At 39.0% G+C, this 54,494-nt stretch overlaps 2 protein-coding genes across 2 annotated transcripts; one reads left to right on the plus strand and one right to left on the minus strand.

Moving 5' to 3' along the window:
- Positions 1 to 25,800: 25,800 nt before the first annotated feature.
- LOC143603141 (uncharacterized) lies at positions 25,801 to 26,992 on the plus strand. Its single transcript, XM_077080036.1, has 2 exons — positions 25,801 to 26,515; positions 26,640 to 26,992. The coding sequence occupies exons 1-2, from the start codon at positions 25,987 to 25,989 to the stop codon at positions 26,735 to 26,737; spliced, it is 627 nt and encodes a 208-aa protein (XP_076936151.1). The 5' UTR covers positions 25,801 to 25,986; the 3' UTR covers positions 26,738 to 26,992.
- Positions 26,993 to 27,327: 335 nt separating this feature from the next.
- Positions 27,328 to 32,076, minus strand: LOC143603137 (peptidyl-prolyl cis-trans isomerase FKBP42-like). Its single transcript, XM_077080034.1, has 8 exons — positions 31,653 to 32,076; positions 30,812 to 30,880; positions 30,410 to 30,589; positions 29,882 to 29,971; positions 29,609 to 29,793; positions 28,926 to 29,048; positions 28,686 to 28,838; positions 27,328 to 27,775 (listed from the first exon to the last, which is right to left on the minus strand). Exons 1-8 carry the CDS (start codon positions 31,690 to 31,692, stop codon positions 27,443 to 27,445), a joined length of 1,173 nt encoding a protein of 390 aa, XP_076936149.1. The 5' UTR covers positions 31,693 to 32,076; the 3' UTR covers positions 27,328 to 27,442.
- Between the last annotated feature and the right edge of the window lie 22,418 nt (positions 32,077 to 54,494).

A 54,494-nucleotide genomic window follows, 5' to 3' on the forward strand; every position in this document is an offset into this window, starting at 1 on the left:
GAACTCCGTCAACAAGCATAGATAGTGTTATGCGGCAATGTGTGTGTTGTTTACTTTCCATCTAACTTTATTCAACATCAATGCAAGAAATATATTGAAATAGACATTTACTTTGTTTGTGAACATGTCACCCTTAATTCCTTTGTCTCAACAATATGTTAATCATGTCTTAACCAAGGACTTGCTGACTAGGTTGTTTGAAGAATTTTGCTCATGCCTCAACATTTACAAACCAGATGCTTTGACTTAGGAGCTAGGGGCATGAAGAAACACTAAGTGAACCCACAGGCAGATTATAGATAATCTGGGGGTTAAGTAATGTTTCCCACGAATGAGGTCCAACAGAGAAGGTTGTTCTTCGGGGGACCTGCAAAACAGACACCGTAAGCTCGTCACTGAAAAGGGGGGGGGGTTCCTCCTTGTGACCACCCTCCGGCGTGAGAATCAGACTAGATTGCTCTGAATATAAGTGTATATTAAGAGATTGCTAGATAAGATTGAGATAACAGATCATGTCCTTACCATTCCAAGGTGTTGGAGTATTTATAGCCGAGGGTAGGTTTCCAAGCAGGTACAGCCGGCTGAATAGTATTCCTGTTCTACCAACAGTGGACTATGCACAGGCCATGCTGGTTGGTGGATAGGTTACGGCCAACAGTAATAAGGTCGGCTGTATACTGTTCCTTTACTGCCGGCTACGCACTGTTCCACCAACTGTAGGCTGCGCACGTCCCCTCGTAAGGGTTGGTGAGTAGGCAGCGGCTAATAGTGACAAACAGTACTAGAGGGTGCTCCTCCTCGTATTGTTGTCGGTGAGCTGTCACCCTGTGATTGGTTCATGGGCTGCTCTGGTCAATTTGTCTGTTCCGCCCATACCTTAGTAGGTATAGTACGAAAGACCTTCCAGAAGCATACGGACTGGCTCACTTGGGCGGGAGCATTCCCGCCTTGCTCATTCCTTCATGTGACTACTGAAGTAGCTAACACCTTGTGCGTGTAGCCTTGCTGTTAGTGCGGGTAGCCTTCCCTGATGGCTTGTATCCGCAGCTGCGGGAACAGGCGGGGTACTTCACCATTGGGAGGCTTTCCCTGCGGGTACAGCTGGCGTACTGCGCGTAAGGTTCTTTGAGCATGGTGGGTCCTGCTGGAGCAGTTGGTCACTGCGCAGACGTCCCTGTTTTAGACGTCCCATTTGTGTGGATTCTCCATGGGGTCTTGGTAGTTTTCAACATAGTGATCAATTATGCTAAAACCACCAATTCCATCTTGGAGTTTCAAACAATATAGTTCTCGACGTTCCCGTCATGCGGGGATGTTATTCCCGTTTCCGCAAGCATTGCCCAGAAGATCCTTCTTGGTTTGGATTCCCTGCAGAGTGCTAAGTATGTGAAGGGTTTTGCCTTGACACTGTACCCGCACTTGTCTTACGGTTACTTTATTTCCAAGGTATTCCTGACGTCAATTCCCTGCGGGTGCTAGGTATGTGAAGGGTTTTGCCTTGACATTGTACCCGCGTCCGTCTTACGGTTACTTGGTTGCCAAGGTAAGGGGTATTTTCACGCTCACTTGAATCTTTTTGAATTTTGAATTTTGAAATTCGAAGAGTTGGTGGAAAGATAGGAACAGTCCAAACATCTGAAACGTCGTGCGACGGTTTCTTCTGACCGTGTCAGGACATGCAGGAAGTTATGGTGACGTGACAGTACATGGTCATTCCAGACGCTTTTTCAGGCGCGTGGGCGCGATTTTTCGGGCGCGTGGCCGCGAAATTAATGGTATGCGTCCTGTCAACAGCTGTTGCCAGCTTGCTTTTTGCCACGTGTCGTGGTTTCATTGCACCTTCGTTTTCTCTCTCTTCCGCATTAAATTCATCGCATTAATTGCGATTAGTATATAAAGGGGGAGAGGGCTATTTGTAATCCACACTTTCACCCTTCTCTTCTTCTTCTTAGCTATTTCCGGCAAATACTCACCTTTTCAGGCAAGCATTTTCCCGAAATCGTTTTCTTCTTTCTGCAAGATGTCTTCACGTGATCTCGAGTCTGCAGCCGATGACAAGAGTACTGCTGGCGAGTGCCAGTGTGCTCTGCCCGGCGATCTGTACCGGTATGTTGTCAGGAAGTTCATGCTCGATCCTCTCGAGCCTGAGTTTCCTGAACCCCATCAGACTGTGTACGATGCCCCCAGAGGCAAGATCGGGGTTTATGCAGCATTCTTTGTCTATGGGAATCTTAGGTTCCCATTGACAAAGTTTGTTTACCGTGTCCTTGAGAGGCACGGTGTTCATCTGACCGAGCTGCACCCCATGGCGATCGCCAAGATTCGCCACTTCGAGTGGGTGTGCCGGATTTTGGGCATCGAGCCCCATGTTGACCGCCTGATGACCTTCTACACTTGGAGGTGCATCCAGGGGTGGTATACCCTGACAACCCGTATTAAGGGTTTAAAGATTTGCGCGACCGAGCGCAGTCTTCGCGCGTGGAAGCGGGAGTTCTTCTTTATCTCCGCTCGCGCCATTCCCCTTGCCATGAAGTTTAAAAACGGGCAAGCTCTCCCAAGCCTTCACGCCTCCAACTACCAGGAGGCGGAATGGTTTTTGAGGATATCTCGGATCCAATCTCCGGTTTACCGGTTTGCGGAGTCCGGGATGGTCATGTTGGGGATGAGCCGGGTCTGGAAGGCGGCGGACGCGCAGAAGGTTCCGATCGTCCTCGAATACGGTTCGAACTCTGTTCCTTACGGTATGCTTTCTTTCCTTTTGTTGATTTTAAATTTCTTCTAACTTTTTCCCTGTTTATTTCAGAGGGGAACGACCTGAAGTCGCTCCTTAACCCGCGGGAGGCTGACGGTCCCGTACGGATGGGTACTCGCGCTCTTGAAGAGAACGAGTTGCCCATCCTCGAACAAACTGCGGATTGGTTCGTGGAGGTCTATCCGCTAGGCCATGAGATCCTTAGCGCCAGGCGGCCAGGTAAGGCGCTCTTCAACCCTCGACCCCTCAATGTTGAAACCTCTGCTGGAATTCCTCTAATCGTCTGTTCTGATGAGGAATCCGCAGATGGTCCTCCGTTGGTGCGGAAGAAGAAGGCTGCCGGCGGGAAGGGAAAGGAGAAAGTGGCCTCCACTGCCGATCCGGTGCCTCTGTCTGACTCGGAGACTGAGAGCGAGGAGGTGGCGGGGAATCCCGGTGGTGATAAGACCACGGCTCCGGAGGTTGCGACTGTCACCTCCGGAGAGCCCGAGAAGACGACGGTGACCGGCGCAAAGAGGCCGGCTCCATCGGGTTCATCCCCGCCCGTTCGTACTTTCAGGCTCAAGAAAACCCGTAAGTACAACTTTCTTCAGCTTTTATCTTCATAGCTTTATCCTTTTTAACACTTTTCTTTTTTACGCAGGCGTGGATGTTGACGCATTCCAGGGTGGAGCGCAGAGGAGTACCTCTCCGCCGATGACGGTAGGCTTGGTCAGCCTACCTGAGGCGTCGACCCAGGCGCCTGCGCCTGCTCCCGCTGGTTCAGTTGCTCACTCCTTTGAGCCGACTGTTCCAGCCGAGATGACGTCACCGCCGGCCGTGAGTGCGATTTTTACAGCATCCTTCACCGAGCCGGCGGTTACTATTGCTGCGGATTCTGCGGCAGCGATTGCGGCGGCTGCTACCATGCCCCCGCCACCGGCAACGATGGCCGGTCCATCAGGTACGCATGGGGGTTCTCTCCAATCTTTGCCACCTTCCCATCTGCCTGACCTTTTGGATGGGTTTCCTTTGGGTTCAGGTGATGGGTTCGGCGGCTATCGGCCTGTTATAGACCCTACAGGTGCGCAGGGTTCCTTTGGCCCTTTTTCACTTATATATTTTTTATCATCTTTTCCTAACTGCTTTTTGTTTTCTGCAGTATCGGATTCCAATGAAGTGTATGTTCCGCGATGGAACATACGCCGAGGAACAACCCTTCGTACCCCTGTGGAGTGCGTGGAATGGGCTCGTCACGCTGCTCCCAGTGGTGCGTTGGGGGAAGCCATGGCTAGCTACCAGGAGGGTAGGCTAAGCAATGAGCTTCGGGTTCTCCTCGCCCGGATGCAGCCGCGCGTTGAGCTGCTTTGTCGTGAAAACGACAAGTTAAAAGCAGCTCGCGCTAAAGAAGTAGCTCAGGCGTGGGCTATCCAGGAGGAGAACCAAAAACTCTCCGCAGCGGCTGCGGAGAAGGAGAAGGCCTTCAAGGCCCTTGAGGTTGAAGTTCAGGCTCGACTCGAGGCCCGTTCCAAGGCTGCCCAAGCTGTTAATGAACAGCTTCGGCTGGCTAAGGAAACTGCGAGGAACGCAACCTAGAGGGCCACCAAGGCTGAAGCTGTTGCTGAGCCTCTACGCGTGGAGAATGAAGAGCTTAAAGCAAAATTAGAGGCTCTCCAGCAGACTCATGATGCCTTGGCAATGGAGGATGCTAAGAAGCTTCAAGAAATCCTGGACCAGAGGGGGGTGCTTGACCATACCGAGCGTAAGCTAAAGGGCGTCGAAGAGGCTGCGGCTAAAGAGGTGTTGCTTGCCAACCTCAACAAGAGTGAAGCCGAACGCGCCCGTAACGAAGCTCAAGCTGCCCTCCAAGAAGCTCTGGCTGCCAAGGAATGGCTTCTTCGAGAAGCGTTGTCTCAGGTATGTTTTTATGTCTTTACGCTTTTCTTTGTAAATAGAAAAGGTTTCACTTGTATATTTTCTTTTGTAGGTTGTGCATCGGGTCTTCTCAGAGACATCTTACGACGATGCTATGAGCGCAGCCCTCAACGCCTCTCACGAGGATGGGGAAAAGGCCGGCTTTCTGCTTGGTCTAGGGTTCGTTGAGAAAGGCATCCCGCCTTCCAACTTCCCTTTATTCGATGTAGATACCGAAGCTGTATACGACCAAGCAGTAAATCAATACGCCGCCTTCCCGCATCCAGTGGTGGAGAAGGTGAATGAAGTTGCTGCTGCTGATGACGGGCTAGCTATCCTCAGAGCTTTCCTTGAACTGCCACGCTCTACTGATGGGGCTGGTCCAAGTGGAAGTGGCCCTGAAGCCTGATCCTGAAGATCCCTTCCCGCTGCTAGGATAGATATAGCTGTATAGATTTACTTTCTTGTAGGCGGGTAGTTACCCGGCCATTCTTGTAACGAATATTTATGAAATATAAATCTTTTGTGCGGGTAAGACCGTTTCTTTTATTGGATTCCTTGCTTTATAAACGTTATATGACTTGCATATTTTAGTTTAAATTAGCAATTTTCCAAGTGTTTAGAATAAATTAACCTTTGAACGTGGTAGATAGGTGTGAAGTTTTGCTTCCTCTTCCGTGATTGTGCGGGTAGGACCGTCACTTGCACGTAGTAGGATGGCTAAACTTTACCATCTGACCTGCGTGTAGGTTTTCCTCATCTTTTGAGGATAAGTTAACCTTTGAACGTGGTAGATAATAGGTGTGAAGTTTTGCTTCCTCTTTCGTGATTGTGCGGGTATGACCGTCACTTGCACTTAGTAGGATGGCTAAACTTTACCCATATCTGACCTGCGTGTAGGTTTTCCTTATCCTTTTTAGGATAACCTTTGAACGTGGTAGATGATAGGTTGAAGTTTTGCTTCCTTGTTCGTGATTGTGCGGGTAGGACCGTCACTTGCACTTACAAGGATGGCTAAACTTTACTTACATCTGACCTGCGTGTAGATTTTCCTTATTTTTAACGTTGTGTTTATGCGGGTTTTGCCGCCTTCCACACGTAACGACTTACTTCTTCCCCATTCATGCGGTGAATACCGGCACCAGTGTGGGAAGTTCGTAAGTATAAAGGTAAAGTTAACACATTATGAAAGGAGAATCATTTCCATTAGAAGTGGCTCTAGGCCTTTTCTTTACAAGTTTTGGAATTGATCTACATATAACATTTGCGTAATTGAGCTCCATTCCATGTTCTTGAGATGGGAGTGCCATCGAGCCTTTCGAGCCGGTATGCGCCCTTTCCCAGGACTTCTTTGATAATGTATGGCCCTTCCCAGACCGGGGCCAGCTTTCCTGGGCGTTCTTGGTTCGAAGCCTCGTTGTTACGCAGTATGTAGTCTCCTATTTTGAAGTTGCAGAGTTTTACCCGCGTGTTGTAGTACTTTTGCATTTGTCGCTTGTAGTTCTCTTCACGCACTGCGGCTAAGTCTCTGCGTTCCTCGGTTAGCATAAGATCCAACCGTCTTTCCGCATCATTGTCTTCTGGCTGAATCAAGACCCTTGGTGAGGGTAAACCAATCTCGACCGGGACCATGGCTTCAGTGCCATAAGTGAGGCTGAACGGGGTTTCTCCCGTACTGGCTTTCTTCAGCGTTCTGTTTGCCCAAAGGACGTGCGGAAGCTCGTCCACCCAGCCGGATCTGTGTTCCAAGAGTCTTTTCTTGATGCCTTCGACGATGCTCTTGTTTGCTCTTTCCACCTCACCATTACCTTGCGGGTGTGCCACTGAGGTAAAGGTGTGGGTGATTTGAAGTTCTTTCAGCCACTGTTGTAGCTTCTTATCAGCAAAGTTGGTGCCGTTATCGCTCACCAAATTCTGTGGAAGTCCAAAACGACAAATAATAAATTCCCAAATAAATTTTTTGATATGTTTTGCGGTTGTTTGGGCTAGAGGTTTTGCTTCTATCCACTTGGTGAAGTAGTCGATGGCTACCACAAGGAACTGAACATTTCCTGCTGCTGTAGGAAATGGGCCTGTCACATCGATGGCCCACTTCTGAAATGGCCATGAAGAAGTGACTGGAACAAGTTCATTCTTCGGGCGGTGCGTGTTGGGTGCGTAAAGCTGGCAAGACCTGCATTTTCTGATGTATGCCAGCGCATCCGTATGCATCCCCGGCCAAAAGTATCCCGCGTTGTTTAGCTTGGCAACAACAGCGCGGGGACCTGCGTGTACTCCACAGATGCCTTCGTGTACTTCCCTTAGGAGGTAGTCAGCATCTTGGTTGTCCACGCATCTTAAGAGTGGGCCAAGAAAGTTACGTCTGTAAAGGATGTCATCGATGAGTTGATAATTCAGTGCTTTACAGCGTAGTTTTCTTGCCTGTGTTTTGGACTCCGGTAGTGTACCTGTCGCAAGGTATTTTATTATTGGTGTCATCCACGTTTCCGTGCCGGTTTGGATGACACAAATTTCCTTGTGGTTTGCCAAAAAGCGATTAAGTGCCACTAGTCGTCCATTCAGTGTCTGAGCCTGTTTGATGGTAGTAGGTGATTCCATTTTGATAATGGCTTCGACCTTTTCAGGGTTCGCTCTGAAGCCATCTTTAGTGACGATGACCCCTAAGAACTTCCCTTCTTCCATCCCAAAGGAACACTTGCTCGGGTTGAGCTTCATGTTTATCTTCCTGAGCGTGTTGAAAGTTTCTTCGATGTCTTTCAACATCGCTTCTGGGTCAGGGCTTTTGCTGACCAAGTCATCCATGTAGACTTCCAAGTTCCTCCCAATTTGGGAATGAAACTCTTTGTCCATCAGGCGTTGGTATGTGGACCCGGCATTCTTAAGTCCGAATGGCATCATTTGATAACAAAATGTGCCATCGGGCGTCCGAAAAGCGGTTTTGTCCTGATCATCAACGGCCATGTGGATTTGATGGTACCCCTTATACGCGTCCAGGAAGCATTTAAGGCGGAATGGTGCCAACGAATCCACCTTAAGATCAATTTCAGGTAACGGATAACAATCTTTGGGGCATGCTTTGTTCAAATCTTTGAAATCTATGCACATGCGCCATTGTTTGTTATTCTTCGGTACCATAACGGGATTTGCAACCCAAGTTTGATATCTACTAACGCGTAAGATGCCTGCGTCAAGAAGTTCCTTGACTTGGGTTCTACACGCGTTAGTTTGTTCTGGCCCCATTACTCTGCGCTTTTGTACGATCGGTGTGACAGCCGGATCGCATTTGAGCTTATGCTCTGCCTTACTCCGGGGTACACCAGTCATGTCAGCTGGTGTCCACGCGAAGATGTCGGCGTTCCTTTGTAATAAGCGCTTAAGTAAGGTGCGTGTGGGATCAACAATTGTTGGGCCAATGGTTACGGCCTGGTCAGGGTACTTGCCATTGAAGGCCCATCTTTCTGGTTCGGTGATGGTTGGTTTAGCCATCTTTGGTTTGGGTTTAGATGAGACAGATGCGATGCATACCTAGGGAATGCCGGTGATCATCGCTACACCCTCAGCTGTTGGCCATCCCATCATGCCGTGGACTGAGGATACCACGGCGTTGAATCTTGCCATCCCGTCTCTCCCGAAGAGAATGTCGTACGTGTGGTGTGGCTTTCTCATCACGACAAAGTCCACATCTTCTGTGCGGGAGTGTTTTCCATCTGTAAGAGTGACGGGGAAAGATAGGATACCCAGGGAGGTGCTTGTGCTGCCATCAAACCCTTCCATCGATGCGCAGATCGTTTCCATGCGCTCATTGTCTTCGTCATCTAGCTTGTCGAAGAACTGCCTGTACATCACCGTTGACGAGGCGCCGTTGTCAGCAAGAGTGCGAGAAGTGATGTAGTGCCCCAGCTGGCTTTTTATGACGATAGGGCCTTCCTTGCTGGGTCCTCCTGGCACTCGCGGGAAGCGCACCTCAGCTTCCTTCCACGCGCATGGTTCTGGCGTTCGCCTTTTTCTTCCTCTGATGTTGCCATGAACCATGTTGATGCTGATGTCAACGGGCTTTCGTCCGTTGCCCCGGTACCGGTTGTCGTTCCGTCCTCCCTTCTTGATTGATGCCACCAGGTGTGCCAATCTTCCATCCTTGACGAATGCTTCAACAATATCTTTCAAGGATGTACACTCTTCCGTACCATGACCTTTTGTCCCGTGGAAGTCACAGGATTTGCTCTGATCCGCATTAGGTCGGTGCCGGATCACAGGAGCTTTTGGCAACGGTAGCTTTTCAGTGGCAAATATCTCCGTGACGCTTTTGGTGAGTGGCGTCCACCGGTGCTTTTGGCTTGAAGGGTGTGTGTGATTTCTTCCGCCAACAAGAGGACGAGAGCTGGATGAGGTGTCAAAGTTTACCCTTGACTGCCAGATACCTAGCTTCCTTTTTTTGTTCTGCCGGGCGATCCGGACATTGTTCTCTCTTGTCCTCTGCGTGTAGAGGTGTGTACTCTGGGGGAGGTCCCTTCCCAGTTGCTTCTCTGTCTCGGCAAAGCGCTTGGCCGCCGTCATGATGGCATCCCATGTTGATGGCATGCCATCCTTACCCGTCAATGTGCGGATAAGCTCCGGGTACTCGGCGCCTTGGATGAAAGCGGCGCGAACAAGATCTTCACTTACGTTGCCGAGACTTAGCTTTTTGGAGTTGAAGCGGGTGATGAAGTCTAATAAAGATTCATCCTCCTCTCTAACGCAGTTGAGGATGGTCCACTGTTCCTCGGTGTATTTCCTCTGTTGGCTGAAGTGCTGGCTGAACTTGTTCTGAAAGTCCACCCAGTCATATATGTGGTGGACCGGTAAACGATCGAACCATGCCCTGGCCGCTCCAACCAGAGTCATCTGGAACATATAACACCACGTGGGTTCCGTCCAGTTACTGACGGTTGCCCCCGCAATGAATCTGTTCAAGTGGTCGTCTGGGTCGGATAGACCATCATAAGTGCCAATGTTAGACATTTGTTTGGCACTTCTCGGGGCGATTGCTTCCGCAATGTCCCTTGCAAACTTTGACTTCCCTGCATTTGTAGCAGTTGGCCTAAAGGTTTTTGAGAAGTCACGCGGGTTTCTCTCCGCATTTGTTGGTTTAAAAGCTTCCCCAAAATTCCTTTTTGGCTGGGAGTCCGTTTCCTTACGCTTCCCTTTCGCCTTATGGCGAGGGTTTGCGTCGGTGTCGGATTATTCCCTCTCCTCGTCTGAGTACTCGCACTCGCTGTTCATATTGAGTTGTTGGCGAGTACTGCCGAATTCGTCAGCCTGTTGAACTGAACGCAAGCGTTCATCCAATTCAGCTTGGAACTCTCTTTGACGTGCTTCGGCCCACGCCTTCACTTGATCTAGTGTTTGGCGAGGGGCCCTCGTTCGTTTTTCCAACTGGGCATCAATGAACCCCAGTGGAATACTTACTGCACTTGCCCCGGCTTGGGTAGTCGGGGTAGTGTTCGTAAGATTTGTATAACCGCCGGTGTTCCCCCCAGTTGCTAGGGTTGTGGTTACCGGGGTTTCTTGGTCGGTTACTGGCCTTGGGACCGGGGTAACGTTAACCATTTCTTCAGAAATTTTGAAAAAACTAAAATAGTTCTAGCTTTTATGCACGGATGGCGCCAATGAAGAAACACTAAGTGAACCCACAGGCAGATTATAGATAATCTGGGGGTTAAGTAATGTTTCCCACGAATGAGGTCCAACAGAGAAGGTTGTTCTTCGGGGGACCTGCAAAACAGACACCGTAAGCTCGTCACTGAGAAGGGGGGGTTCCTCCTTGTGACCACCCTCCGGCGTGAGAATCAGACTAGATTGCTCTGAATATAAGTGTATATTAAGAGATTGCTAGATAAGATTGAGATAACAGATCATGTCCTTACCATTCCAAGGTGTTGGAGTATTTATAGCCGAGGGTAGGTTTCCAAGCAGGTACAGCCGGCTGAATAGTATTCCTGTTCTACCAACAGTGGACTATGCACAGGCCATGCTGGTTGGTGGATAGGTTACGGCCAACAGTAATAAGGTCGGCTGTATACTGTTCCTTTACTGCCGGCTACGCACTGTTCCACCAACTGTAGGCTGCGCACGTCCCCTCGTAAGGGTTGGTGAGTAGGCAGCGGCTAATAGTGACAAACAGTACTAGAGGGTGCTCCTCCTCGTATTGTTGTCGGTGAGCTGTCACCCTGTGATTGGTTCATGGGCTGCTCTGGTCAATTTGTCTGTTCCGCCCATACCTTAGTAGGTATAGTACGAAAGACCTTCCAGAAGCATACGGACTGGCTCACTTGGGCGGGAGCATTCCCGCCTTGCTCATTCCTTCATGTGACTACTGAAGTAGCTAACACCTTGTGCGTGTAGCCTTGCTGTTAGTGCGGGTAGCCTTCCCTGATGGCTTGTATCCGCAGCTGCGGGAACAGGCGGGGTACTTCACCATTGGGAGGCTTTCCCTGCGGGTACAGTTGGCGTACTGCGCGTAAGGTTCTTTGAGCATGGTGGGTCCTGCTGGAGCAGTTGGTCACTGCGCAGACGTCCGTGTTTTAGGTGAGTCTTGCGGGTCCAACTGAGCTAGGGGCATGTTATAATATTCCCGTTTGTTGTCAATATTCCCATTGATTGTATATCTTCGATTATGGTTTGACCATGGTTATGACTTGACCAAAGACCATCGGCACATGTCTTGACCATGATCCTAGTCCTAGTTGATCCCTTTTAACTTCTCAAATCAAAGTATGTCACCCTTCAAGTTAATTTCTCTCAACTGTGGCCCTGATTTTTATGATCAAACACCAATCATGACTCCTTTTTTATCACTACGAACAACTTGCGCAATTGACTCAGTAAACTTACAATCATACATCACATATAAATAGACCAAATTTGTTGAAGTTAATTCCCGAACCGAGTTATGGGTTGGGAAGGTGGGGCGGTTCAAGCCTATGGATCGATTTTATTAATTATTTAGTATTGCAATTAGGGATAATTATCTATTTTATTTATTAGATAGAGATGGAATTTTATTTAATAGATATATAGGAGTTTGTGTTTTATTCTAATTGTAATCGAGCCTCTGTAAAACCCCAAAAAATTCATGTAAGGGTTAAGAGAGAATTGATCAAGTTTTGAGTTATTTTCTTGATTAATAAAATTGGTGAGTTGTGCCAAATATATTCCCGTGTTTAATTCGACCTGGGCCATTAAAATAAAATCATATGCTTAACTCAAGCAATGCTTGATATATGTTTAGACCTTGACCTTGACTGCCTTCACTTTGACTCTAAACACACACCATAAATACTAACTTATACTAAAACACCAAACTAATGAACCGACCCAGACCAATAGATTGGCATGCCACCCATATGACTGACCCATCTTCGACTCTAATCTTTTACTTCACATGTGAACCAAACAAGGATGAGGTCCAACAATCACCTCTTAATCTTGGTATGATGTTTCAAGTGGATATGACAAGTAAGAAGTTGGTACGTTTCTAACACTTTATAACAATAAATAAATAGAAATCCAACATTACAAGTAAATTTAGTAAATATAATATTTTTTTAAATAAAATATCCGTTGTTTAATTTAGTTAAATTCCAGCACAAAATTATCTCGATTGAACGTGATGAGAATATTTTAATTTCAAACTTGGGAAAGCAACATGTTATGGTGAAATGATCTTGTGACTTGTGAGGCGTTTATGATATTGTGAATAATCTATTGTTACATGACGCCTTTCAGTCCAAGTGGGTTCCTTTAGAGTCATGAAGTCATGTTAAGAGGATCTTCAAAAGGCATGTTCATAACCTTAATCATCATCACGTTATCATTATCACCATTTTTGTATTACACATAAAAATATATTTTTATATGCATGATTATGATCCGAACAAAGACATGACTTACGCAATGCTTTTATTATCAAATCGGTCATTCAATCAGTCGTCTTGTCAGTCCCACTAGTTTGATCGCTTTTATATTATAAGATAATGTCATATAAATTATAAGTTATAAACATATCACTCGTTTACAAAAAAGTATGAAAAAAGTTATACATTCTAGTGTGGATTTGTAATTTTAACAAAAATAAATCTGAAATAAACAAATTACAAGACTTTAGTTTTGGCATTTTTGTTATAATATAAATCTAGTTTGACCTAGGGCTGTTCACGAACCAAATCGAACCGAATGCATGCTTGCTCATACTTGGTTTAGTTTGAAAGAGAGCCGAACCGAGCAGATTAGATTTTAAGAAACGAGCGATATTTTTATGTTTGAACTTGGTCTGGTTTGAATTCGAACGGCTTGGTTTGGCTTGGTTTTGTACAAATTTTTTAATTTTAAAATTCTAAAAGTAAAAAATAACATTAATCAAGACTTTCAACTCTAAAATTTGACCCATTGTGAATCAGTACAAAAGAATTCAACTAGACCGTTTATGTAGTTGGTTTTCGCCTTTCGGTCCGTTAATCTAACCGGTCATGGCCGATCCTGTCCCGTTTCATAAGTTGATTGTTTTTTAATGATCCGTATTCGTAGGAGTGATAAATTCGTGGGTTTGAAAAAAGAATTCTAGAATAACTTTTTAAAAGCCACTTCGTGTAAACTTAGTAGCGGTCAACTTTGACTTGTTTTTTTACTGCTCATGTATTTGAAAAATTCCAACTACATGAACTCAACAGAAAAGGTCTTGGATTAAAACAGTCCAGTCAATCGCTAATGAATTCTTTTTATCTTATCTATCACAATTCACAACATAAGAGATGCTATATTAGAATGCACCTTTCATTTCATAGCTCATTAATATACAATGTCACACACTAGCTTTGAACGAAGACATGACTTCAAACTAAGAAGTCCCCTTTACGTATGTCTCATTGGTATAGAGTAATAGAACTGAATGAAATATATCATTATTATTTTATTGTCATGTCTGGTTAATCTATGCGGATTAAATGAATAATCACTTTATACTATTTGGTAGACATTAAAAGACGCAGGAATAGAATACAAATGACAAAAATACCCCTATGTTAATGTAAAAGAAAATTACCATAATAATAATAAAAAAAATAGCGACGAGAGCGGTAGTAGCAGTCATGTGGTAGCAGACTAACGGTGGTAGTTAGGTGTTGGTATCAAGAAAATAAAATGACATAAGAAAAGAATAAAAAAAAATTCAAGGGGGTGGGTGGGAGGGGGGTTTAAATGAATGTTTTTTTCATGGAATATGGTTTCTTAAATAATTTTTTATTTTGTTCCACTGGTCAACCAAAAACTTTTTTTTCTCTCTCAATGGTTATTTCATAGCTCTCACATCACAAATCTTTATATTTAAAACCAACTTATATGTTAAAGTAATTCATTACCATTTATTTGTAAACTGATAACTATTAAATATTAATTTGAAGTACGAAAATAACTAAATAAATACTTTAATTGTTTTAAAACAATATTGTACGTACAACCAAACAAACCGACTTTTAACAATATATGATAACTTTATTTTTTCTATCAATAATCGGTATAATACACGGGTTTTAAATTACTCTTTATAATCTATGAGCTAGGCAACTGGTAAGTAGATATATCCATGACTTAGTCGTGGATGAACATCATGTGGTGGTTAGTTTTTTCTTTCTTTTTCTTATTCGTGAGGTTGACAAAAGAATTCTAGAATACTTTGGACGTCACTTGGTCTAATCGTATTAGCGGTCAACTTAATCTTACTTTTTAATTCACTCTAGCTATGTGTAACATACCAAGTACCAACCACTTTGTTTACAATGAAACGACATAGAGTCGTCAATTAATCATCCGAATGAATTGTTAATTATTATTTATATAATAAGTATTTAGTTAAATTTGAACACAGAAAAAGACATCAATTATCCAGCGCCCTTCAAGGGGTTTAGTTGAATTTCAACTCGATCAATGTCCAAAGAACATGTAATAATATTAAGGAGAGTTGATTAAAAAATTTTATATAACTATTTAGTTAAATTTGAACACTAATGTCAAAGATATAGTCATATGAGTTCGTATTTGCGATCGTGGACGTATGAGTTTGTTTTTTTTTGTCATTGGGTTACCCCATATAATCGGGTTTTGCTGATAGTTTAAAAAAAGAAACTTTTATATCACATGCATTAGAATTTGGAAACTTAATGTAAAGTGTAAACAAATAGTCCTAGTTTAAGATAGACTAATCTAACATGTGAGAGCTTGAGTTCGAGGCCTCGAGATAGGCTCGTTAATAAATTCAAAGTCAAAGAATAGCTCTGACTTGACTTATACACATATCAATATTTTATATTTGATAGTTATATAGATAATAAATATATATATATTATTTTGTTATTTTTAAAATATTTTTATACAATATATATTTTTTACATAAAATAAAAAAAAATATATTTATATAAATAGTAGTGCAGATTAGATGCACAAGCCTACCGAACTAATATGTCCGGGCTCTAACTCACTTGCTAAGGGAACTTTAGTGTAGCATAGAGTTCATCTAAGCTTGATTTGGTTCAAGCTTTTACCAAGCCCGTCTTGATTTGTGTGAGTTGGGTCACAAGTCGTGAGCAGTAACCAAAACTCGTCCGGTACAGCTCTTTTTGGAGTTGCCCACCAAATTATATATATACTAAAAGATGGTTTGTGATCACTGTTCATTCAAGGCAATCACAATTTATAAAGTGCTTGAAGCAACTATCATACAAAGTTATATATAAGTGCTTGAAACAACTATTACAATTTACAAGCCATTTAAGCATGGATTATTAAGTTTACATATTAGATTGTAGTGATTCATTGTGTATATAAATTTGAAGAGTTTCAATTGATATTTTGAATTAATTATTTAGTTGTGAATACGTGTGTGAGGTAATCCTGCTTAACATAGTCATGCAAAAGGTAATTATTACAGTATTGAAAGTTAGAAAGCCTGACTAAAATAATCTTATTATATAAAATAAAAAAGTAATGGTTTTGAAATAAATATAAAAACACTTGAATCATAAAACTTTAGTAATTGACAACTTCTTAGGAAAGTAACTATATTCATATTATGAAATAGTTTATTAATTTTTTAGGAATTTTTAAGTGCGAGTCATGGAGTCAAGATTTGTGTAGGTTTGAACTCCATTACATAACCCATACTTTAGGTATATGATTTCTTTATAGTTATTGACGAAATTTATTAATTAAATTAGGTATAGAATTGTGTAACGGTCAACATTATTTTATGAACTTCAATTTTAGTCACCAGTGAAATTGGTTGGAACACTCTAGTTATTGGACAAAATGGTGATTTTAGCAAACCTTGGCATAGATTAGACAAATTCATTGAACAAGTTGACAAGTAATGATTCTACCAGACCAAATATTATACCGTTGAGGGGTAGAAAAGTGATTAAACTTGGGTGGTTGAAAATATATTATTAAGATTCAAATCCATTCTTGTAGGGTTTATATATAAACAAAGTGGTGCATATTGTTGTTTTATACGAACTAAGTTGAACCGGTTAGGTAATTGATAAAATTAGTTGACTGTTAAGTATTTATATTTCTTTGGGTAAGAACTAACTACTAAGAACTACCTAAGTAAAATCTTACATGGGAAAGATGAGTGCACAAAGTTTTCCAAAGCCAAGTATACAATAAAGTTGTCGACTTTTAAGATAAATGTATATATAATTCATTAACAATAGTCAATTCATAATTCTATTTTCAGAAGCCCTTTGAGATTTATGTCTAGTTACTCAAGTTATCTTTGGTGCAAATAGAATTGTTAGGTTGCTTCATTTAGGTTGTTTCATTTGTTTTTAGGTCTAATGTGTCTATCTTGGTATAAAAAGCCTGTTATTCTTCTTGTTGTTGCACGTTAGATGATGTATGCTAGTGAATAGGTGAAAGTATCGATTGTTATGAAATTTAAGGATTTCAATCCAATAGAATAAATTAGAGAATTCGAAATTATTAAAGAAGATAAAAAGAAAGTGTTTCAAAACATTGCTAAACTATTTTTGGTCTTAGGCAATGCATCGCTGTCTACAATCGGGGACGAGTGACATATGATGTTTTCTTTTGCCATTGAGTTACACGGGTAGCCAGACTTTATTCGTTGACCGTTAAGAAAACTAAAAAGTAATATTTTTATTAATAATTTATATGATCTTTGATGGGTGGCTTCTCTCTGAATTGTGAAAGTGGCTTGTTTGTAGGCGTTTTTTTTATTATACAAGTTCATTTTTCTAAAATAAATAAATAAATACTTTATATGACTTAATAGGTATGTCAAATCATACCCTAGAAAAGCAAATAAGAAGATCCTTCCGCCACCAAATTTTATCTTCTATCTTCTAGAATATGCTTAATGAGTCAAAGATTGTGTTAATTACGTTATTAATACATGAACAGTCATTATTTAGTTAACATTTGAATAGGGTAGTGATTATTTATTTATGTATTAAATTATGATTTGAGGATGACTTCATGTGTGAAACATGTCCAATTCCAAACTTAGAAGCTGATTCTATACCCCATAAAAATGATTGCAATTATATAAAATAGTTTATTCATTGTTTCATTTTAGTGGTGGTCAACTTCAACTCTAATACTACTTTTGACTCCAAATTTATTTGATTTAACTTTATTCCATACACGTCCCAACCCCACCCAACATTTGAATATTTGATCCCTTTCACATCCCATTCATATAATAGACATTAGGCTATTTGTAGTGGAGGGGCTATAAATTGGGGCGTTTTGTATCGTATGGCGTCCAGTCAGTAAGGGATGAGAATTTGTTTTTGGGGTGTAATAGTGTAGGGCTACAAATAGTAATATATATGTATATATAACACACTCACATACCCATACATGTCGGCCCCACCACGAAGAACTCGCCCCTTCTTTCAGGCGACGAGAAGAACTCGCCCCAACCCCTTTTCGCCCAAAAATCGTCCGGGGCAGTGTTCGCGCCCCTTCGCGTCTAAAATCGCCCAAACTCGCGCCCCACTACATATGGCCTTATAAATTATGTTATAAATAATTTAATAAATAGTAGTAATAATAAATAATGAGAAATTGGATTTTAATAATTCGAAATCATATTTATACTTTCACGATTGACATTTCACTTTAATTGTGAAAAACAATCCCAATAGCTAAAATAGCATAATCATATTTGATTTTTACATGATTTCTATTCGACTTCTTTCACAATGATGATTATGAACGAAATGAAGAAAACTTGTAAGCAAATGTAAGTATAAAGCCAAGTGTAAATTTCTTATGATTATGCAACTTAGAAGTGTTATTGGTCAATTTTGTAGCCAGAATTATTATTAGTCAGAGTCAAAGTTTAGATTATTATAGATTATTAAAATATACTTTTTCTTAAAAATAAGTAAGGCCCCAAACCGGTAGCCCTACTTTAGCGTCGGATTTACTCATAAACACAGTTCTTGCAATCAGAGTTAATTAAAACTTTCGCGGAATATAAAAAAAACTTTCTTAAAACATTTCATATCAAAACACGTCTTGTCTTAAAACATCATTTTGCCTTTCAAAATAAACGAAACATTAAACTTAAACATCTTGAGTCTTCCGATGCCAGCCTCTTATTCAGTGCCACGTGTCTCCTCAAGCGAGATGCCTCCTCCTACTCACCTGCGTGCATATTAAAAGTCAGCTACGCTGAGTGAGTTCTAGTTAATCACATAATCATACAATACCTTCTTACGTTACATACTTAACCTCTTAACTTTCTTTCATACACACATAATTGCATATACTTTCATTCTTACCTTCATACTTTCTTTACATACATAATCATACGTTTTAAAGAGCCTTTCGCCCTATAACCTCACAGATATTATAAGGGTCTGGTCCCTAACATCACAGATATTATAAGGGTCTGGTCCCTAACATCACAGATATTATAAGGGTCTGGTCCCTAACATCACAGATATTATAAGGGTCTGGTCCCTCTTTCCTCGAATATTAGTAGGGTTCGGTTCCCTAGTTCTCGAATATTAGTAGGGTTCGGTTCCCTAGTTCTCGAATATTAGTAGGGTTCGATTCCCTCTTCGTTACCATACAACCATACATCATACCTCGAGTATTATTAGGGCCCGGTACCCTCTTCGTAACCATACAACCATCCTTTCATTCTTTTATTAACTTTATCATATTCATACACATAAACATACATATCATACTTACCTTATGCTTAGCGTTACAACCTGACAGTACGTGCAATATCCGAAGATCGTTCACGTACCATCAAGCAATCATTCATACATATCACATCATTCACATAAGGCATACACTTATCTCTTAGGATAAGCGTATTAACAAACACGTCGAGTATGCACACAGCCCCGAAAACATAACACATAAATGGGGCTAGAAACTCACCCGAACTCTGCCTCTTCCTCCGATAGTTGTAAATCCCTTCTTTAACTGAGCTCGGCTGACTGTATAAGTTACATGTATCAATACTCGCCTGATCTAATCTGGTGGCCTAGTATTAGCTTACTTTTACTTATCGTTTTAATTTATTTTCTAATCGAACTCAGCTTTAGGCGAAGGTAAACCTTAGGCGAACTTAGCTTTAGGCGAAGTTAACTCTTAGGCGAACTTAGCTTTAGGCGAAGTTAACCCTTAGGCGAACTTAGCTTTTAGGCGAAGTTGTCATCAGGCGAACTTAGCTTTTAGGCGAAGTTGTCATCAGGCGAACTTAGCTTTTAGGCGAAGTTGTCATCAGGCGAACTTAGCTTTTTAGGCGAAGTTGTCATCAGGCGAACTTAGCTTGCAGGCGAAGTTCATCAGGCGAACTTAGCTTGCAGGCGAAGTTGTCGGCTGCAGCTACTGTTCGTCCTTAATCATCTTCGTTTCTTAACCAAATAACTCGATTTAGGTATCCACGTAATCGTCTGACCAGCGCCTAAAAACCCCAACCATCAAATCGGCCTAACATCGATGTCTAAGGGGTGCGATTTAGGCATATAGGTTACGGGTTCTTTTAGGTTAACAATTAACCTATCAAACGCTAATCAACTCCAGTAATATTTGTTGTTTTAGGTTCGTTTATAACAAACTAACACAGATCCATGACTTCCCAAATCAAACCGAACCTATACGAACGATTTCTAACTATAAACGTACCTTGAACGAGTCGAACTACGAACCCGGTTAAGCCTTGATGTTGTTTTGGTCCGTCACGACGTTCCAGCACCAACAAGCTCGGGTTTTCGCCTTCGGATCTTGTTTCGGGTTATAAGATGGTGTTGTGTGTGTTTTGGGGTGTGTAGAGATTACGATGGATAAATGGATGGAATGGAAAGGATTGGGGTTTAAGGGGGTATTTATACTCCCTTAAGCCCATGGACCGAAGGCCCATATTTCCTTTTGGTCCATATCTAATCCCATCTAATTATCCTACTAAGTCTTCATATTTTGCTATTATTATTATCGTTCCACTAACTCGTTTATTTCACCCGACAAAATAATATATTAAATATTACTTTAGAAATTTCGGGATGTTACAAGTCTTCCCTCCTTAAAGAGGTTTCGTCCCCGAAACCTAGCTTATTTCTTTAAAAGGAATACCTTTTTCTTTATAATCGCACACTTTATTGAATCACCTTTGCTTTCTGAGTTATCCTTCTTACTCCCGACTTTGCAGCCATCGAATGGTGGTCATGTGTTTTAGCTATTTAAGGTAGCTTGTCCATGAGGCTCTCGATGTCTCAAGTCTCGTATCGTCTTTCCAAGGGCTTCCTTTGATGCTTTTGTGACAATTTGGCAACTCTCTTAGCATATCTGACTACAAGCTCCAAGCGTGACTTCTTCATTACTTTTTGCAGTTGGAGTCATGTTGTTTTCGTATATCGCTCTGCCTCAGATTCTTCTCGTGTCCGCCTCTTTTGTAACAGTCATCTATCTTATCTCTAAGGAAACACAAATATTATCACTCTATGAATTATTTAGCACGTGATTCGTAAGGTAAGTAGTTAATGACGTTGATCAAGTGTAATTAACTATTTGCGTTACTCCTCAGGTTCTACATACTTCCCTTCATGATTTCACTTATGCTTGTTTATACTCTTAAACAGTTAATCAGTTAAGATCAATTAATCCTATCCCTAACCTGCACTCATTTTTCATTTAGCAAATAAGCCAACATTAACATACACCATTTACCATACACTTTACCTTTACTGAGCTTGCTTGAGTGACACATGGCTATCTTGAACTGGCATCTTCTTTCTTCCTCATTTTAAATCCCATTCTCTGTTCGAGTCTAAGCATGTAGGATGCTTAAATCTCTCGAACTTATGCTCTGATACCAACTTATAAGGCCCCAAACCGGTAGCCCTACTTTAGCGTCGGATTTACTCATAAACACAGTTCTTGCAATCAGAGTTAATTAAAACTTTCGCGGAATATAAAAAAAACTTTCTTAAAACATTTCATATCAAAACACGTCTTATCTTAAAACATCGTTTTGCCTTTCAAAATAAACGAAACATTAAACTTAAACATCTTGAGTCTTCCGATGCCAGCCTCTTATTCAGTGCCACGTGTCTCCTCAAGCGAGATGCCTCCTCCTACTCACCTGCGTGCATACTAAAAGTCAGCTACGCTGAGTGAGTTCTAGTTAATCACATAATCATACAATACCTTCTTACGTTACATACTTAACCTCTTAACTTTCTTTCATACACACATAATTGCATATACTTTCATTCTTACCTTCATACTTTCTTTACATACATAATCATAAGTTTTAAAGAGCTTTTCGCCCTATAACCTCACAGATATTATAAGGGTCTGGTCCCTAACATCACAGATATTATAAGGGTCTGGTCCCTAACATCACAGATATTATAAGGGTCTGGTCCCTAACATCACAGATATTATAAGGGTCTGGTCCCTCTTTCCTCGAATATTAGTAGGGTTCGGTTCCCTAGTTCTCGAATATTAGTAGGGTTCGATTCCCTCTTCGTTACCATACAACCATACATCATACCTCGAGTATTATTAGGGCCCGGTACCCTCTTCGTAACCATACAACCATCCTTTCATTCTTTTATTAACTTTATCACATTCATACACATAAACATACATATCATACTTACCTTATGCTTAGCGTTACAACCTGACAGTACGTGCAATATCCGAAGATCGTTCACGTACCATCAAGCAATCATTCATACATATCACATCATTCACATAAGGCATACACTTATCTCTTAGGATAATCGTATTAACAAACACGTCAAGTATGCACACAGCCCTGAAAACATAACACATAAATGGGGCTAGAAACTCACCTGAACTCTGCCTCTTCCTCCGATAGTTGTAAATCTCTTCTTTAACTGAGCTCGGCTGACTGTATAAGTTACATGTATCAATACTCGCCTGATCTAATCTGGTGGCCTAGTATTAGCTTACTTTTACTTATCGTTTTAATTTATTTTCTAATCGAACTCAGCTTTAGGCGAAGTTAAACCTTAGGCGAACTTAGCTTTAGGCGAAGTTAAACCTTAGGCGAACTTAGCTTTAGGCGAAGTTAACTCTTAGGCGAACTTAGCTTTAGGCGAAGTTAACCCTTAGGCGAACTTAGCTTTTAGGCGAAGTTGTCATCAGGCGAACTTAGCTTTTTAGGCGAAGTTGTCATCAGGCGAACTTAGCTTGCAGGCGAAGTTCATCAGGCGAACTTAGCTTGCAGGCGAAGTTGTCGGCTGCAACTACTGTTCGTCCTTAATCATCTTCGTTTCTTAACCAAATAACTCGATTTAGGTATCCACGTAATCGTCTGACCAGCGCCTACAAACCCTAACCATCAAATCGGCCTAACATCGATGTCTAAGGGGTGCGATTTAGGCATATAGGTTACGGGTTCTTTTAGGTTAACAATTAACCTATCAAACGCTAATCAACTCCAGTAATATTTGTTGTTTTAGGTTCGTTTATAACAAACTAACACAGATCCATGACTTCCCAAATCAAACCGAACCTATACGAACGATTTCTAACTATAAACGTACCTTGAACGAGTCGAACTACGAACCCGGTTAAGCCTTGATGTTGTTTTGGTCCGTCACGACGTTCCAGCACCAACAAGCTCGGGTTTTCGCCTTCGGATCTTGGTTCGGGTTATAAGATGGTGTTGTGTGTGTTTTGGGGTGTGTAGAGATTACGATGGATAAATGGATGGAATGGAAAGGATTGGGGTTTAAGGGGGTATTTATACGCCCTTAAGCCCATGGACCGAAGGCCCATATTTCCTTTTGGTCTATATCTAATCCCATCTAATTATCTTACTAAGTCTTCATATTTTGCTATTATTATTATCGTTCCACTAACTCGTTTATTTCACCCGACAAAATAATATATTAAATATTACTTTAGAAATTTCGGGATGTTACAAAATATATATACTCTATAAATATGTAAAAAAGTGTATTTTGTATATGAATAACTCTAACTCAATAAACACAATAAGTCCAGGTTCGACAACTCGTGTTTGAAAAACTTTCATGAGCCAAACTTCATTTTTAAATATAGAGCCCAAAATAAGCCAAACTCAAGCTTATGCGAATTTGGCTCGACTCAACTCAACTCAACTCCATCACACCAATAAGCCAAACTCATGCAGGATTTTCTTTTCTGTTTTTGTTTTCTTGTCAACTTGTCATCCACTATAAAAATTAGCATATAAAATTTTGAAACATGCCTTGATTTTTTTATCGGGTCTGATAATAAAAATAAAAAATAAAAAGAGTGTTGGTTTTGTACTAAACAATTAGGTGAATATAGGTAGCATAATCTGTTTCTAAGACAATTTTAAGGTTACTAGAAACACTTCAAATAGCAAATAACATGTTAAGAATAATGAAGAAACACTAAGCGACCCCGGGCAGATTACGGATAATCTGGGGGTTAACCGGGGTAGTGTTCGTAAAATTTGTGTACTCGCCGGTGTCCCCCCCCCCAGTAGCTGGGGTTGTGGTTACCGGGGTTTCTCGGTTACTCCCTGGCCTTGGGACCGGAGTAACGTTAACCATCTTTCCAGAAGTTTTGAAAAAAACTGAGAATTAGTTCTAGCTTTTGTCCCACGGATGGCGCCAATGAAGAAACACTAAGCGACCCCGGGCAGATTACGGATAATCTGGGGGTTAAATAGATGTTTCCCACGAGGGTTAAGTCCGGCAAAGATGGTTGTTCTTCTGATGACCTGCAAAACAGACACCGTGAGCTCGTCACTGAAAAGGGGGGGGGGTACCTCCTTGTGACCACCATCCGGCGTGAGAATCAGACTAGATTGCTCTTGAATATAAGTGTATATTAAGAGAAATGACTAGAGCAGATATCAGATAATATATGGAGATATAAAATAATGTGTCCATACCATTCCAAGGTGTTGGAGTATTTATAGCCGAATGTAGGTTTCCAAGAAGGTACAGCCGGCTGAATAGTATTCCTGTTCTGCCAACTGTGGGCTACGCACATGCCATGCCGGTGGTTGGTGGGTAGGCAGCGGCTGATAGTGACCAGGCGGGCTGTGTACTATTCCTTTTCCACCAACTGCAGGCTATGCACGTGCTACGACAGGTTGGTGAGTAGGCAGCGGCTGATAGTGACATTAAGTAATAGAGCATGCTGCTCGTTGTACTGTTGTCAGTGAGCTGTCGCAACTTTGGTCAGATCTTTTGTCCATACCTCGTCAGGTACAGTACAAAAGATCCTCCAGTAGCGTACGGACTGGCTCATTTGGGCGGGAGTTTTCCCGGCTTGCTCACTCCTTCTTCAGGTGACATTACTGAATTATTTAAGAGTTAAGTGCCTTGTGCGTGTAGCCTTGCTGCGCGGGTAGCCTTCCCTGATGGCTAGTATCCGTTGCTGCGGGAACAGGCGGAGTACGTCGACCATTGGGAGGCTTTTCCTGCGGGAACAGCTTGCGTACTGCGTGTAAGGACGTCACGTCTCTGAGCATGGTGGGTCCTGCGGATCCAGTTGGTTTCTGCGCAGACGTCTCTCTTCAAGGTGAGTCTTGCGAGTTTAGCCTTTGCGCAGACGTCCCTGTTGAAGGTGAGTCTTGCGGGTTCAACTGCGCAGACATCCCTCTTTGAGGTGAGTCTTACGGGTCCAACTGGGCTCTGCTGGGACCTACCTCTTCAAATAATAATAGGGTGACACGTGAATCTCAAGAGTTCAACATATGTTAGTTATGTTGAAGAGTTCAATCTTCACCTTTTCATTAAATTTATTGAACAATGAAGGATGCAACAACGAATCTCAAGTTTTAACGAAATTGCTCAGAATTAAAAATCAGAAAAATATAGTCAAAAAGTAAACTATAATAATGCATTCTTTCATGGGCCGGTACAGTTGGGCTTATAACTAGGGCATCTTTTAATTGGGCTGTTTTTGTTGTTTGAGCATTTAGTGCCATACTGGCAAATCTCTTATGTATTGAACATAATGCTTCGAAGGCCCACCAGGGAAATGGGCCGTTATCAAACCAATCCATTTGTGAAAACATTAATCAAACGTCTATATATATAGTTATAGGGTGAGGTTAACGTACGATAGGTACGGTAGATGCCTAAATACAAAAATACTAAAACACTCAGTCAAAAACCTAAAACGCTCAAAAACGGTTTTCATGAAGAAAAGTAAAAATTTGATCGATTAACGATCCAAAACTGTTTATTTCAGTGAACCAATGATTAATTGGATATGTATTGACAATTGCGGGATCTTGTGATGTGATTTCGTGGATCGATTTCATGAATATAAGTATTCTTGTACCTAATGTACGTTAAACAATTATTGTATTCTATCTTTTCTCTATAGTTATATACTCTTGTCTTTTGCATTAATAAAACAATAAATATATCTTGCAAATGTAATTACTTAAAATAAAATTAAATGAAACATTCTTTTTACATTTTCAATTGAAGCAAAGATCTCCTATTTGATCTCTTAACCTCAACCTCAAGTGATCATTGTCCACTAGTTTGAATAGCTATATTAAGAAACAAATGAAAGGCTAAAGCTTTCTAGTTAAAAGAAAGAACAAAGGGGTCTAAAAGGAACACATTCACCATACCTCATCCTTTGATTCATTCATAATCTTTCATCCCCCTAGAATTCTTCATTGCTTGTTGAGGCGGCCGAACTGTTTTTCTGCCCGGTCGCCCCAACCCGCCATAACACAACCTGTTTAATCGTGTTTTCGAAAACATTTACATCTCTAGATCCACGTTAGATCACTCGCATTATTATTTAACATGTCTAACTTTAAAACCGAGGGAACCATGACTTCTTCATCACTATCATCGTCGTCCTCAACACCTTATGACTCCGAGAATGAGGAGCTTCAACTCATAGATAGCGCGCCCCCATTTTGGAGGAACTCTAAAAAGATGTTTTCAAGACAACTATCAATGCTAGATAGCGAACGTGAGTTAGCATGGGAAAGGAAACGCCATCAAATGCGCATGCAAGAACGAAAGAGGGAACTCACCGTTGAAAACCCTGATGAATTGTCTGATGAAGACCTCAAGGAGCTCAAAGGTTGCATTGAGCTTGGTTTTGTGTTTAATGAAGAGGAAGGTGGTCAAAGTCTAGCTAACACCTTACCTGCCCTTGATCATTATTTTGCGGTGAATAGGCTTACGAGCCCAACGATGAGTCCACGTAGCATGAGTTCGTCAAGGTCAAAGTTCGTAGAGTTTGGTTCATTGTCATCAAAATCATTAGATGAAGGAAGTTTGTCACGTTATAATAGTGAGGATCAATGGAAGATTTGTAGCCCAGGTTTGTCGAATGCCATAACCGTGTAGCAATTATAATCAGTTTTATTGTAGAGTTTAGTTCGTGATTATGTACAATTAGTTGATTTGGTTTAGAGACTCACTCACTATCCATGATAATTTTGCAGGAGAGAATCCTGAACAAATTAAGACAAAGTTGAGGCAATGGGCGCAATTAGTTGCTTGTTCACTCATGCAATCTTCTGAAAAGGGAACAAAAGAATGACACATAAATCGAATTCAAGATTTGAGACACGGAAACATAGAGAATGCGAATCAAGCGTTTCTATAAAGAAGGCGAAACAGTGACTTTGGCTTACATCAACGACCAGTGCATAATGTTGCTCACATGAGTTGTGATGTGTGTGTATAATTTAGGATTTCTGGGGGATAATATATATGAGAATGACATAGTAAATAATGTAAAATCAACAAAATGAGGAATGTTATAAAGCAAAAATACAATGAGAGATATGTTGGTGAAATAATTGTGTTTTGCTATAAGGTTTCCTTGTATTAAGACTTTTGATAATTCAACTATTCAAGTGTTGTTTACTTTGCATTCTACACCCTACCTTTTTAGTTCTTTTTTTTTAAAGTGATACCATCATCTAATGCCTCAGACATTGGCTTATAAAATAGAAAAACTCGATGGCATTCGTCATTTCTCGTTCATAAAATGTATAAATATGATAAGGGATACACGGACAATGTTATGATCAATTCATCATTTCTCGTCATCATGTAGCAGCGAAGGCCAAATAAATTTATAGTTCACTTACTATAAAACTTAGATTCCAACATAGAACAGCCATATACTTTATAAACTAGTTTACCCTTTAACAAATTTGTCACATACAAAGTCAACATTATACAATGAAAACTAAACAAGCAATGCAATAAAAGTCAACATTTTAATTAAAACGACTGATCACTCGGTTTTGATCCTTTCACGCCTGAAGAGCCCGTAGAATAGTGAGATCAGCCACTGCCAAACTACAACAAACCAGCTAGTACCCGTCTTCGGCTTTTTGGGCTCAGGCCTTGGCCCGAACAAGCCTTTGTAAAGCTCCTTTTGTTTTTGATAAACAACCTTGTCGTGTTCGGCTAGTACACGCAGTTCCTTTGATATTGCTTTGTCTTCAGGGGCAAGTTTACGGGCTTTCATGAAGTCTTCTCGGGCAGCATCTGTCTGCCCAAGTTCAGATCTAGCTTTCCCGCGTCTGAACAGTGCTTTCACATTATTTTGATCCTCAGCAAGTATCTGAACAATAAATAAAGATTTTGGTAAAAAACAGATTGCGTCATTTATGTTTGAGGCAACTTGCAGATCATGTCCTTAACCTTCAATAAGTGCATCCCTAAAGTTAACTTGAATGTAAAATGACTAAACGACCCTTACATTTAACAAAAGAAAATTAAAAATATAACAGAACTAATGGGGATCCATTTAAAAAAATAAGTTAAATACAAGGGTAGTTTAGACATTGTATCCTTTAGTAATTTGGTGAATGGGTCGATTTGAGTTATACTTTGTTTATAGCGGGTCATATAGGCGAGAAAATATTTTCTTTTTTTAAGTTAACTAAATTGCACATAGGTCAAGAGGGTCAGACAAGTGAAAAGTTAATGAAGTGCATTCAAAGTGCTAAAACTTCAAACCACTTTATTAGCAAAACATATTAATTATTGTAATGTTATTAGAATTAGCACATTGGTTATTTACTGGAAATAAAAAAAAATGATATTAAAAGAATATGTTATGTTTAGATCTTAGTCGTACATCCGTAATCTTTATAATTACTAGGTTAAGGACAATGCTTGATCATGTCAAAACATAATGCTTATGCCTGTAAACGAACCGAACGAACACGAACAAAGCATGTTCGTGTTCTTGGCGTTAGGCTTAAAAAAAATTAATAAAACTAGATTAAATTGTAACCGGTGATATTTCAAACTTTATGAATATGTTAATGAATGTAAACGAACGTTCATGAACATAAATGAACGAACGACACATGTGTTCAGGTTCGTTCGCTTAACTAGATAAAATTTTTTTGTTCATGTTCGTTCGTTTATGAAATAGACGACCTTGCTGCCAAACACTTAATAACAGCTCACTAAACGTTCGGTTCATTTACAGGCCTAATATAATATATGAATTGGAAACATACAATGGAGCATTGAGCAATGGCTTCTTCATAACGTTTGAGCTTTATCAAACAAGCTGCAATGTTAAGGTGGCACGGGTTTTTAACCGCCAAAGCCATGTCCTGATACTTGCCAAATAACTGAAACATGAAATCATCACCCATGTATGCAATGGCCTATTATGTTCATGAACAAACAACAGTTAGAACAATATTTATAAAATAAAATACACAAATTAAGTTTAATAGAATAATGAGTTTAACCATTTCATATTGTTGCATAGCCTCCTCTAGTTTGTCTTCTTTAAACAAATTATTTCCATCCATCCCTCTCCTATCCGCTGCACTGATTCTCTCTTCTACTGTCATTTCACTACGCGCTTTACCCTTGATAAAAACAAGAATGACAAATTTAATCCTGTGATGAGTAACTGTTTCTGATTAATACCCTTTGTAGGCGCGTAAACAAACCGAACGTTCAGTGAACAAGTCATGAACCGTTAGGTGAGAAGTTTGTTTATTTAATAAGCGAACTTCATTTATGTTCGTGAACGTTCGTTTTTGAAATTCGCTTATGTTGGTTTACGTTCGTATTTTGACGATTACAACTTTATTTGGCTGTAATAACTTTTCAGGCCCAACACACTGGTCTTCACAATTTCACATTACTTCTAACTGGTTTCAGCTCAGTTAAATTTGGTCATCTATGTTCGGTTTTGTTTGTTTGTTTATGTTTGTGAACCGTTGATTAATAACATAAACAAACATGAACATGTTCATTTTTTAGCGAACACACACGAACAAGAAAACCTCTTCGTTTAGTTCTTCGTGTTCGATTGTTTGTTCAGTTAAAGGTTATAAGCTACTTTGTAGTGCAAAATGTGACTTGCACGCGTTGCTACCGGTTGAACGTGTGATTAGCACAAGTGCATTGTATAGACACTTACTTCTTTGGTTTCATCAAAACCAACTAGCTCAACTTCATAGATGATATCTGCCTTAGGTGGCACGTTTGGAAAAGAAAAACTTCCTTCTTCACCATACCCGAGTTCCCAACCCACGCGTAAGAGAGCGCGTTCACCAGCTTTCATGGAAGATAGCCCAATTGCCAATCCTGCCATCTCTTTTTTCTCTGGTGCAAAACAAGGTCTATAATGTCAAAGGTTTGTTTTTTCATTGGAGAGTAAAAAATGATATTTTGACCTTCTTAATAACAATACCTTTCCCTAAGACTATTTCAGTTAGTTGTAGCTCTTGCCACGTGTCTTCAAACTTGTGTTGGGTACTTTCAGTCCATGCTTTGTAGTGCACTACAAAACAATAAATATGTTTATAATAATACTGTCATGAGATGAAATTTTAAGTTTTGGACCTACACAATTTGGAGGTCACTGAAATTGCATAATGCATGCAAACCTAAATAACATATTTAATTTAAAAGATAAGATAACTATTGACATAAATGACTTGGTAAGCACGTGTGACACTAATTAGATCTCATAAGTTGAATACTTTGGGACAAAAGGTGCTATGGGTCAAACGAACCTGAACCAACTCATTTGACCCAAAACTTCCAGTTCATACGTGAGCCCGTTTTGACATGTTACCCAGCCTACCCGACCCATATACGATTGTCTATAAGTGTTTCCAGCCACTTGGAATCTTAAATGCATTAAGGGTAATATTGACATTCTGCTATCAAATTGCCTATATGTACAAAAAGCCATACGAATGGAAAGAGGACTTACAAAAGCAAGTTGAATATTTTGATGGCTTTTCACCATGACCTTCCTTAATGACCTGCTTTGTAACCTTTTCATGGATGACTTCCACTTTGGTATCAACTTTAGGAGGCCCGTTATCATCTTGAGGCCCGTTATGCACAAATGAAGATCCTTCAGTCACAATTTCCTCATCAGCATCTTGACCTGTATACAAGGTATTACTTTGGATCAACATTCAACCGAAACCGAAGTATATTTCAATGTACAAACTTCAGAAAGTTAGATTTTAATTTATAAAAAGTTTAAGAATCTTGGACAAAAGGCGTTTTGGGTCAACCCAGTCCGGGAACCAACTGTTTATTTTGCCACCTGTCAAAATTTTCTAATATATCAACACTTCTGAATCAAGGTGTTGGGGCACACTACCATTTTGAGGAGGCTCTACATGAGTAATAGAAGAACCATTAGACGTGATTTCTGTTTCACCGTCTTGACCTGGAAATTATACAAGACAGGCATACATCAAAGTGTCAAACTTTAGAAAGGTCACAACTCACAACTATGGAATTTAATCATTTTTCATATAAAAAGAATTAAATTAATTCCATATCCTAAAGCCCTAGACACAAATAGATTGACATATTTCAAATTTCAAGTACATTGAATAATAAAAACATTAGATGTGGTGCCAGCTCCTAGCCGTCCTAGTAGCCTTTGTGCCAAATTGACTATATAACAAGGACTTAAATGAACCATTAAACCAATATATTATATCAAAACATAAAAAGTTATGAGGCAGATTCCTGACATATAAAGATTGATAACCAATTAACCATCTTGATGTATACATACATTGCGTGACACGTATAATTTGTTACAAAAGATCAAGTCCTTGAGGATTTCCTCTACAACTCTATGTAATGGTACCTCCAAGTGGCATCACTTGTATTTTTAGGCTTTGTATCACCATTTTTACATTTCTAACACAATTTTTATCATTAAAATTTTATGTTCATTGAATAATCTCATTAAAATCCAGTAAGTACTTAAAAGTTAAAACTACTGAAAATTATAGTCACCAAACTGTCTGATAATCAATAATCATATAGTGATAGACAAAGTCCCAAATTAACATTTTAGGTCAACTGAATTTGCAAATTATGAATCCAGATCAGCTCTCAAGTCTCAACAAACAAACATTATCATTAAAGTAACAGATAATAATAATAATAATAATAATAATAACAAATTATGATGAATTGATTACCAGTTGATCCAATCGGCTGCTGCTGTTGCACTTCCTCCATTCCAATTTCACCTCAAAGCCTTCGTTCTATCAGTCAATTAACTTCAGTCAGTAAAACTAGACTCAGTTGCCAACTACAACAAACTCACAAATTCACAATCAGATTATACAAATCAACAACTACATAACAAAATTCAACATCAACAATCGCAATTACAGTAATAGTCTCATCGAATTGGCAGATTAAACAGGAATCGAAACTCGAACATATAAATAGTGTGATTGGAACTGAATATTACCTGATTTGGAATTGGAAGTGTGTGACTACTAATCGTGTACTTTGAAGTGATCGAAGAAGATTCGAGAGAGTGTATACTATTTATGACTAAATTAACAACTACTTTTTGGGGTTGAAGTTGTTTATTGAGGGGATTGGGGGAATATACACATTTTGGCAGGCCAAACTTTGTATAATTTTACATTTTGACCACCAATGTTTAACACATTTTATTTAGTCACTTTAATGAAGTTAAATTTCACATGGTTTAAAGTTTAAACATATTATTGGATTGATAAAACTATTTGTGGAATATCATTGAGCATTCTCAACCTGTTCGTTCAAAATATATGAAAGAGATTTGCAAATTATATGATATAGTTATGAGTGTTGTGTTTAGAAAATGTGGTGAAAAGGTTAAATTTGATGTTTCATCGTTCATACTGTATAATTTTTTAATTGTATTATGAAAGTGGAGGAGATATATATAATGATAAAAATATAAAATATATTATTTAATTGAACAAAAGAGAAAAAATACAGTGATTTTTAGTGTAATTATATGATATAGAGAGAGAAAATATCAAATAAGAAGTTTGATTATCCTAAGAAGGCTAGGAAAGAGAGTATTTTTGTCTGATGCCTTAATATTGAAAACCCACTTAATTTAATTTCAAAACACCACTTAATTAAAACCCACTTAAATTTTCACTTATCTCCTACAACCACCACCGCCCACCGCCACCCACCGCCACCACCTTGCTGGAAAAGTCTTCAGAAATTTCGTCGGAAAATAAAACACAATGAAAAAGACACAATGTAAAAAACACAATGGAATAAACACTATGAAAATAAAAACACAATGACAAAAACACAATGAAAAACTCAATTAATACACAATGTAAAAAACACAATTCAAAAAACACTATGAAAAAATAAAACACACTTGTATAACACAATTTTGTAAAACACAATTTTGATAAAACACACTTTGTAAAAAACCCACGAAATTTTTTTTTATTTTTATATAGCAATATGGTACTCACATAAAAGATAAAAAAACACTCGTTATTATGGTGAAATTGTTTTGAAAAAAAATGTCGTATAAAAAAGTTATAAGCGTTTTAAAATGATGGGGGTATTTGACATGTGCCTTGCATGTGGAGAGAGAAAGTCAACAAATGTGTGATATCTATTATGTCCTTACCATTGTTTTACACTTTATGATCTCTTTAATATAATCTCAACCATTCAATTTTAAAATGAATGGACAAGATTATTTCTTATCCTTCTTAGGAAAACTAATCTTCTTATTATAACTCAACATATATATATATATATGCTAGGGTATAGACCCGTGTGTACACGGGTCTAGATATTAAAACATGTCAACAGACATAATAAATTTAAACAACAAATTCAAACACACAAAGCTTCTTCAACTTTCGGACCAAAACGTTAACTATTTATAATGTCTAGATATTAAAAGTTTAAGGTTACAATAAGTTAGTGTACACCAAACCACAAAAAAACATCAACAAAAAGATCTAAACATGTGCTTTCATACTAAACCACCATCAACTTTTTTAAATATTCTAACAAAAGAAACTCATTTTGCTTCACCACCTGAAAATATTAAAAAAACAATATTATCCAGATTAAATATATCATTAAAATAATAACATGTTTAATAATGAAAGCTCGTGTTACACGCGGATGAAAGTTATAATAAAAGTAAAAAAAATATATAACATGTAATACGTAAATTGAGTTATATAATATAATAATTTTAAAACAAAACAATCATCGAAAGTGTTGTAATTTGAAGAAAACTAGAATTTGAAGCCAAAAAAATATATCAATAAAAACTATATCATGATATATGAAGTCATAAAGTCTTGTTTATTAAACAATCATCAAAATAGAAAGAAATGTGTTGTAATTTTTTATACTTATAAAGAAGAAAACTAAAATCACTACAAAATCAATTCAATGTATTGTTAATAAGAGAAATAAAGGTACAAATACAATTCACAAACTTATAAACAAATCATAAATCTCTATGTACATCCTTGGAATGAATGAATGAATAAATTTTATGATAAGAATTATATAGGTCATCATATTATCATTTTACTACTATTATGCTCATAACTATGCATAAAATAAGGATCCGATAGTTTTATTTTAGGCAACATTTTTGACATAATTACTATATTTTGATATAATCTTGAATTATTCAAAAACATCAACCTAGAAAGTATTTTGAAATTTAAAAACTTTTAATGCGAGTTTTATTTTAAACATCCATTTTGACATAATTAAAAGGTCTTCATTTTACAACTATTATACCCAAAATTATGCATAAATTAAGGAACAAATGGTTTTATTTTAAGCAATAGTTTTGACATAATTAACATATTATTATAATATAATAATGAATTCTTTATCAATTAGAATCATGTAACCATTAATTGATATTTTAATGGAATTTAAAAAAAATCTTCATAGTATTTTGATATTGGAATATTTTTAATGACGGATTTTTAACTTCAAATAACATTATGTAACCATTAATTTGTATTATAATGGATGTTTAATCTTAAATTGGAAAGTATTTTAGGTTAATGTATATATTATAAAATTAATAAAATGCAAATGTCATACTTATATAAAAAAGAATAATTTTACATAAATTATGAGACATTAAATTGTTATGTAAATTCAAATACAGAAACACACAAATACTAACAAAGATAACTAAAAATTTAAAACATTTTTATAACTTATAACATGAGAAAAAAAACATATATTAATTAAAAATTAAGCATCTAATTAAAACATAGTAAAATTGTTTAAACAAAATACAACAAAATAATATATACACAATATAAATATAAATATAAACGTGAATGAATAACTTAAATGTGGACATTTTGGAAACAAATTATTGTAATTATAAATGATTCAAACATTTAACAAAAATAAGTTTATAAACACAGTCAAGACTTTAATTTGATATAACTTGAAATTCCAAAGTTTGACCAAAATTATATATTTAATATTTAAGTAGTAAAAGTAATATTAACATTCGGTAATATAATAGCCACAACAATTTGCAACAGAACCTTCATCATCAATGTCTTGTGAAAATTAATTTTATGTACATGTACCACCATCAAATATTGTTTTCTTTAAATTACCATAAGTTGGAACATTTAGAATTCATGGTTCTAATTGTAACATCCCCAAAATTTCGATCCAAATTTGACAACTTAGGAAAATTGAGGGATCAAAAATAATCTATAAGAAAAGTCATGGAAAAAAATAAATAAGGAATTATAAGAAAAATAAGGAAATAAAAATATTTCCTAAGTTAAGTATTCTTATATGAAGGAAAATAATAAAACTCCATCCCACATTGAAATATGTAAGAAAGTGGAAGCTTTACACTTGGGTATAAATAAGGGAAATGGAATCCATCTCACATGGAAAGTGATAAAGAAATGGAAGCTCTATATAAGGAAGAGATTTTCCATAGTAATATTCTTTTATGGATATCATGCACCAAGTGGTCCTAGCGAAGGGTGCGCAGCACCCGACGCGTACGCGCACGGGCTCGAGCTCGGGCGACGGCGAAGGGCGACGGCGAAGGGCGTTGGGCGCAATGTGGCGCTTTGATGGCGCACTCCTTAGTATTTTTGGACAACGAGAATTAGACCAAAAGTGACAAGCTACAAAAGATGAAGGACTGAAAATGAAAAATATTATTCAGTGACCCATTGCGCTACTCTGGTGACACGTGGCATAAATCTATCCGTCGCGATACGCGACGGTGTTGAAAAAGGGGACCCATCGCGTATCGCGATGGGATCCAAATTTGGCTATAAATAGGAAGGGCCACGGCTCATTCTCCCTCACACCTTTCCACTCTCGCTCTCTAAAAATTCACTCTCTCTGCATTGGTTTGCGTGCCGACACCGTTTTGCGTGCCACCGACCCGACAATCATTACCTCGTAATCCGTGCTAAATACCCGGTGTTTTTCTCGAAAAGTAACCCGACATTCCGCCTCGAAGTACGTGCACGAACCTGTAACATGTGAACATCACCTCGATTTGCGTGCCAAAGAAGGTGGATCAAGAACGCCTCGATAAACGTGCATATAGAGTAGAAGTGTTGCCCGTATAAACTTAGGAATATCTAACTCCGAATACCCGTGTGAGGTAAGGGGTTCTGCCTAAGTTATTATTTTATTATTATAAATGGCTTAAGACCATAGTTGAAGTTATAGCCGAACCTTGATTACAATTAAGTATTATATAACTTTTCTTAAGAGAAGGTTATAGTCAAAAATAGTATTTCATGACTAAGAAATATAATATGTCACACCCGGCCCTGAGCGGCGGAAACAGCCGGGCGCGCGCGAGTGGGGATTGATAATTAAGCACGGGCCATTGCAAACATTCAAAGTAAGATTTTCATTGCGCATGAAAAGTTTAATACAAATACATTACATTGTTTAAAAATTACATAAAAACATCCAAGTATAAAAACTGTTGAAGATTTCCACGCCATATCCCCTTGCGCGGCGGGAACAACCACGCGCATCGAAGGGATAGAACTAAAATCTTCCAAAAAGCTAGTTTTAGATGTTCAGCGTGAGGTGCTCTAAGTGTGACTCCATGCGCTACCTAGTTATCTCCTGAAAGACACGTAAAAACATTTGGATCAGTATAAACTGAGTGAGTTCACAAGTTTTAGTAACTTGATAAATCGTATCGCGTCATAGTCTTGATAAAAATCATTCTATAACATAATTCTGATAGCATTATTGAAACACATGCTTAGTAAAGCATAGTTCTGATAACATAATCTGATAAAATCGTTCCGCGGGTCACGCGCGAACATTTCTGGGAACTGTGCTCATCTGTGTAAGTGGCGCTGCCACTACGAGCGAAACAAGTAATACCGTCCCGCGGGTTACGCGCGGACACATCTGAAAAACCGTGCTCGTCTGTGTAAGTGGCGCTGCCACTACGAGCGAATAATACCGTCCCGCGGGTTACGCGCAGACATTGTGCCGGAAAACAAGGCGCTCGTCTGCGTAAGAGGAGCGACCTCTACGAGCGGGCTCAAACCCATAGTACTGCCCCATGACCATACTAGGCACTCGTCTGTGTAAGAGGTGCGACCCCTACGAGTGGGCGGATCAAACCAGCAGTCCCTACCCTTAGAGTTCCAATGGTAAAGTGATCACTTACTCGAATTCTGGCGCACATACATCGTAAACCAAAGATAACCGTTTGCATTGCTCATCATGAAACATAATTTAAACACAATCGTTTGCATAACTTGTAAGTATACCATGATAAATCGTAATTTAAGTACGTGTCCCTCGCCCCGAAAACAGTTTAAAAATAGTGAAAACAGTGAAAACAGGGGCTGTGAGACTCACCTGTGGTTCTTGTTAAGGGATTAATCGAGATTCGGGTTTTCTTGGTGTTGGCCTCGGAATTGAAGGGCTAGAATACGATTAAATAACATGGAGTATATATATTAAGATCAAGAATTAGGAGAATATAAGGGTTGGAAAGCAGATCTTAAGGTTATATTCTTGGCTTACCTGATAACAGGATCGGAAACGAAAACAATCGGATGCTTGGGAGATGATTAGTGCAAGTTGCAGTTTTTAAGAGAGAAGTTTGAAGTGTGCTTTGGGTGATAATTTAGGTTACATATTTATAGGCAAACTCAAGGAAACACAATCCCTTGCTTTAGGGGATTGTAATCTCTTCATATCTAGGTGTAATGATGATAAAGTATGGAAATTATTATTATTTATTTAAGAGTGGAGTAGTGGATAAAAGATTTTGATTTGATTTGGTCAGGACATGCAGGTCTGGGGTTGGTGAGAATAGGGTGGCTGACAGTTGACTTTTCATGTTACAGTGTGCTTTTTCAGGTACTTTTGTCAGTGTACAGTAAAAAGTGGAAAATCTCTGAAACACGCTACCGTTTCTCTTTGGGCGGGAGTAATCTCCTTACAACTGGAGAATAGACTAAGTGTTCTGCGCGTATTACTTTGTGCGCATAGATTTCTGCGTGAAGGACATTTCTTTGCTGCGGGTAGGTGCGTAACCTTCTCGCAGTTAGGGACATTGAGTTTCATTTGTAGATTCTCCAGGTGGTCTTGGTATTTCAACATAGTGATCAGTTGTTGAAGTCAATTCCATCTTGGAGCTTCAGACAAACTAGCTCTCAATGTTCCCGCCATGCGGGGAGGTTAGTTCCCTTCCGCACGCGCATAAACGATTTAGGATGCACCCGCCTTAGCATCATGCGGGATGGTCAACCCATTAGACAACATAACGTTAAGGTACATGAAAATATAAAGCCAAAACATTCGCGCATGGCGCATATAACATGCCCACGCTGGTTCTTAACATGGCGCGCTCGCGCAGGGCGCACATAATATGCCCGCGCTGACTAACATGGCGCGCTCGCGCAGGGCGCACATAACAAGTGCACGCGCTGATTAACATGGCGCGCTCGCGCAAGGCGCACATAACATAATTACCTAATATTTAGGTTGATTACTTGGTTTAAGGGATTGGGAATTTACCGGGTGTCACATTCTCTCCCTGTTAAGCGAATTTCGTCCCGAAATTTAGGAGACGTTGCTGGCAGAAGCCATGCTCTGAAAGAGGTGTGGGTATTTCTGGCGCATTTGATCTTCTCTTTCCCAAGTGAATTCAGGCCCACGCCTTGAGTTCCATTGAACCTTTACTAACTTGATTCGACTTCTGCGCAACTTTTGTTCTTTCCAATCGGTTACGGCTATAGGTTCTTCTACGAAGTGCAGCTGTTTGTCGATGTGAATCTCTTCCAACGGCAAAATCAACGTTTCGTCAGATAAGCACTTTTTGAGGTTGGACACATGAAACGTATCATGAACTCCACTGAGTTCGTCGGGTAAACGGAGTTTATAAGCAACCGGACCGATCCTTTCCAGGATCTCAAATGGTCCAATGTAGCGCGGATTCAACTTTCCTCGCTTGCCGAAACGGGGAACTCCTTTCCATGGAGAGACTTTCAAAAGTACTTTATCCCCTACTTGAAATTCCAATGGTTTCCTTCGCACATCTGCGTAGCTCTTCTGTCTATCGCGCGCTGTCTTAAGGCGATCCCTTATCTGAAAAATCTTGTCTGTTGTTTCTTGGATCAATTCTGGACCAGTCATTTGCTTGTCACCCACTTCAGCCCAGCACAGTGGGGATCTACACTTGCGCCCATACAAAGCTTCGAACGGCGCAGCCTTGATGCTTGTGTGATAACTGTTGTAAGAAAATTCGACCAAAGGGAGATGAGTATCCCAGCTACCACCGAAATCGATTGCGCACGCGCGCAGCATATCTTCCAATGTCTGGATTGTTCGCTCGCTTTGCCCATCCGTTTGGGGATGATATGCCGTACTCATGTCAAGACGAGTACCTAAAGCCCCTTGTAACGATCTCCAAAATCTTGAGGTGAACCGACTGTCTCTATCAGAAATGATGGACACCGGGACTCCATGCTTTGAAACTACTTCTCGAATATACAATCGGGCTAACTTTTCCATCTTATCGGTTTCCTTGATCGGCAGGAAGTGCGCTGACTTAGTTAGCCGATCCACAATAACCCAGATCGTGTCGTAACCCCCAGGTGTCCTTGGCAGTTTGGTGATGAAGTCCATAGAGATTTGTTCCCACTTCCACATGGGAATTTCTGGCTGTTGAAGCAACCCTGATGGTTTCTGGTATTCAGCCTTCACCTTCGAACACGTCAGGCATTTACTGACATACGTCGCAATGGCGCCTTTAAGATTGGGCCACCAGTACAGCGTTTTAACATCTTGGTACATCTTGTCTGCGCCAGGATGTACGGAATACCGTGTCTTGTGAGCTTCGTTTAATACTTGCTCGCGCAATCCTCCCTTGAGAAGGACCCATATGCGGTTAGCGAAAAATAGATTGCCGTTCTCTTTAAGTTCCAAATTCTTAATCATACCCCCAAGGGATTCGTTTATAGCAAACTCTGGTTTCAAAGCTTCTTGCTGAGCGTCTCGGATGCTGGTAAAGAGGTCTGCGCGAATGGTCAGCCTTAGGGCCTTGACTCGTAGTGTTTTTATTCGCTCCTTCCTACTTAGCGCGTCTGCTACCACATTCGCCTTTCCAGGGTGGTACTTAATTTCACAATCATAATCATTCAACAACTCCACCCATCTTCGTTGCCTCATGTTTAAATCCTTTTGATCAAATATATGTTGAAGGCTCTTGTGATCCGTAAAGATTATACACTTTGTACCATAGAGGTAATGGCGCCAAATCTTTAGCGCGAAGACAACAACTCCAAGTTCCAGATCATGCGTTGTGTAGTTCTTTTCATTGGTCTTGAGTTGGCGCGAGGCATACGCTATGACTTTGTCTCGCTGCATAAGGACACATCCGAGTCCCTGATGTGAAGCGTCGCAGTAAACGACGATGTCATCCGTCCCCTCGGGCAGAGACAGAATTGGCGCACTACATAACTTCTGTTTTAACATTTGAAATGCTGTTTCCTGATTTTCGCCCCAAACAAACTTCTTGTCTTTCTGAGTTAGCGCGGTCAGTGGTAGAGCTATCTTGGAGAAGTTCTCAATGAAGCGTCGATAGTAGCCAGCTAGTCCTAGGAATTGCCTCACCTCAGTTGGGGTTTTTGGCGCTTCCCAGTTTTCGATGGCCTTGACTTTGGAAGGATCAACGTGTATTCCTTTCTCGTTTACAACGTGACCGAGAAAGTGAACTTCTCTAAGCCAAAACTCACATTTGGAAAACTTCGCATACAACTTTTCTTTCCTCAACAATTCCAAAATCAATCTCAGGTGTTGCTCATGCTCGGCCTTGGTCCGAGAGTAAATCAGAATATCATCTATAAACACAATCACAAACTTGTCCAAGTATGGTTTGCACACGCGGTTCATCAGATCCATGAATACAGCCGGCGCATTAGTTAGCCCGAAAGGCATCACTAAGAACTCATAATGGCCGTATCTAGTTCGGAAGGCTGTTTTCGGCACATTTTCCTCATGGACCCTAAGTTGGTGATATCCTGACCGTAGATCTATCTTCGAATAATAACTGGATCCCTGCAACTGGTCAAATAAGTCGTCAATCCTCGGTAAGGGGTACCGATTCTTGACTGTCAGCTTGTTCAGCTCCCTATAGTCAATACACATTCTGAACGAACCATCCTTCTTCTTAACAAACAGTACTGGAGCTCCCCAAGGTGAGAAGCTTGGGCGTATGAAACCCTTATCCAATAGTTCCTGTAGCTGATTGGATAGCTCTTGCATCTCAGATGGAGCTAATCGATAAGGCGCTCGAGCTACTGGCGCAGCTCCTGGGACTAAATCAATACGAAATTCGACTTGTCGCGGCGGCGGTAATCCGGGCAAATCTTCAGGAAAAACTTCTGGAAATTCGCGCACTACTGGTAAGTCTTTAATTCTTCGCTCATCTCCTTTCTTCTCTACGACATGCGCCAGGAAGGCGTAGCACCCTTTCCTTAGGCACTTGCGCGCCTTTAGGCACGAAATCAGTTTCGTCGCAACTCCCCTTCTTTCCCCTTGAATTACCAAGGTTTCTCCGTTCAACAGTGGGATCCGAACCTGCTTCTCAAGGCAAATAACCTCTGCGTGGTTCTCGACTAACCAATCCATACCTACCACCATGTCAAAACTTCCCAAGTCTATTGGCAACAAGTTAATATTGAACCCGTGACCTCCCATGAGTATTACACATTGTTCAGTTCTTTCGTTCGCGCATAACTGCCTACCATTGGCTAGTTCTATAGTATAAGGCGTGTCTAGCCTACTGGTTGCTAAGCCTAGGGAGTTTTTAAACTCAGCAGATATAAAACTTAGGTCAGCGCCAGTATCAAATAAGACAGATGCAAAATGGCCGTTAAGCAAAAACGTACCGGTTACCACATTCGGCTCTTCTTTAGCTTCGCCCGCGCCGATCACAAAAGCTCTCCCGCGAGCTTGGTTTCCCTTTTGCGGGCAATCCCGACTAAAATGCCCTGGCTTCCCGCATGCGTAGCAGTTGTCGCTCGCTCCAGCTTCTCTGATACGGCAATTCACCGTCTTGTGCCCTGGCCTGTTACATTTGGCGCACGTGACGCTCGCGCATTCACCCTCGTGGTGAAACTTGCATTTGTTGCACCATGGGTAAGGCCCGCTGTATCCTTTCCTTGATGGCTTCGCGGCTTGGATCGCGTAAACCCTTGCGCTTTCCTGCTTCTTGAACGGTGGCTGCTTGGAGTCGGACCCTCGGTGGTGAGAGTTCCATTTCCTCTTGGAGTCAGAGGTTCGCTGCTCGTTTCCGCGCGTAGTCAACATACCCGCACGGACCGTATCCCTTGTAAGGGTGATGGCCCGCGCTACCGCCTCATCAAAGGTTGGAGGCGCTGCGGCGTTGAGCGGAACCCTAACAACAGGAGGTAACCCAAAAATATACCTCTCGATCTTCTTTTCCTCCGTGTTTGCCATGTCTGGCACCAGCTGGCAAAGCTCGTTGAACCGGTTGTTGTAGGCGTCGATATCCGTTCCTACCATGGTGTGGTTCCAGAATTCCTGCTGCAGACTCTGGATTTCTGCGCGAGAGCAGAACTTTCTCATCATCATTTCCTTCAGTTCCTCCCAGGTCTTGTGAAGAGCAACTTCTCGCCCCAAAGTCTTCACTTGAAGCTTCCACCAAGACGAAGCTGCTTCTTGGAACATGCATGTCGCGTAAAGGACCTTCTGGTTCTCACTACATCTGCTAATGGAGAGAACTGTCTCCATCTTGTCAATCCAGTTGTAGAGCCCAATGGCCCCTTCGGTACCCTTGAATGGCCAAGGCCTACAGGCCATGAATGTCTTATAGGAGCACCCTTTGTCCAAGGCTCCTGATTCGGGTTCTGGGGTCTCGTTCTGACGACCCTGACTAGATTCGGCCTTGCTGGCCTCATGTGTCGCGATCGCCTGCGCGATTATTTCCGCGAGTTCCTCGGGTGTCATGGTGATTCCCTTGGCTCTAGTTGGAGGCATTCTTGCTTTAAAAGAGAACGAAAATATATTAAACTTAGCGCATTTACTCTGAGCACATAATGTTCTTTATCTTTATTCACTAGACACTGTGTGACCCGTGTTCCTAAGTGTGTGTATAGTTTCTTTTGAAAATATTTTCTTTGAAAAATATTTCATGCGATTCCCCAACGGTTATAGTCTAGGTTAAAACTTCTTTTCCTAGTTCGCTATAACCAGTGCTCTGATACCAATCTGTCACACCCGGCCCTGAGCGGCGGAAACAGCCGGGGCGCGCGCGAGTGGGGATTGATAATTAAGCACGGGCCATTGCAAACATTCAAAGTAAGATTTTCATTGCGCATGAAAAGTTTAATACAAATACATTACATTGTTTAAAAATTACATAAAAACATCCAAGTATAAAAACTGTTGAAGATTTCCACGCCATATCCCCTTGCGCGGCGGGGAACAACCACGCGCATCGAAGGGATAGAACTAAAATCTTCCAAAAAGCTAGTTTTAGATGTTCAGCGTGAGGTGCTCTAAGTGTGACTCCATGCGCTACCTAGTTATCTCCTGAAAGACACGTAAAAACATTTGGATCAGTATAAACTGAGTGAGTTCACAAGTTTTAGTAACTTGATAAATCGTATCGCGTCATAGTCTTGATAAAAATCATTCTATAACATAATTCTGATAGCATTATTGAAACACATGCTTAGTAAAGCATAGTTCTGATAACATAATCTGATAAAATCGTTCCGCGGGTCACGCGGCGAACATTTCTGGGAACTGTGCTCGTCTGTGTAAGTGGCGCTGCCACTACGAGCGAAACAAGTAATACCGTCCCGCGGGTTACGCGCGGACACATCTGAAAAACCGTGCTCGTCTGTGTAAGTGGCGCTGCCACTACGAGCGAATAATACCGTCCCGCGGGTTACGCGCAGACGTTGTGCCGGAAAACAAGGCGCTCGTCTGCGTAAGAGGAGCGACCTCTACGAGCGGGCTTAAACCCATAGTACTGCCCCATGACCATACTAGGCACTCGTCTGTGTAAGAGGTGCGACCCCTACGAGTGGGCGGATCAAACCAGCAGTCCCTACCCTTAGAGTTCCAATGGTAAAGTGATCACTTACTCGAATTCTGGCGCACATACATCGTAAACCAAAGATAACCGTTTGCATTGCTCATCATGAAACATAATTTAAACACAATCGTTTGCATAACTTGTAAGTATACCATGATAAATCGTAATTTAAGTACGTGTCCCTCGCCCCGAAAACAGTTTAAAAATAGTGAAAACAGTGAAAACAGGGGCTGTGAGACTCACCTGTGGTTCTTGTTAAGGGATTAATCGAGATTCGGGTTTTCTTGGTGTTGGCCTCGGAATTGAAGGGCTAGAATACGATTAAATAACATGGAGTATATATATTAAGATCAAGAATTAGGAGAATATAAGGGTTGGAAAGCAGATCTTAAGGTTATATTCTTGGCTTACCTGATAACAGGATCGGAAACGAAAACAATCGGATGCTTGGGAGATGATTAGTGCAAGTTGCAGTTTTTAAGAGAGAAGTTTGAAGTGTGCTTTGGGTGATAATTTAGGTTACATATTTATAGGCAAACTCAAGGAAACACAATCCCTTGCTTTAGGGGATTGTAATCTCTTCATATCTAGGTGTAATGATGATAAAGTATGGAAATTATTATTATTTATTTAAGAGTGGAGTAGTGGATAAAAGATTTTGATTTGATTTGGTCAGGACATGCAGGTCTGGGGTTGGTGAGAATAGGGTGGCTGACAGTTGACTTTTCATGTTACAGTGTGCTTTTTCAGGTACTTTTGTCAGTGTACAGTAAAAAGTGGAAAATCTCTGAAACACGCTACCGTTTCTCTTTGGGCGGGAGTAATCTCCTTACAACTGGAGAATAGACTAAGTGTTCTGCGCGTATTACTTTGTGCGCATAGATTTCTGCGTGAAGGACATTTCTTTGCTGCGGGTAGGTGCGTAACCTTCTCGCAGTTAGGGATATTGAGTTTCATTTGTAGATTCTCCAGGTGGTCTTGGTATTTCAACATAGTGATCAGTTATGTTGAAGTCAATTCCATCTTGGAGCTTCAGACAAACTAGCTCTCAATGTTCCCGCCATGCGGGGAGGTTAGTTCCCTTCCGCACGCGCATAAACGATTTAGGATGCACCCGCCTTAGCATCATGCGGGATGGTCAACCCATTAGACAACATAACGTTAAGGTACATGAAAATATAAAGCCAAAACATTCGCGCATGGCGCATATAACATGCCCACGCTGGTTCTTAACATGGCGCGCTCGCGCAGGGCGCACATAATATGCCCGCGCTGACTAACATGGCGCGCTCGCGCAGGGCGCACATAACAAATGCACGCGCTGATTAACATGGCGCGCTCGCGCAAGGCGCACATAACATAATTACCTAATATTTAGGTTGATTACTTGGTTTAAGGGATTGGGAATTTACCGGGTGTCACATAATACAAGAGATTATAATTATGAAATTAATGTTTCTTTTTGAAGAAGAAACTCAGAATAGACGTTTCTTCCTGAAGAAGAAACGTAGCATATAAATGGTAAATAAAGAAAAGGACTAAAGGTCAAAATGTTTTCATCAAGGTTAAAGCTATACGAAATAGACTAAAGGTCTAAAGCTAGATCGATGATCTAGTTATTTATACAAATGTTATTCTCGTACTATAGGTCCGAGGTAACAAAACAAGAAGAAGAGAACAGAAAACAGGAATCAGTATCAGAAACTGGTTATAAACAGATGTAACATCCCGAAATTTCAAGATAATATTAATTATATTACTTAATAATAGAGGGAAAGTTTACTCGGGTTATCAGGAAATAAATAAAAGAGTAGGAGTTGGTATGAGTCGGGCTAGTGTCGGGTAATGGACGTTGGTTATGGATTTGGATTAATTGAGATGGGTTAAATGAGAATGGGATTTCAGAGATATAAATACCCCCAAAATCCCAAAATATCTTTCATATTTCCCCCACTCTCCTAAACACATACATACACACACACTCAAAACACACACATTCTAACCGATCAAGATTCGAAGCCGAGACCCGAGATTTTGTTGATAGATCTGAGTTGGTAAGGTAAGAACAAATCCAACAAAGCTAATATTACTGAAAATGGTTAGGATTGGATAGGTTAACCGGACCCGAAACCCAAACTGCCCAAATTGGACCCCTAAAACGTCGATTTTAGGCCGATTTGATGGTTGGGATTTGTAGGCGCCGATCATACGATTCCGTGGGTACCAAAATCGAGTTATTTGGCTAAGAAACGAAGGATTTATGGGCAAACAGATCTGCAGCGCGATAACTTCGCCTGCAAGATTAAGTTCGCCTGATGAACTTCGCCTTCAAGCATAACTTCGCCTTCAGCGTAATAACTTCGCCTGAAGCCAAGTTCGCCTAAGGATAAATTCGTCTGAAGCCAAGTTCGCCTAAGGATAACTTCGCCTGAAGATTAAGTTCGCCTAAGGATAACTTCGCCTGAAGCCAAGTTCGCCTAAGGATAACTTCGCCTGAAGCCAAGTTCGCCTAAGGTTTAACTTCGCCTGAAGTGAAGTTCGTTTAGAAAATAAATTAAAAACCTAATGGAAAATGTGTTAAGACAGTTAATGGAAATAAAATTTTTCCAAGCTGACCTGGCAGCTCGACCCCAGCCAGGGGCTCTGCCCCTTGGACCCTGCTAGGGGCTGCCGCCCCTAGACCCCGCTGCCAGGGGCGCTGCCCCCGGACCCCCGTTCGTTGTGGGTCATATAAAGATAGAAATACATTATAAGTAGTAATAGTTAAATTGATATGTATACTTGATATACAGTCAGCCGTGCACAACTGAAGAAAGGGATTACGATCAACGGAGAACGTAACCGTGTTCAGGTGAGTTTCTAGCCCCATTTATGTGTTACGTTTTCGGGGCTGTGTGCATACTCAATGTGATAGTTAATACACTTACCTTAAATGGTAAGTGTATGCCGTGTATGATATATGTGATAGATATGATTGATTGCATGACGGTACGTGAACGATCTTCGGATATTGCACGTACTGTCAGGATGTAAATAAAGATATTAATATTGTATGTAATGTGAGGATGATGTATAAACATTATGAATGGAAGCTTGTCGGTACGTGAACGATCTTCGGATATTGCACGTATCGTCAAGGGAAGTGATTAGCTCCTTACATGGATATTAAATAATAACTTATAGATAGTGTTCCTTATATGGATATATATAGAGTTTCCTTATATGGAAAGTATAATGTTCCTTCTATGGAAAGTATAGTGTTCCTTCTATGGAAAGTATAATGTTCCTTCTATGGAAAGTATAGTGTTCCTTCTATGGAAAGTATAGAGTTTCCTTATATGGAAAGTATAATGTTCCTTCTATGGAAAGTATAGTGTTCCTTCTATGGAAAGTATAGTGTTCCTTCTATGGAAAGTATAGGGTTCCTTCTATGGAAAGTATAGGGTTCCTTTTATGGATAGTAAAGTGTTCCTTCTATGGAAAGTATTCAGAGTGTTCCTCCTATGGAAATTCTATATAGTATGGTAATGGTAAAGGTTCTTTTAATAGATATTACGTGATGATCCTCCTATGGATAATTATACGAGGTTGGGGTAGAAATATGTGTCTTCGGATACGTTAAGTAATATATGAGAATAAAATTGTATGTTGCCTGATTAACTAGAACTCACTCAGCGTAGCTGACTTTTAGTATGCACGCAGGTGAGCTGATTATAGAGTTAGCATGAGGATGACACACGGCATGGATTGAACGGCTGGCATCTGAAGAAAGAAGTAAAGATGTTTTCAATTTAAAGTTTTGTGTTATGGTATCAAAGGAAAGATTTAATGTTTTGTAACAAATGATTGATGTTTTATATTCCGCGAAAAGTTTTTAATAAACTCTGATTTGAAGAACTGTATTTATGAGTAAATCCGACGCTAAAGTAGGGCTACCGGTAACGGGGCCTTACAACAGACAAGGTGAATACGCCCCAAACCTTTTACATTGAGTCAGAATGTTTGCATAGGATTTACGAATCCTTAAAAATTTGTGTACAATAATAAGAAACGGACACTCTGATTAAGAGTATACATGTGTCTAGATCCAAACATACATGGTGACTCGGCATTTCCCGAGGCCATGCATATCATCAACATGCCTCTGAAGGTCTACGGGACTGTTCAGAGAAATGATATTGTGTATATAATTAATTGTACAAGGTACATAGGGTGATTTGATCCCAATGTAGTTGGGTGCCTAATGAGTAGTCACGAATGTATTATTGTTGGTTTCACAAAGGTATTGAAAAGATATTTTAGAGTCAGCGTTATTCACCAGCTTTGTGCTGACGTATTTTCCCACCCATGTTACAGGTAAACAAGAAAGGTTAGAACAGACAAATAAGAAGAAATAGAAGATTGAAGTTATAGTCATTAGATGCTATCTGGTGGCTCAGATATTTTATTTGAAAATATTATAAAAAGTGTTATGTTTTTATAAAGAAATGTATTTGAAATATCAAGCGGGTATTTAAACCCGAGATTTTAATAAGTTTTCAATATAAATATTTTAAAGACTTCCGCTATAAACCGCAACTCTGATGTATTTACAAAACAGGTACAAACTATTGGTCACACGCCTAGGCCCTGAGTCGGGGTGTGACATTAATATTATTGTTATTACTTAAATATTAATATATAAGAATGGTCAAACTTTCGAATTTCATCATTGATAAGTTGGAAATAAATTAATAAGTTGGGAAACAAAAATGATTTATATCATACAAAAGTTAAATTAGTTGTAGAGAAATTGTGAATATATAGATGATTTTAACACTTTGAAGAATGCATGGCTAAAATGTCGCTTATATAGTCATTAAATATTATAAGGTTATTTTTGTTAACTTTCGTTTAAATAAAAATGGGTATAAATGCTAATTAATTTTAGGGATATTGGTTTTTAATACTCCAAACTTTCACCCGTTGGTTAATATCACTCTTAACTTTCGATTTGTTAACCACCACTCCCAACTTTCATCTTATTCGTTTTTGTCACCCCCCTCACTAACTGAATACTAACGACGTTAGTTTTTTTTGCTGATGTGTCGTTTTTTAATGACTTGGAACGCCTATGTGGCCGGTTTTGAAAAAAATGTGTGGCCCACCCACCATCTCATCTTTATTTTTCACACATAACACCATCACCCACCAGCCATCTCCACCATTACCATCAAGCAATAACCAGCTACCTACAACAAATTAATTTCAAATCAAATAACTATAACATAAAGTGGAATTAGCCTCCTGGATCTGAATTAGTTCTTCAAATTCCAGCACCCATCACTATTAACATCAAACCCGCCTATCATTATTGTCATGCAATCGTTCATAGTGGTCGATCTCTCACTGATTTCATGGAATACATCGCAAACGCCCTCCAAATTCCTTCTCCTCGTCTTCCTTCGTCATCGCTAACTTCGTTCTTGTCAAAGTAATTTAAAACCTATACAATCAAAACCACCGGAATCTCCAATAACTAACTGGCACCAGTTCCAACACATCCCTAAAACCATCTCTCCACCTTGAGCATCGCATGAAACCAACCGCCACCATATTCTCCGATTAGGGGTTTTTGCCGGAGGAGAAGTAGAACCGACTGGAAATCGTCAGAGCTTAGGGTTTCGTAATTTGATGATGTATGTTATATGGCGAAGAAGAATTAGAGGATTTATTGCTTGATTTGGGGGATTTGTGATGGGATTTAAGATATTGTGTAATTTAGGGTTTACACCCTACAATGTTGCTCAACTCATGTTTGATTATGATAAAAAATATAGCCTTGTTAAAAAAAGTAATTTCCAAGTCAGCATGCCAAGTCAATTAAAAAAAAAAGCCACACCAGTATTATCACTAACGTCGTTAGTCTTCAGTTATTGAGGAGTGACAAAAACAAATAGGATGAAAGTTGGGAGTGGTGGGTAACAAATTGAAAGTTGGGAGTGGTATTAACCAACGGTTGAAAGTTAAGAGTATTAAAAACCAATATCCCTTAATTTTAAGATCAATTTTATTTTGAGCTAAAATTTAGGAAGAGTTAAATGCATTATAATGGAAAATATTTTGTGTTTAAATCTGTGTTTGAAATCGTATTTTGATATAAATTTGTAGGTAAATAATGTAACATAATTGAAATCTTAAATTTAAATTAAACCTTATTAAAACTTATTAAATAATCATAACATATTTAATGAAGAAAACATTGTATTTTTAATTATAATTTTTTTAAATTTTACCAATCAAAGTATAAATAATAACTTTTTACAAACATTAACGAAATATAAACATATTAAATAAATAGAAACATACAAAGATTATATGAAATAAAACACCAGCATGAAGATATTGATTTTGAGTTATAAATTTGTAAGTAAATTTTGAATATAATTGAAATCTTAAATGTTATTAAAATTATTAAATATTGTCTAAATCTTTTTACACATATAATTATAATTAAAATTATGTAGTAACAAAAATTATATATTTTTGAATAAATTGTGTAAATTAATATTATTATTTACAAAAAAATGCATCATATCATGGATTTTAATTTGAATGAAATATTTTATTTCAATTTTGGCAAATACTTTGGGTTTGAAAATTTATTATGACTAAATTTTTAGTGCAATAATGTATGGTATAATCAGAGAATTTAAAGACAAAAGGTCAAACATATTACATGGTAAAATCTTTTGTGACATATTTGTAGGATTCATTCCACATATATACTCTAAAGATTAAATATGAAAGTTGTAATAATGTTAATTAATATTGTGTAATAAAAAATAATATATTAATGGGTTGATTTAGTTAAATCATTAGAAATTATGATTGTTAAAATGAAACTCTACAAGTTATGAATTCATATTATTTTGAGAATCAGAATTTGATATTCGGTTAGATATATATATATATATATATATATATATTATTTTTCACATCTAGGAATAAATATATTAATGAATTTAGTTGAAAGTGACATTAAAATCATAATAACTTGAAATATTTAAAAATGGTTATTAAAAATATATTTTTTATTTAAGGCATGAATATTGAAAAATTATAAAATGGTCAATTATTCATTAAAATTCGGTTTTTTTAAAAACTGGTGAAAGTCAAACTATATAACATATTTTTGTAAACTTTATATAAATGGTGAGAATCTGAATTTGAATGGTTAAAATCGGTTTCTAAAATGTCATATTAAATGTGTATTATTTTAAAATGTAAAGTACGATATATTGGAAAGTATAATAATGTTTTAAATTATGTTGACATTTGTGATTTAATTGGTAATGATATTAAATTTCAAATGAATCAAAATTATTAAAATATAATAAATGGACTTTGACCAACATAATACAAGATTGATTATATAAAAACCAAATAAATTACATGAATTGTGAAAAATACATGAATAATAACAAAAATATAAATCAATATTAAACAAAATATAAGAAATCGTATCAACAAATCCTCAATCCATGAAATTAACTATATCAGATTGGAGACATAACCTGTAATGAGAAATTTAATATTAATATTAATATCACATAATAAATAAATTACCAATTATGGAAGATTTGAATTATATAAACAAATGTTCTCATTGATAACCGAAATATTTGAATCACGTTACCGGAAAAACGAAATAGGGAGAATCTCCATTGTATCTTCGATTTTGATATAGAACTAAAGAGATTATAAGAAAATTATATAATAATTAATATAAATACAAACAAAAACGGAAAACAAAAATCTTACCGAAAGCTTTACCGGAAAACCTTACCGAAAAACCTTAATAACTTCAAAATATCAATTTAATCTTGGATTTTGATATACAACCTAACGATATTATTACAAAATCATATAATAGTTAAAATAAATATAAAACCATATCAGAAAACCTTACAGGAAAAAAGATACAACCTTGCCAGAAAATCATATAACATTGTTGGCCATTAGAGTATAATATATAACCTTACCAGAAAACGATTAATCCCGATCTACATTACCGGAATATAGAAAATGGTGGATGGTGGAGTTAGTAAGCTGAGGGAGAGAGAGAGAGAGAGATTAAAATGATCAGGGTGGAAAATCTTAAAGTTTAAATCAATATTTTCAGACCCGGACCGGACATCGACCCGGACGCCTTACCGGGTCACAGGTCGAACCATTGGACCGGACATTAACCCGGATGACGTCATAATATATATATATATATATATATATATATATATAATAACTAATGTCGGTTAACATTTCAAATGATTGATCATGTATTGATTGCTATATTCTATTTTAGCCAAGGATTCTTATATGGACAATTTACTTATGCCATAATTACAAAAACCTTTCATTTACAATGGTTCTTTCAATATATAGGATTTGTATTTCAACTAATTGAACATCAGTAGTCCTTGGTTGGTTGCCATTGTTGCACTTGTTAAGTTTTCATCTCGTGATTGTGTCAGGGTTTGATTCCCATCATTAACATCATTTTTTATTTAATAATATAAAGGATAGGAAAGGAAATAGATTACTTGGCAATGATGTGGCATTGATGTGGAGAGACTAGTTGAATGACATGTGGACAATTGATGCGGAGAGGCTAGTTGAATGACATGTGTACAAATTGTATTATTTTAATAGTATAAAAAGATGGGAGGTTAGACCCGCACTAAGAACTGGATTACATGTAATCAATTTACAATATAAGAAAATCTAAGAGGTATAAAACTAATAAACTAAGTAACGATAATCCGAAATTTCATTTATATGGAAAATCATGTAACAACCTTATATATGCGATACTTGGTTGGGCTTCGTTACACGCAACTCGCAAATTTTGCTTGTATTGATAAACCATAACCTCATTCATATCCATGTTAACACTATTGCTCCTTTCCAGACACGATTGACGCTTCTTCTGCTTTCTCATTTTAAGCGTAGTCTTCGGGATCCATTTTAATTTTAGTCTTTAATTTAGTTTGTGTGGTCTAATATCCGTTGAACCATTCTAACTATAAACAACTGAGAAGAGCTCGACCAGAGTCCAGAACAGTTATATATGCAATTTCAATTCGATCTAGAGGTGTTTGGGTAAGCTTTTAGAATTACTTATTTGTTTTTTGAAAAACAAAACCCACTTTTTAAAAGCTCTAATTCGAAGCCTTTGGATGAGTTTTGACAAAAATTTTTGCTTTTCAACAAACAATTAAGCAAATAAACAAGTTTTAGAAGCTCATCCAAACATCCCCTTAATACATTATATAGCATTTTGGAAAAGATTCAATTTGCAGAAATTAAAAATATATTACTAGCATATAATTTTTCCACCAGTTAGTTTTGATAGTCAAAGGTAAAGAATAAATGATAGATATTATAAATGTTGGTCATGTTTTATAATAACTTTATATGTTTTCTACTATAAGATTCATCGGTCAAACTTTAACTATTTTGATATGAAATTTTGAAGGTAAAATCGCAAAGTAAAATGTATGAATTAAATAAATTACCATTGTCAAGTTGACATGAGCAATATTAAGTAAAGATCAAATTATCGGAAGTAATATGTGATACTAAGCTACAATTGCAAGTTCATATAACAAAATAAATTAAGTAAAATCCAATAATTAAAATTAAAAAAATACAAGTGAATTTCTACTTGTTCATATTTTTTTATTCGAACGGTGACTTTCAAAGTTATGTTAGTACTGCGCGACAAAGTCGCGCCCACCACCCCACTCAGGCCAGCTATGTTGACATGATCGGGATCCATGCTGGCATTCAAGTCTGGCTTGGCGTTCCCGGTAAAACCCAGTTTGCTTATCCCGCCCGAAGGCACGACAAGTTTTTAATGCTCTGGAAAAATCCGGTCGGAATCAGGATTCGAACCCGGGATACCCGGGTCATCCATCATGTTTCTGGCCATTGAGACAAGCCCCGCTGATTTACTTGCTCCTATTGAAACGCTATTTTCACCCATCCTTGGTATAAATGAATTTTTTGGTAATAAATAGAAAAATATGGAGCTTCACTCACTTCCCCAATATTCTCTCATGATAATACACAAGGCAATCACAAATTCACCTTTCACTCTAACTATCCTCTTTCTATTTTCAATTCCATCATGGCCGTGACAACACTACCCATTTTCTCTATGCACACTTTCTTCACATTCATTCTTCATTTCATCCCTCTAATCCAACCTTTTTCATTTTGTTTCAAGAATCCCATAACTAAGTTTACGAGCATTGTTTCTCAAGATCCCGCGGTATCAACCGGATGGATTCAAGATAAGGGTGATATTTGTTACGAATTGATTTGGACGTAGGGTGTGATCTAGACAAAGGATCAAATATGGACTCGA

The sequence above is a fragment of the Bidens hawaiensis genome, unplaced genomic scaffold (genome assembly GCF_021521415.1).
Source record: "Bidens hawaiensis isolate Kalapana, Puna unplaced genomic scaffold, B.hawaiensis_p1.1 tig00060864_1, whole genome shotgun sequence".
Classification (NCBI taxonomy): domain Eukaryota; kingdom Viridiplantae; phylum Streptophyta; class Magnoliopsida; order Asterales; family Asteraceae; genus Bidens; species Bidens hawaiensis.

Coding starts and splice junctions, on each gene's coding strand:
- LOC143603137 (XM_077080034.1), bottom strand. CDS start 31,692: ATGGAGGAAGTGCAACAGCAGCAGCCGATTGGATCAACTG. Junction 29,794..29,881: donor TGAAATAGTCTTAGGGAAAG/GTATTGTTATTA, acceptor GTTTTGCACCAG/AGAAAAAAGAGATGGCAGGA. Junction 27,776..28,685: donor CCATTGCTCAATGCTCCATT/GTATGTTTCCAA, acceptor TTTATTGTTCAG/ATACTTGCTGAGGATCAAAA.
- LOC143603141 (XM_077080036.1), top strand. CDS start 25,987: ATGTCTAACTTTAAAACCGAGGGAACCATGACTTCTTCATCACTATCA. Junction 26,516..26,639: donor ATGGAAGATTTGTAGCCCAG/GTTTGTCGAATG, acceptor ATAATTTTGCAG/GAGAGAATCCTGAACAAATT.